The sequence below is a fragment of the Varroa jacobsoni genome, unplaced genomic scaffold, assembly GCF_002532875.2.
Source record: "Varroa jacobsoni isolate VJ856 unplaced genomic scaffold, vjacob_1.0 scaffold_1017, whole genome shotgun sequence".
NCBI lineage: Eukaryota > Metazoa > Arthropoda > Arachnida > Mesostigmata > Varroidae > Varroa > Varroa jacobsoni.
Window position 1 is genome coordinate 1 of NW_019213919.1, and position 53,202 is coordinate 53,202.

Below are 53,202 nucleotides of genomic sequence, written 5' to 3' on the forward strand. Positions count from 1 at the left end.
ATGTATATCATGTATAGGTGTAGAGATTAATTAAATTTCAAATTTTTAGTTAGTCGTATATATTATTATACGAACATGTAGGAATTCGATTCAATTTGTCTTATTTTTTTTTTTGTGTAGAGAATCGATTACGTCCCGTTCGTTCGACAGACGCTATATTCTACTCTCCCAGTTTTTTTTTTTTTTTTTACTATTTTGTCTCGCTTCATAATCCGTCATCTGAAGGCGCTTCTCAATATCGATTTCCTTTAGAAAGTACCTTAGCTCACTCGGCTAATATTTGATACACAAATTGTAATCGTACTATAATTTAGACTAGATCCGAGCATTTTTGCGACAGACGTTAGCTGACTGTGCAGGGGCTGCTATAGTGGTGAAAATTACAGCAATTTTATTATTCCAAACAGTTTCAAGAGGGAGTTTATGATTTGTGTACATTCTATCGCGCCTCATCATTTAGCAGTTGGCTTTTCCATCCATATAAACTGCAGACCTACATAGTTCTGTACTCAGTGCAGCAGTGACAAGATGTCCGCCTGGGTGCGTTGCCGGACTAATAATGACGACAAAGGTTCAAGTTTTTAAGTGTTCAGTGAGTAAACGCGCAGAGTACATAATGCGGCGAGCGAATATCCAAAGATAAAATCGAATGGTAGCGTGCGATCGTCAATGAGTGAGTTCGTTTACAAAGCATAGAAAAATAGGACCCATTCTAGGACAAGTATTTTATGTCTTTCACATACTAAACAGACGAATTTAGGTCGAGGAAATGGTTTGTTGACCCTGATAACCTCTTATATCCTCACGCCTGATACATAACCTATTGTATAACAAGAATGACGACATTTCATCATGCTTGGGCCTCACTGTACAACCGCTGACATGATCGCAAGGGAAAATAATTATGAACGTAAAATATATATATATATATATTGTTAAATACAATTCTCTTTCTCTATTACGACGTAGATCTTTCTGTATCGGAGAATTATCCTTCTTTGATATCACTAAAGGTAAACTTACCATAATATAGTAATATAAATAAATAAATAATAATAGTGGATAGACCATAGCATAACAATGTAAACACGTAACATTGCCCAATAATGTATGTAAGTTACACTATATGTAACGAGTACAAATAGTAGCGATCATACTCACATATACACATAGTGTAAAAATTATAATAGATAAATAATCATTCAGTATCGATACGTTCTTATTAAATTACGTCTTACATAGCGGATTATAAAGCATTACTAATTCCAGTTGTTTTTGCTTCCTACTTCATCTTGGGCCGAATATCGCAATGAATAAGTCGTATCATAATGTTGATGGGATCAAAAATCATTCATTCAAGTTCAGACAGTCGTTTGTTGTGATTCTTGACAGGAACTTGACGATTAGGTGTGTCAGTATACTGTCATATATGTATGTAACGTAGTTTACTTAGTAAGTATACATTTTACTTCTACAGTTTAAACATGCAACCAAATAGTAAAGGCGCAATAGATTGTACGCACGTACGAACGTATCTTACGGATGCATTGCATGAAATCTAGGAGGACAGCAGTGGAGAGCGGCAAGGTGAAGCTAGGCTCGTAAAGTTACCTGAAGACCTTTTTAGAGGGATCCATCATCCAATCCAGAGCCATCAGTAGCATTATTGTGCAAGCATATGAATCTGTCAGTGTTTGAGTATGTTTCGTTCACCATTGTTGTTCCTGATGTATCATATGTGTCCATATAGTGTATAGTTAGTTCGATAATATGGGTGTTTTTTGCACACCTCTAAGTCGCTGTTGTTTTGGCCTTCCCGCTGCTGCTGCTGCTGCTGTTGATGATGATTCTGCTGTACTTATCGCCGTCGGGAGTCGTTTCTCGGGAAACTTCGTGAGGTTAGAAAGCATTGCTGTGGTGAAGCGTTGCTGAGTGATCGATACATTGGTCAATCAATGCGTCTGCTCGATGACCAATTTTCTCTACTTCCTATCACCTTTTTGGAATAGGTCAGAGTGCCAGCTGCTTAAGTAGCATTGCTGCAATCGTACTGTTGTTGCCGTGGCCGCAGTTGTTCTTGTTCGAAGCACTTGTGTTGATAGTGGAATGATTTATGTTACGACTGTCAATATAGCTAGCATCATAGTAATAGTATTTAGTTCCTGTATTAAGCACACAATTCGTGGTAACCGAGAAACGGGTTTAAACAAAAATGTCGTATGTATTTTTTTAGGGAAAGCGTACACAGGACTTTGGTACACGAACTTTTTATCGGCCGCCAAAGATGTCCTCCATTAGTTTAATGCATGAATAGAGAAATCAGTTTAATTAATTTATTCAAATCATAGATTCACTGCTGTCGCAATCCTCTATTGTATTTTGCTTCTTACATATCGCCAAAGACTCCGGCAAACGTCTTACGTAGGTTGCCCATGGTGTCTTCAGGATCGTCAACTCCGGCTTTATCGCTCTGGCTTTCCCTGAAACAAAAAAAAAAGACACGAAGTACGCCGAGCGTGTACGACGACAATGAAAACACTGAGAACTTTCAGAACGTTTCAACAATAAGTTGGTGAAATTGTCCGAACTTTTTTGAGTCCTGTTTCGTATTACACAACAGTACAGATACCCTTTGTCTATACTGTATTTACAATGCTTAATTGACAATTCGAATCGAAATTTCTAACGTTTGTTATCAGCACTTTTTTTATCAAATATTAGATTTTTTTTTAAATAGAAGAAGTAGAATTTTTTTACAACAACATTTTCTCACTAATGGACCTATTGGTTTTTTTTGGGGGGTGTCCGATGATGGCAGCTACAAAATAGTACCTGTAAAATGTTTTCCGTCTACTAATCAAACGTATTAAATTAGAATTCGATAGGGGCATATCGCGAGCCAACGATAACGAAAAAACTTACCTTCGGAATAACGACGCGGCGCCTCTTGAGAGGGCTGATGCAGCTGCGGAAGCCGCGGCAGACGCCTGTTCTGCGGCTCCGGCGGCCGTGTTGAACGGGTTCGTGTCCGATGTAGCCGTTCCGGGTGCCGCTGTTCCGGTCACCGTCTACCGCGAAGAATGGACCAGACATCGGGGTAGCGAATGAAGTTTGACAGAACAAGTTGAGCCAGGTAGTATTTTTGAGAAGTAGGTAAGATAGCGTTAGTGAGTGAAGTATTGGTACCACTTCAGACCAAGCACGATTAAGTTCTAGCCTAAGTATTTTAGTAGGCGATACTTCAAATAAAGGCAATTGCCATCAGCAAGCTGATTACCTCATGAATATGGCACAGTAGCAGTGAGCCAGCTCAATGTGCATTCAAGCCATCTATACACAATCGAAGATGATGATGTCTAGACGAGGGGCTGTGTATTGACACTGGACTGAAAACGACTACGTACAGCATGCGGCTCATAATTAATACTGTAATCATCATTGACAGTAGATTGGCATTAAAAATAAGCATGTGTCGTGCATTATAATCCGCGCATGAAGTCTAATTCATTCCGTTAATCGTTCTTCAATTTACATTTCACATATATGCCAATTACTGTTACTAGCGCTAATGTAAAGCACACTTATTATGTGGTAACCATACCAATACATGCAGCAGGGTGAACAACGATCAGCGTCAAACAGACCACAAAGTTATCGATGGTTCTACTGATGAACGCCCGTTTCTAAAGCGACAAGCGGTCTTGGCAAGATTCAGCGTCCTGGATAGTTCAGGTTTGTGAAACGAAGATGCTTGTGGATCTAACACGTACTTGTAAGTTTCTAAAGGATTGCTTTTCCAGGTTCCGACTGGCTAATCAAGCGACATGCCTATATCGTATTCAGTATATCTCACACTTCAGCTCTACCAAATGACGCAGAATTTCGAACCGTACGTTGATGACACCACCTAACTGCAGCTCAATACCAGCAGCAGCGCAGTCAGGTATCTGACCCAAATTTGCGAAACTTATGGATTGTTGTTCGCAAAATGCGCGACCATGAATTTTTATATACGGAAATCTGGCAGTGTGAAAATTCTCCCACAATACCTCCATAATAAATTAGTACATGAAAATTAAAACTTCGTTTCGAAAAGCAGTGAACGTTTTTCAATACCCAGTGGTCATTAGTTGCAGTCTACGTGGTGTCAGTTAGCCGTACGACGGACGTCGGGCAATTTCCGATAGTAGACGCCACCGGGTACACAAAGCCCAAACCGCACTTGCACAATATCATCAAGTTTCTCCAAAACAACATCCCGTTTAAAAGGGCCGCTGCAAAAACTTCGACGGAACGAAGAAAGTCGAGCCCTGAACGTACTCTCTACAAAAACTACTAACCCCAGGTGCAGCCGGCACGGGGGGTGGTGGCTGTTGCTGAGTGGCACTGGTTGTAGCTGATGACGGCTGGACCGAGGATCCGGCAGCCTGAAGGGCAGCGGCTGAAGGCGGGGGCGGTGTCGGAGGTGGGGGGCCAGTAGTTGTCGACGAACCCCGACGGAGACCCGGTGGCGCTGGACGAGGCGGAAGGGTTCCCGCCTGAATATTTTTAGGGCATAGAGGTGCACACAGATAGAGTAGATTCACCCCGAACGCATCCATATACAAGAGGCATCCGCAATCGAGAAGAAATGTGTGAGCCGATGCAAAGTGCGAGAGCAGTTGTTAAAAAGATTTAGAGAGATTTGACGTGTCATAGACTTGGCATGGGCTGCATTATTAACAGAAACTAATGCATTTATGTATCAGTGATGCACTGATTCGTCAGTACCGACATTTATGCTTGCTTCTGGTTGTTCTAGCGCAGATTGCGTCAATGAGTCATTTCTGGACACTATAATAAAGCTAATTAGTTATATATATATATATATATATATATATAAGTATTGATATTGATGAAGTATTAGATATTGATGCTGAATGCACACTAACACCTTACGCGCTCTATTTTTCTTAAAAAACTGAAATTTCCCTACAACAGTTCTTCCTGTTAAAGTCCTATTGTATTGGCTTTCACCGTTTCAGACCAAAGCAGCTGGTCCAGCAAGAGATTTTTTCGGCCTGTTATTTTTGAATCAGTCGATGCTTACTAGACCGACATTTACGTTAATAAACAAGACGTACAAAACGGAGAGGAATGGTGCTTTGACTACTGAAACATTAAACCTCATAAAACAAGCTTTCACGGACGCATTCACTGTTAAAACTTTATCATAATAAACGCAATCCTTTGGTGAATTTCGCGTAAACTTTGTACATATAACAAATATTCTTAACTTTGTATATGTATATATAAATCACTCGAAAAGGTCGTTCGTAAGAAAAACACTAAGTGTGAATGATATGTTTCTCCAAGCGATCGTTTTTGCTCTACATAAACACTGTCACCTGTTTGTCTTTGTAGCAATACAAAAGATATTGTTCGTTATATTATATAACGTGTCTGATACAGTTAAATATGCTGCACTGCTTTACGACACAAATCCAAATGTCGGCTTACACAACAGCTGTTTTTTTCTTTTTAAATTAATTAAAAAAAAAACAAATTTTCAAATTTGGTCATAAAGTAATGGGTCAAAGGCCCTTTGATTGTCGGATACGAAACTGGATATTCCAGACTGTCGAACTCAGCTTTCGTCGCCTGGTATTTCCGTCCATTATTCCAGTGAATTATATGTATATTAGGGATGTCAAACTAACTGCATTCGTAGACGACAATACTAACAGTAAACGATACAAGTAGACAACGAAAGCCAGGTTTACTACAGACTATGGAACTTATAAAGAAGATAACTGCTAGCAACAGTGGCGCCTCTTGCGGTGCTTTTATTATTACTGTCACTATATTTGCAGATTTAAACACTGCGGGACTGTACAATATACCGGGTGTTTATTGAACTGCATCAATTTATTCTAACCTGTAGCGTACGCATTTAAATGTTAGTTTCATCCTTGTTCGACGATCAGGTACGCAAGTTGAGTGCTATGAGTGTTCGGGTGGTGAATAGAAATCCGCCGTCTGATCAATATCAAGTCTACTAACTTTGTTTATTAAATAGTTGTGCGATGTGGGTAGTTGCCGGGTGATGGGTTTCCATTTACCAGATCCAACGCATTGTAATGGGGTAACCTAAAGTTACGATACTTCTATGTTGAGTATAATGTTTGCAAATAGGAGTTTTTAAGCCTCAAGTGAATTTAAGAAATGCTCGTTTAAGGAATTGGTTATCCTTTTAATAGGCACCAAAGTATCAGGCTACATATGATGACAAGCGGCGAACGACAATAGATCTGAGGCCTGCGATGGGTTCTGCTAATATAAACAATATTTTTAGAAGATCGAATCTTCAGCTAAAGCTAGCGCAACACCGCGAGGCCCCAGCAACGCAATGACGGTAAGCAAATTTGAAATTGTGTGATCGCTTACATTTGCGTTATGGAAGTTTTTTTGTTCTTTCTATCGCAGCGACTTTCTTTAGCGTACAAAAAGCGAAGCGTTTTGATATATTAGCACGTTTGTTTTCGGAATGAGGGTAATAATGTAAACTATGTTTAGATTATATATTCCTGGAATAAATGAGAACATCTCTCACTAAATAAGAACTCTCACACAGTTGTGGAGGAAGGTGTACATCGGCAGTTCCCACACAAAAGTCGAAAATGACTTAGGAAACGTTGCTAGCCAAAGCGATCAAGAATAAAACGCCTGTTCAGTACCAAATATAAAAAAAAAGAACTAACATGACCGGCATCGACAACCCAAGGGTTATTATCATGAGAGAAGTCATTCTGTTGTTGCCATAGACGCGCGAGAACGTGTCAAAAAATCCGATTTCTGACAAATTACTCGAACCGATTAACTGAATTCAAATCAGCTCTGCGAAATAGAAGAAGAAGAAATCGTGGGACCAAAGCAAATTTAAGGGTAGTTGTGAGCGGTTACCTGTGAAGAAGCATTAGCGTCGCCAGAAACTGCCGGAGGTGGAACTGGCCTCCTGCAATGAAAAACAACGTTCAAATGTTCTTTCTAATCTGGGCATATCGTTGCGTCAGTTTAATAGAAATGATATAGTATATATTTAGTGCGAAAATCAATAAAATATTTAGTACTGAATTGAAAAAGGGATACAATACCAACAACCATAATAATAAGGCCTACACGATTTGTTTGGCCATATATATATACATACATACATCAAAGAATAATCATTGACGCAAAATAGCAGACCTGTGTCTCATTATGAGATGTCACCACATTACAATTACTTATAATCGAAGCTTTGGTTTAAGCCTCTTTTCCCGCTCTGACGTCCATGAAAAGGGCAGAACCTTCGTGGACTCGGATACTGCAGGCCCGATTGAAGCAAGGGTTTGGAGATACTCACGGAGGCTGTGGAGGTGCGCTAGCCACGGCTGAGCCGGGGGCAGCTCCCGGAGCACTAGTGGCAGTCGCTGCTCCTGATGCAGGCGCGGATACATTTGCTGCAAATGGAGGTGCAGTTGCGGGAACGGCCGGACGGGCTGACAGCTGAGTTCCGGGCGGTCTGCAGAACTGGTGCATTTTCTGAACTACCAAATCAGCGATCAGACGTCTGTCCTCGTCTTGAGTCTCGCCTAAGAGCTGCAGCGATGAGTCATTGGCCTTTATTTGTCCAGAGACGTAGATTGGTAGGGTAGAAGGGATGGCCCGTATAAACGTCAAAAGGAGATAAGACATCACATAAAAAAAACGTTACAGGATTGCTTCCAACTGCAAATACATTTCAAAGGAGCTTGAAACATGAAACCCCAGTGGGGAGCGCCTTTCAGATACAATTGCTTCAAGCTACCCTGATTGGAAGCAAACTATCCGACTTGCGGTATATTTGGATATCCGAATGTCGATATCTTTCAAACTATCCAAGGACTTTTATCACGTCTCCTATATATTAAACACTTTTTTTTTTCTTTTTTCATATAAACTCTATATATATATATACTTAAATGCAGACTGAAACATTAACTTCGTTTTACTTTGGAAATTTGTATACAGTATGCAATGCATTGTTGATGGGGTACTCTAATTTCTTGTGTGGACTTTATAGAACCACCTAATTTAAACGGTGTATACCTAAACTATCTCAAAAATTATTTTAATAATTTTTTTACGTATGAGCTTAGCTTGACAAAAAGCCGGGTTAATTAAAAAAAATGGAGATTGCGGCACGACAAAGCTGCATCGTCGCTGTTAGGCGGTCAGCGACACCTAATCACTCGCTAACGAAACTATGATGTCTGTGTAGAATAGGGTACTTTTTATGAGAAAAGGTTGAAAGAAAGATTTACTTTAAGCAGATAATTAAAATATAACATAGTAAGAAAACCCGTCTCATCTCAGTTAAGCAGTGAGCCTCTAATGACTTGCAATTATGTTTATTACTTGATTTATGGGTACGAACGCCGTTTGAATGGTGCAGGCCATCGACGTGGATGAGAATCAAGACGATGTTGCGAAAAAATAATGGATAACTTCTATGAAGAACATGAATAATAGCTTTAACAGGCAAAAAATAATAAAAACAATAAACTACTAAGAGATTCTCATTAATTTAGGGTAGCTATTTGCCGCCGGGTGAGGTTGGCCACAAGAAACTATGGTGTCAAGTGTAAATTGACAGGCTAAAAGCAGCCCTTGGTGGCTAAAGCAACTTTTGGCAGGAAGTTCCTTAAGAACTTATACCAACAGGCGTTGTATGCGAAGCAAACACGCACCCAGTAGTTATGTTGGAACGAATATCTACCACTTTCACAACGTGAATTCTCGGGATGCTTAAAACATAAAAAGAGCAAATTTCCCTGTGCCATGCCTGCCTGGTTAATTTTATAACATATTGATCTTGTTTTAGCTATTACATTATTGTTAGTAGAGATAAAAGCGGTTAGAAACGTCTCAACTGTAGTGTCTAGAGGGCAGGTCAGCAAACAGCGAAGATTACATGTCGCAAAAAATAAACATCACGGGGAAAACATTCCGGGTAATCCAACCGTATACATTTCTTTTCTTTTATTATTACAGAACTTCGGGAAGCTAGCAAGAACAGTTGTCACAAAGAACTCATATCCGAAGAAAATTGACATTACCTTAGACGTCCAGCAGAAGCGACGAAAAGCATTTTCAACAATACTTGCATCTTTCAGAAAGAAGGGTCATCCGGACACACAATAAGCTTATTATACTTTATTCACAATTCGCATACTATTAATCTATTTTCATCGTCACCACTCCTTACCATTTATTAAAACTGGAGTAAGGCCTTTGGGCCTAAGTAAATACGATAAGTATATAAGCAATACGATCTCAGAAGTTTCACCACGCTTTACGAGTTTAATATATCCTCTTTGATGTAGACAGATTAGACCGGACACAACGGAGATACGCTTCGGATAAGAAGCGGCCACCAGTAGGACGTTTCGGGAAGTCGAATGGAATGCACGATGCATTCCGTCATTGAGCAGTGTCGAAAGAGTAGTAACGCAAAGACAGAGACGGCGCTTAATTTTCATGAAGGATAGCCAATAATCTTCAGGTTTTGTTCCACGACTATGTCCTGATTGACTCAATCGGGCGAGCAGGCTAAATGAGCGATTTTTCGGTCTGATTGTGCAGCCGCCGTTAGCACATGCAATCAAATGTATGTTATGCCTTTCACAGTAAAGATTTACATGGGTTCCGACGTTTATCCCATAGAAGATGCTTAAGGTTCGCATGTACATTTTTGTGGTAGTAGGTATATAATATAGTTACATGTGGACAATATTCGTGTTTACTTTTAGTTCGCACTAGAGAAAGTCCATAACAAGTGTTTGATCAAAGTCGTCTGACTAGAATCTGGTCATTGTGGTGTACTACATAAGATGACTTCCTTCTCCAGGTTGTAAGTAAGCAACGCGTCTTAGGTTTTTGGGTCACCCACTAAGAGTTGAGGTTGATACCGACTCAAGATTAGAGGTCGTACAAGGAAGTATTTAGCCAGCGGAGTTAATCGCGCATGACAAAGCTCTTGCGTTTGAAATAATTGCAGCTTGAAAATGCTGGCTTAGGCCTTAGAGTACTATCGTGGTGTTTAGCTGAAAGTGAAGTTGGGCACCCGAATGGATTTATACATAAAGTTCTTTGCAACGGTACGAAGTAATGAGTTGAACTTGTCTGTTATATATGTGATCTTTATTACTGGCTTACCTCCGTAATATATTCCCGGCCGTCCTTTCCTTGAATTGCCTCTACCGCACAAATGTCTAGTCCACCGTAAAGTTCCGCCACAGCGTCTACCCATGTTTTATAGCGTTCGTATAAAACCACCTGATAAAGTCGGACGAAATTACAAAACAGGAAAAAAAAAAGAGAAATCATTATGTGAAATATCATTTGGTATCGAATAGATTTTTTCAGATAACTATTGTTAATTCGATAATAACTGATCTAAAAACAATAAAAAAAAAATTGATGATCAATAAAAACACTAAGCTTTCAATCGTTCTATCAGTTCCTGTGACTGAGACTTCGGCAAAAGTTTTCACTGACACATTTGAATACTATATTGACATTTAATGTACATACAAATATGAAAAAGTGACAAGTGTCGTAAGAGCTCGTCGGTATAGGCCATCTAATAAGCTGCATAGAGAGCTCCCAAATTTCCTACAGATAATGCACAATGGGTTATCTAAAAAACTACTGCTATATGATACAAACCTGTTCCAACATAGCAGACCCCATATTCGCTTTCCAGTTACCACTGATACTTTTGCGCCTAAAGTAAGGGAAAATACGAATTAATTTCTATGATTTCTTTATATTAAAATATACAAAATTGTACCTTTAGATATCGCGGAGTTAATTATGGCACGTTACACATCACATGGATGTGGTTTCGGCCTATTTATTTTATGTGACTCCAAACAATTGTCAGGCAAATCGTGGCTAGAACACACCAACTTTTTCGTATCATAAACGTTTAAGCCTTTACGTAGTCATCAGTATTCTCAGAATAGAGAACCATTATATATGGCGAATGTATTTAGTATAGTCTAAATACGGCGGGGAGCTTCGCGGAAGTTAATCAATATTTGCACATGATATAAGAGCATTTTCAAAAATGGTCACTAAAATAAGCCGCAGAAGAGGGGAAAAATCAACGCAACAAAATACTGATAGAAAAAAGAGAACACACAATCGTGTAGCAACGCAAGGCATTGTTGGCGCTACTGAAAGCACGCCTCTACTTCCTAGTATTGTCCTTTGTCACGTACAAACTCCGTCTATGCGACTGCTTTCAGCGTAGCATCGATAGCCCGATAGCAGCAGCTAGCATAGAAGGTGTTATTTAGGAATTCTACATGTATGAGTATGGCTACCGCGGACTGAAAACGGTGGCACAAGAGGCGACAAAAAAGGGAAACCGCAGAGAAGGAGCAATCCGAGTTGAACAGAGTTGTCTCTCAGCTGTGCTGCAAATGCCAATGATGCTTTTGGGGCGAGGTTCCAGAGCAGAGTAAAATGATGACCAGCTATGCCTAACGACATATCTGATATGTGGCATCACCACCACGTTCATCATCATGAGCGTCGCTATTCATCACATCATAACAATCAACGTCGTTATTTACCGTCGCAACCTCGACTCGTCAACGGAGCTCCTTAATGCAAAAATGAGCGGCGGGAGGATTCGATGAGGGCGAAAGGAGGCATACGGACGAAATAGGACTCGCCGAGATGAAGCGGACGACAGACAGTGAAGAAAGAAACGGAACGGACGAAGAGTACCTCGTAAGAAACGTGATCTCGTATTTGCAATGAAAAGAGTTCGCGTTGATATGTGCAGTTAATGATCAGAGTAACTTCTGGCAACGTCCATTCTATTAAGTCTGACATGAAGCATGTACAGCTGAAGTCGAATGAAACTGGGCACGGTTATTCGGAAATGACAAACATCTGTAATTGATTTTATGTTTGAACATTTTACTATTCTTTAAGCATTGTTCTTCGGTCAGCTGTCAAGTCACTTTTCATTCTTGAATCGAAACGATACCATCCAGTACAGCCCAAAAATATATATATTCATTCGATTTACACCCCTTAGAGAGGAAGCTGGTACAGTTTCTTAAACTCGATTTCCGGCTACATCTTAAGCACGATTCGAGTGGTTGAAAGTAGTTTACCCTCGAGTTTTTTTAGTGGAGTGCCATAGCCCAGCGAAATCGTATAATTATAATATACTATTTCGTGATAAACTGGAAGATACTACAGCATTGTTTTATATTTTCAAGATAAATCGCGCGTAATAAGGTTTACGCGTTCAAAATAACAATATCGATCCATTGTGAATCGAGATTTATAAATATGCTGTCTTAAAACAAACCATATGTTAGAGATGAGGTCTCACCGCATTGTATTTCCATTCTGTTATTGCCTGTGTTGATAAACCCTGTTTCCTGTTATTGCATCCTCCTCTTAGGTCCCATGGCTCAGTCTCTTAAGCTAAGCCGCTTGTATCATGGTGGGACAAGCCTAAAAATGTGCTCATGTAGGATCAAAGATGTACATTGTATGACATAATAATTGAAATAAGTACGAACGTGAATTTCGCTAACAGCAAGCCTATTCTGCTACATGCTATTATATAATAAAATGTCAATTTATACATATGTAAAATCAAGTAGACTGTTTGCCTTACCTAGATAGAGCGTGCAAGCTATACCGATGAAAACAGGTATATAAATTAGGTACCAGCAGGCGCCTTTACATATGCCCCCTTAAAAAGATCAATGCACTTAAAAATTCTGCTATCAGGTGATCTTTTACAACGAAAGCTTCAAAACATGTTAGCCGCATGACACATGTGAACACAGTGAATCTGAGTTCTGAGAGATCATACGAAGATCGAACTTGCTGCTAGCTAAATGAAAGGCAATAAACACTATCACAAGGGCAAAACTTACATAAACGCTTTGTAGTTATTGCCGATTTTCTGGATGTGAAGATCGTATTTTGTATCGATGAAAGGCTCGACGGTACAGTATGAATGTGATACTGCTACCACGCTTTGGACGTCCATATAGTCGAATTGATTTTCTACCTAACGTGAACAGATTTTCAAAATAACGCACCAATTAGAAGCTGTCAAACATTACGTTGCATTTAGGACTGAAACGTTTATCATCATCGATGGAAACGTAACTTCACATAGATATGCACGTTAAGTTTCTAGGAATAGCAGCTAATGACTAGCAAAAAATCTGTGCTTCGAAAAATTCTGCACTTACCTTGATTTTGCCGATGCCCCCATGAGCATGAGCAATTTTAACCACGCATGGAAATTTGGGCATGCTCATACACTGCAAAGAACAGTAATAATCGAACATACGAAAAATACAGATTAAAACAGTGAAACTTGTCGCCTTTTCCTCTTGAAACATCCTACAAATGCAAGATGTTTTGTTGGCGAGTCCATTTCTTCGCATAATTGTTTGACGTCTTTTTTTAGCAATTTAGCTTCCGAGGTCCTTCATCCTCGTTACTGTATGAAGTTTAGGACTTTGTGCGACGAAGTGATAAATGCGGCCCTGCGGCCTTTCTGAAATTTAGAACATTTTTATGTTCTTTTGCTTGTACCTTTTCATGGTAAAACTACTATTTTAACATACATATTTCAGAGATCTAATGTAGCAGCTTTATAGTAATGATATTAAACGTCAGGGATAGTAAATTTCGGTCGTTTCAAGTGTCAGAGATCATGCGCTTACATGTTCATATGTGATGTCAAAAATCAGTATATTTAATGAAATCATTGTACGAAAAGAAAATAATTAGCCACAATGTTGCAAATGAACAACAAAGTAGTAAAGGTCAAATGGTTTCCCCCAATTTTCTAATAATTCTTAACCGCTCTATGTACCTACATATTTATTTTACTTATTTGTCGCAGAATATTATCTCCATAAAAAATACAGGGGTTGCTTTACTACCAGTATAAACGCGATTAGAGCAACATAATGATTTAGTTAAATTTGGGTATGGAAAGTACCTGGAAAGCTTTATTAAGATGACGATAGGTCCGATGCTTTTAGGATTGTACACGTATCGTTTTCTAAATAGGATTATTCAGTTACCCTGTATAGCTAGTTCTTAATCGTTTATTCCACCTTTTGTCATTGTTGTGCTTACTGTTTATGCATTAGGCACCCATTTGCAGGAAGCCTAATTGATTTCACTTTCAGCGTGGAACATTCATCCAGTTTGAGCCCATCAAGCCTATATATGGATTCGATATATTTAGCCATCAGCAGTAGATAATAGTCACACTTATTATCTACAAACAAGATCCGAAATCTTCGTTACAATGATTCGTTCTAACTGTGAGCTGCGTTAACTTAAGGGCCGTCGATATTTGTGTTTTCAGCTTCTCGTCTATGCGTATGCAAATTTGGGCGCGCTTCCTTACATTCTTAGCAGTTGCAGACAACAAATGCACTTCCGGTAACCGTCTTGGTTCGCTTAAAGGTGGCCACCTCGGCCTTTTCGCGCGCTTTAAAAACTTGTGCTGTTGTAAACAAAACCAGCTGACTGCTCCAGTTACTGCTTCGAAGTGCAGTTAGACGGTTAGGAATTGAAGTGTGTGTATGAAAATGGCTACCCCGAATCTGTCGTCCTGTAAGGTACTTTTAAGTTATTACTACTCGCAAGGACGCCGGAAAACCGATAGCCAGTGTTGCATTTACACGAAAACAGAAGATATTGTCGTATTTGTTCAGGGTGATGCAGCATTTCTAGTTTGCATAGAAGCTCAAACTGAAAGACTATCTGAGTTTAATTAATCGGAGTACTCCAGCTGGGCAACAAATAAATATAGCCAATGGTCAAGGTTGGCTCAAATTAGCATATGCTAGAATCTCGTAAAAAATTGATGAGTCTTCATTGGTTCAGTTTTGTCGACAGCAGGACATGCTAAAGAAGGAAGTTATATATTCTCTTGGCGAATGAATCGCTTGTTAAATTAACATAGTTACAATAGATTATTCACGCCAGCTAACGAGCAGAATTGGACAGCTTGAACTTATATAGGCAACATATGATTATTTCGGAAATCAATGTTCTCAATGCACATCTGTCCAACATGAGGATGATTCGTTTTTTTTTTTATCTACAACCCGGCTTTATTTACCACCATTTCACAAAGAGAAACCTTGTTAAAGGATTTCATTATTAGGGTATTTTACTTTGATTTACGAAGCTCTGTCCAACTCAGCGAAGCTCACTGATAGTTAGATGTAACGAAAATGTGGCAATATATCGTTCATCACTGAGTAATACTTTTTCGCGTATCGTCCCGATTTCTACAACGAATAGTTTATGTTACATTATATTCGGATTCATTGTGGACTATTGCACTGTAGCTTATTTCCAATTAAATACAACAAATGTACGCTTTTAAATTTCACACAGAATATGATCTCAAACGATGATGAATAAGTAGAATTATCTTGAGTAATTTGGTGACCCTTACAGGTTCGAGTATTGTGGCCTAAGTTGAAGAATCGTACCAGGTCTGGTCTCAACCTTGAATCCGACAATCCTTCACCACGACAACGTTTCCAGAAGCCACCTGTGAGTGACGCCGATTTGGCATTGCTTCTTAATGAACAAACTGCTATTTATGATTCCCAAGTAAATGAATCGACTATCATCAAATTGATTGCGAGCGATGGCAGTCTTAAGGTATCTTCAAATACGCTGACGGCTTTTTCAGAACATTTTGCGCGAATGTCTTGTAGTAATATGAAAGAAACCCTAACACGAACGGTGGAGCTCACAAATTTCTCTCTGTCGACACTGGAATCTATGATTGCCTATATGACAACAGGGGCCCTGCCTTCTGATATCGACGGCCTACGACAACTTTCAGAGCTGTCAGGGTACATCCTTCAAGGACCGATGGAGAGCCATATAGCCAACACCCTTGTCAGATACGTAACCCCAGAAAATGCGGTTTATTTAGCCGATTTTGCGGCAACACAACCTACAGGGATTCTATATTCCAAAATCTTAAGGTATTTGGCCTCTTTGTGTTCGGAAGATTGGTTTTATCCCAATGTGCTTGGCCCTGACGGAGTTTGTTTAGCGGTGCTAAAAGATCTTTTGCTGCTCGACGAGCTTTGCGTCACTTCTGAAACTGAAGTGTTGTCAATAATTGATGCTTGGCTACGCACGCACCCGGGTGCAAATTTCTCAGATTTCGCAGATGTTGTACGAACTTCATGGCTGCCTACAGCATACCGACCACCAAACTCCAGTAAGGACCTTGCTTCTGGTGACACTAGTCCTGAACCCTGCGGTAACCGTTGCTGCCGACCGCGGCAACTTTACTTGCAGCATGTGCATTTTGTCGTGCTGGAAACAATTCGAAATCGGAGCGACGTTCTAGCGCCACAGCCTTTTCTGGAACACCTTGCACTGCCACGCTTTTCATCTCGGCCTATATTTTCAAATTTTATTCATGTGCTCTGTTCAGCTGAAGGTCGACCACAGAGAAGTCTAGCAAGATTTGAAATTCCCAGGCCAGATGATGGCGGAATTATTGGCACGAAAACTCCTTATAAGCTTGAATACTTCGGAGAATTCGGTATCTCATCAATGCCCGTTGTATTTCTGATGGTCCCAAGCGGTGTAGCAAGACTACAGCTCAGTCCCGAGATAACGTGCGAGTTTGTTCCTTTGATTAATTTTATTGAAAGACCCGTTACTAAGTTAGTTGATATTTGTTCCTGTCGTCGGGGTCTTCTTGTGTATCTTCAAAAGTGCGAAGTTGATCTCATCATCCTCGTGTCGAAGGTAAATTTTACACTCGTAATGTTTTTAGGACATCGAAAATAATTTCACTCACAGTTGTTAGCGTCTGAGCAATTATCAATGGCCCGTGTCAACGATTTGTCAGCTTGATACACGCATTGTCAGTTTGATACTAAACACATTTTTAGCTTACGCTCAAATCATTCTTTATTATTAAATAGAGAATTGAAATACGCGCCATTTGCAAGTTCCTTTGATAGCATTAACTTTTTGGGTTAACATTTATCCTTTAATGCGTTTACATTAACAATATGTGCGTTGCAATCTAGGAGACTGGTGATGCACAATTGGCCTTAACTCTGGAACCTATAATACGACCTCGCTTCTACTTAAACGACGAGCTGCTGCATGTCGAGTGCCATTATTCTCTCAACACTATTGTAGTTAGCTTGGATAACTTTTCCATCATAAACCAGTTTGAGGCAGGCCTTATGGTTTGCGATTATGAGGTGCTATGTGAGGACCTCAAGGAGCCTGACGAACAAGCATGTCATGATTCAAGCGAAGCACCAACAGAGGCTACGAAACGTTATTCATGCTCCTGTAAAGCTGCTCAAGCCAGAGCTATCAAGGACGCATCGGGTTTTTATTCAAGATGCCACACATCAAAGTTTTATTTGCGATGCGATGATGATCTGAGATTTCACGGAAAGAAAGCAGTATCATTGTTAATTCCTATAAAGGGCACAAAAAAATTGATTTTAGAAGGGGAGGGCCTTAATGTTGTTGTAGGTTTCATTCCTCATCGATTGTTTACTGTAAGTAGCGTTTGCGAATCCCTACCAAAACATTAAGCATATTACATATGTATCAGGCTGTTACAAGTGAATTCGGCGGACTTTGTTGAAACTGAACAACATTTTAGCTGCTCGCTAGAAGTAAAAAAGATTTTATTCGTAAGCACTCTATTCACTCAAACATTTGTGAATGAAAACCGGTCAAGCCATCTCCAACAGAAATTAATTCAGAAGGAGAAACATTCCTTAGTCTCGAAAATTAATGCTCTATGATTAAGTTCTCGTTCCTCGAAGGCTACAGCGCCGCGGAAATTCATCGAAGATTGATGGATATATTACGTAAAATAGCTCCAGTGCGTGAGTAGTGCAAATTCAAGAAGGAATATTAGAGCGCTGAAGACTAGCGAGGAGGTGATTGGGCGTCGGAACCCGAAGGACAAGAACGCATTGGCACTTCTTGCGAAAGCAGAGTCTCGAACCTATAACCCAAATTACTGTAACTGTAGTAATTACCCGAATTACTATAACCCAAATACTGAAAATAAGTCTTACATGAATTAACTCCAAACCAGTTGGAACCAGTGTATGGTGTACTCCGCGTCGAATTTGCAGAACTTGAAAAAACAAAAAATCCGCCTATCGCATGCGGTTACCATAGGCAAAGCTTGGTTAAATCTCTACAGCTAGCTAGAAAGAGATAAATTTATCCAATGGCACCGCTTTGGAGAAATATCGAGTTCAGTAGCAGTGTCAAGTAGGTTCGGAGGTTAGGTGATGATTGTACTTGCAGTGGACATCAGAGGCGTCCCCTACTATGAGATACTTGTTGAAATGAAAGCAATAAATGTAGCCCGCTATCTTGAGTTCGTTAAGACACTCATGGGCCGTTGGCAGAGCTATCGAAAGCACACAGTTTTGTTATTTTATAACAATAGCAGACCTCACCGCCACACCTCAGTTACGTCCTGGATGGAGCAAACGAGTATCTAACGTTCGGGTTAACTTGCTAATTTTTTTGCTAGACTTCCTATATTATCTATGCTTTGAATTTTACGTCCGGTATCGCCGTTAGTCATTTCATCGGTCAGGCTTTCCATATCCTGAAAAAGGGCAACTAATGGACAAGCGCATCGCACTATTGATTTACTTCGAGAAGCCATAGATGGAGAAAGTACTTTACGAAATGCGAACAGTAAGTATATATCTGCCAGAACACTAAGACTAAGTATCATTCCAACCCAATTAGTAACCCAAAAGTTATTTAATTTTACCGCCGGCTTTGTGTGTAACAGCCATATATATATATTTTTGCACTATAAATATAAGCCTTTTTCTAGTTTGAATGCATCGATACGTGTCTGTATAGTCAGTTAGTTGCTTTCTTGGCCCTACATTAGTTCAAAAACAGTGATTTTTTTTGCAAAAAAACACAAAAATCATAAATGTATAATATTTGCATATAATATGAAAAATGCGGAGTTCGTTTTCGCTGTATATAGTTAGTCAGTAAGAATAAATGTACCGCCTGCACACTCTATGGTGTCAATTGTGTCAAGTAAATGTACTAATCATTATAATTAGAGCGTGCCCAACCGCACCAATTGCTGTGTTTGTAACACTCCAAATGTTTTGATTAATTAAAATTCGGTTTTTAGTAAATCATCACCGTCGTAATGTCCAGCAGCATGTGGGTATCGAATCAATCAAAGCGTACGTTAAGCCATTTTGTCCTCGCCGTTAAGAAAAAGACGTGTAAGCTTGCAGGATAAGACGCAAACGTGAGAATCGGTTTAAATAAATAATAATGCACGCATCGAAGTAGTTTGCTCTTTATATTTAGATATTTCAACTTTATTCTAATGTTGATTTTAATGACAAGCTTGAACAGTTACAATCACGAATACGATCATTTACCATTTATCATCATTTAAAGTTGCCTAAGCCAGTTTTCAAATCTAAATCGTCGTCAGGAAAACGGGTTTGTCTGGGTAAGCTGCACTCAGTGTCCCTTATAATTGTCGACCAACTAGTCCATAACTACTCTTAATTTGACTATTTCATGTTTGTATTTTGTAACTATCGCATTTTTCCATTCGCATTATCTGTTCGTCCATAAATCTATAATTTTAGATCAGGTATGGCAAAAGCCAGCAAAAAAAAAGTGTTTCGAAGTTGTTTCGCTTATTCTGCTGAAATATAACAATATTGTAGATAACAAAAAGATGCAGGAAAATTTCATATAAAAATCAACTAAATATTTATGAAAATTTCCATAGACGTTTCATGTATTTACAACTAATATATATTCGTAAACAATCAAAAAAGCTTCGCATGGTCCTGAACATTTACTCCCGATAGTTAAGTCAGAAAAACGTATTTAGAATAGTCAGCGATAGCTTGAACTTCCACAAACTTAGATAAAGTACGAATAACAATGTGTATTATCTGAATCGAATAATCGTGTACTGTTTACAAAAAGGGATCCACATAGGAATCCAGTTGCTCAATGTAATGCTAAACAAAAAATTCAGGTCATTTTCTATGTTTTTTAGTTGCCGGCAGAAGAAGGGTCCTGTTAAAAGAAAAAAAAATTAGCAAATGGTCTCGAAGTCTTAGTAGCTGTACTTTGCATGAAAGAAGTAAAAGCTTATTTAAACGTAAGTGGTTCATTTTCGGATAATGCGTTCATTGCAAATATGACTCCAATGGCGTTCGTATATGGGCTATTGTCTAGATCTCACAGTAGATAGATTGCACCCATACACTTTGGATTGACGATGAAATCGGTCATGAGACATTCAGTTATTTTCGCGATACAAGATTGCATTTCTCCAAGACTCTTCGGCATGGCCAGAGTTGGTCGCAATATGTTGCTACGCCCCTCTGTTTTGAGTTTTACGTCCGGTATCGCCGTTTGGCATTCTATCAGACGGCTGGCTCCCAACACGAAACAAAGCCTATGTGTCTATACCCAGCTTCGCACCTAGACCACAACATGTCCCTAAGATTAGTAGGCAAATACGTTAACGACTAGTCTATCACGGGGACATGTTACTTTGTCTATGACAGATATGCACGACTTCCGGACTCGAAGGGGTAACTGTGGTTCCCGCAGGCTTTTGTCTTCCTTTGCAGCATACTCGAGAAAACAACTTCTAACGACGGATAACCTGTCTATTGAATGAGGTCGTTGTTTGAAAAACCTTTTCCCTATCCACTCGTCTTAAATACATGGCCGTCATCGCGTGCCTATATAAAAAGCTTACCATACTGCATAATTGACTTGCACAAATTGACAAAACGTAATCTTTTCAATACGATGGAAATATGATGGTGGGTTGGTCAATGCCCATCGTTACACTCGAGCTGTTGGCAATGTTGATGAAGCACACCTTAATTTATAAAAATTTAGTACTAGTTTTATTTACCGCACTACTGACTGGTTAACTTCCAACATCAGAGACAAGTAAAGCTCTTGCTTTCTAAATGCCATTATCTGATACTTTAAAGTAACCTAAATATTTCAAATTCTATGTCCTGTACTACCGATAACAGTTGCACCTCATATCCTGCTAATGCTTTTGCAGCCTCGGCAGCAGCGCTAACCTATACCTGGCTTAAAAACGACGTCAAGCAATTTTAAGCATACCGTACAGTCCATACAAGGGAGCGTATCGAAAAGTTATCAGCAGGTTATCGATGCTTTATTGCTACAGTAAGGGTAGCTCACTAGTTTTAGGAGCTTTGCAGTCGACGTCTTTCATGACTCCAGTGCAGAAGGCAATCCTGACTGACATGCGCACATGTGGTCAGACCATGAAGCGACCATTTATCCGAAAAAGATAAGATGATGATGATGAGCTTGCGTCTATGAGCGAGCTCGCTGAAGTCATGTGCTAATTCACAGATATAGATTAGCATATTCGTATATAAACTGTATTCAAAAAGTTACGCAAGTTCCGCGGACTAATATAATGTAATTAATGATCTGAAGAAAGCTTAACTGAAGAAGAAAATCATGTCTTTGAATAGCAGAACTTGCAACAGTTTAGTATAACCGAATCATACTTGAGGAAATATACGTATTTAAATTTCAAATATGTGTTTCAAAATATACGTATATACAGCTTTCAGATAGTGCAGCGTTTTCTATCGTCGCTTGTGTTTTCAGATTCAAGTATTAGAAATCCAATGATGTGTTCCATTGAGCGCTTTGAATCATAGCTGTAGGTCGAAAATTCTATGACGAAATCACGAGCTTCCAAGGTGATATATTATGTAAGATGGGTTCGATTTATTTTATGATCCGTGAAATATACAAAAGTAGAAATGTTGGTTTATACAGAGGTCGAAGGATTCAACTAAACGGCGGGATCTTGGCTCCATCAAAACATTGCCATTGACCGACTGCCGATCTCCTGAAACAGATGTCTCACATTAAGCTAAACGTTTAATACGAAGCTCGGCTTAAGCTAACATCTGTGAGAAATGCTATTCAGATTTCCAGTTTATTAGGTAAAGCTGGATGAAAGAAAAAGACGTAAAAGGGGCCAACAAGAATTGCTTGCTAATTGAAATTCGCTTTCTGAAATGGACACCTACTGTACAGATGCGTACCGATCCTTGCAAAAGAGATCTTATAAGTATAATCATATTATACCTTTTGTATTCAGGAGCTCAATCAAGACTGGCTTTTTCACCCTTGGGGAAAATCGTGCGTTGTCTGGCTTCCAGTTCAATTGCTCGATAGTATGTAAGTTTCTTCTATATCTCACACTTCAGCAGCCACGAAATTCTTGTAGGCCGGCAGTTTTTGCCTTAAACGCTTAATATCAACATTAACACTGGTGAGCTCGTTGAGACGTTGTGGTGGTTTTAAATCTAGGTCTTTTGCGTTGACTAGAATCAGCGATGAGCGGCGATTACACAGGTTAATGTCGGGTTCGGGAACCTCGACAGTCTGTGCTTTCGGCTGTATATACCGGTACACCCCTGTGACGGGATACTCTGCGGCATTCACGGGGGCCATTGGTGGGGGTCGACAGGCTTCGACAGGCAAAGTTAAAGGCGGGATCTTAGGCGTCGGTGGCGGTTGAGCTGCGAGTTCTGCCGCCTCGCGAATCACTTCGTGAGCATTACGGCCAGAGTCAGGAGTTGCCGGTGCTAGAATATCAAACCTTTTTACTGCTGATAATGAATCTGGGAGTGTAAGAGTCAGCGGTTTGCATTCAGCCTCTTCTAGCCTTTCCGGGGGCTTGGACGGAGTTGCTCCGTAAGTCGAGCCGCCGTAGAGGGCTTGAACTATCGGATCTGTAAGGTCCGACGGCTCAATCTGGTTTCGGACAGAGTTCATTCGAAGGGGACCCGTACGCACGTAGGTCATTTCTTCCTGGGGAAGAGCGACTCCGCGATCAAACCTAAACGGTTGATACTGTTTCTCGATGCTCTCCTTGGGAATCTTCTTTCGGAAACGCTCCTCCAAACATTCACGAATCTTTGTGAAATCAGGCACCAAAAGTTTTTTTAGCGTTTCCGTGGTCATACTATCGACGTATGGCGATGCTTTGACATGAGCTAGAACTGCGTCTGGTGGGGCTCCTGCGACCATACGGGCAAGCTCCTCGTTGCGGAGCGATTGTCGAATATCCATGAGGTCGGCCAAGCTAATCGTTTTGCCCATCTTTTCTGGCTTTTGAGCATTCTCTTCTGCTTTACGCAAACGAGCCTCCTCAGCAAAGATATGCCGCGACTCAACACCTGCCGCGGCTACCTGGATAGTACCGAGCAGCGAGTTGGCTCCGGAGTGTAGATCCATACGGTTTTGCCGTTTACGCGCCCACTCACGGCCGCCCAGTTGAGTGCTCCATGGCAAGCCCTTCCCTGTAAAGGCGCCCTTAAGCATCTTTGTCAGCGATATGGGTAATTTAGGCTCTTTGGGGATGAAAATGTCTCGCTCGAACTCATCGTCGATGCTACCGCGCTTCTCGTCACCTCGTCCGAGACCTATTACTTGTGTACGCGGGTCGATATCAGGCATCCTATTTCGTACTCCTTCTTCGCCATCTGTGTACTGCGAGTAGAGATAACTTTCTTCAGTCGGCCGAATTGGTTGCGGAATGCCCTCAGTGGCAAGCTTGAGCTTGCGTCCGTGCACCGGAAACTGGATATCTTGCCGAGATGGCGTTATATCGATAACTATCGGCTTCGCTGGCTCTTCAAGGTAAAACGGATCAGTTTCTGCGTTAACCGGTTTAGTTTCTGATTTTAGCGTACGGCCGTGGACTGGACTAGAGATGAATTGAAGGACTTTAGCTGATTTCTCAGTTCCAATAGCGACGGGCTCAGCACTTCTACCTCTACTGGTACTTTCAGGACATCGAAGAATAGATGAACTTGATCCTAGTGTTTGTGTGTTAGGATTCTTGACATCTAAAGCGGTACCATCCGTAGTGTCGATCACAGTTGTCTGGTACGGGGAGTCAACGGGTACAGTGCCTTCTATGTAGCTAGAAGAACGGTGCCGCCTAAACGAACCCGTCAGACCCATCAGGGCGTGCGAGCCTCGCCGAATAAGTCGTTTAGTGAATGTTTCTCCTTGTTGTTCTGAACCTGGAGTTAGTGCGTTTGGATCATCGACTGTCAAGAAGTTTTTGTTTGTAGATGACGCACGCTCAGGAGTCGCAGGCCGCATTGTCGGTAGACGTGCCAGTTGCTCTGGATCGATCTTCATAAACTGTGGCTTCATCCTTTTCTTTGTACGAATTGGGATTAGCCTTGATAAAAGATTTTTTTCGCCACCGCCGTCCGACAAGTCACCACAAGACACGGATATCTTTGGTGCATTCAAAAAATCATTTTGTTTAGAATCTTTCTTTTTACGTTGTGCTTTGACGACTTTAGCTGGGGGCTCTGGGACCTGGTATTTATTGACTTTATTTGCCTTACTGTATATCGCGTGTTGTGTAGGCTGTTCGGTAGCTATGGTCTCGCTTACCATCAACGCATCAAAGCGATCTTGTATGTTATTTAACTCAAGGATACCTTGGCCAGCGTTCGGTGAAATGTTAGGACAGCCTTGCTGTTGGTAATCCTTCACTATTTTTTCTGTAAGCGGACCACTACCTGTATATATCATTTTACCAGTTTCCTTGTCTAAAAACATCCCTTGAGGTCCCATGCCTGCGAAATTAGTTGCCTGTCCTATTGCCTCCTCAGTTACTGGAGGTTTGTTTCGGTCGACTGCTCCGGGTCTGAGGGAAAGGGATTCGTGCTTACCTGGTTCATGTCCTGAGGATCCTGGAGGTGGCGCAATTGTATGCACCACTTTGCCAGTTTTAGAGTCTATGTAGGCTCCTTGAGGGCCCATGCCCACTGGATATAAAGAAGGTCTTATTGAGCCTTTATTTTTTACTAACCCTTGAGACTCCTGCGAACCGTACTCAGTTTTAAGCATTTCTCCCTCCATAGCTGCCAGTTCATTTCCCTGAACGAGACCGTCAAACTCTGGCCCTGGCAGAAGTATGTCCGGCATATATACACTATCCGGTTTTGCCTCACCGGTCAGTCCATATTGTTCTTGTCCATACGCAGTGGTGCCAGCCTTTCCGCTTCGGTCTCTTTGGCCAAGTTGCCTTTCATTAGGGCCGGCAAATGGTAACCCCATACCAGGAGCGTACACACCAGTAACTCCCATTTTTTCATTAACCGCTGTATCAGGAAACAAGCTCATTCTCTCATCTTGAGCATCTTTTATTACAGAAAAAGAATTTACTTTTGAAGAGGATGTTGCAGGTTTTGAAACAGATGCATCCAGTTTTCCGAAGCTACGTGCGGCCACATCGATTTTTGTTTCCTGGGCCAGACTGTTTTCTGTAGATTTAGCAATTTCTATTGCTAAAGAATCGGCTATGTCTGGTTGCACTTTACCTTGCTGACTTCTAATAGTGACAGATTGCTCTTTTTGTCCTAGGGCGGTTGAGTCAAAGGCCGGTTGAGCAGGCACATCGGTTTCATAAAACGAATTAGATCTAGTACTGGGAATAGTTTTTCCATTTTTTTGAGGCTCAACGTCTGACGCATTATAGAATATGTCATCCTCTTCATGTACGTCACGTTTTCTGCGGCGAGGGGTCATGGACTTACCAGTATCTTCATTTAGTTGTTTAGCAACATTATCTACAGAGGTTTGCACTGGAGATAGACTTTCAGAAAGCGAAGGTGATGATGTCTTAGGTGCCCACGGCAGATCAGAGACGGCGTCCTGGAATTGTAAGCCCGGATCCGTTGTGCACATTCTAAGTGTGTCCTTATTAGGTTGCTCTGAACCTGTAGACATAAGGGACTCTTCCCAGGATTTTGGTCTTTGTGGTACTGTATCCGTTGCAGAATTCGGGCATACCAGAACATCTTGACGTATTATAGAATCGTGCATCGGGAGTGGCTGCATATTTGTTGATTCTACTAATCTATCGGCTTGAGACGGTAAAGTAGGCCTACCAGAAGGTGCTGTCGATATTTGTTCGAGAGCACTATGATCTAACGATATTCCCATAGATGGCTTCATTTCTACAAGATGGCCTTTCTGCCAACGGTCTGGGGAGACCAAGGTTGCTGTAGCACTCTCCACTGGTGGAAAAATAGGAACTTTTCCATGAGCGCTTTTCATCGGTAGAGGTGGTGGCGTTTCTTGAGCAAGGCGTTCTTTGGACTTGGTCCTACGGGGCGCTTGTGGAATCATTAGATGATCAGATTTCACTCGTTTTGGTGGTAATGGGGGTACATTTAATGATGAAGCGTTCAAGTTACTTGTACTTTTGGTGCGCTTAGGTGGTTTCGGAGCAGTCATTGTCATGAACGAAGGCTGCGAACGACGTCGCTGGCTACCAAACCGGAAGAAAGAATCGAAATCTTCATTAGTTGATGAATTAGGAATGTCCGAGCTACTGTCAAAGATACGATCGCGTGTACGCCTACGTCTGGGAGCTGGTCTCTTGTATCGAGTTTCGTAATCCATGCTCATCTCGGAATCAGTCGTATACTCTATCTTCATACGAGGCTGAGTTAAAAACGATGGCAGAGGTGACCGTCCTCGGTCGGATATACCCAACTCACTAGACACACCTGACATGGCCGATTTCGATCTCCCGGATTCATGTGTGCCGTTATCTTTGTCACTTGAAATTTGTCTACTCGGCATCACCAAGCTGTTCCTCTTTTTAGAGTCAAAATCACGGATCTCTCCGCTGATGTCTTCAAATTTGTCTTGGATTTTTTGTATGAGATCACTAAAGAATCCCTTCGATTGACCGTCACTTGACTCTTGTTTTTTGAAGAGTCCTTCGCTGTGACAACTGAGGTCCATAGATCTTCGGATTCCGCGAATGATTCCTCCAAAAAATTTATCCTGTTCTTCTTCCTTTTCTTCAACAGGCTCGTAAACCTCATCCGATTGGGTCAAAGCCAGGTCTCCAGAATTAATGGCATTTAAGACTCCGTCCAGATAGACGCCCGTTATAATTTGACCTTCTTTATGATTGATTCTTCCGTTCGATCTATCATCAATCTTTTCTATCGACTCTTTTAACTCCTGCGACATGCTTGTGGCTTGTTTCTTGCCTTGCGATACGCTGCGTGCCAGATTTCTCTGTTCAAGTTTTTGTCTGAGGACATCGCGAAGATTGGAAAGCTCTTCAAACTTTGAGATCGATGGCTTTCGATCGATGGGTTCCGCAGGTTGTTCTAGCTCTTCCCGAGGTGTTCTTGTGAGAATCCTATTGATAGCATCAAGTGTCTCATCAAAATGTCTATCGAGGTGCGGATCTTCGTGATATGAGGACGCTTCATCATCGCTGCTCAGCGCTTTCCTTGCCCATTCATTCAGATCGTCATAGGTCGGCTTTACAAGACCAAATTTATCTTGCGACATAATTTTGAGGTCGCCGACACCGCCCACACCGCTTCCAGTAGCGCTGCTTCGTCCTCGCCTTTGTGGGGCCTGCGGCTTCTTTTCGTTCCCGCTTGTATCGACGATTTCATAGCCACTTTCCACAGAACTACTCCTGATCACTTCGATTTTCGGCTTTTCAATTGCAGTAACATGACTTGCAGCGCTTGTCGTTTCAGCTGCGTCGGAATAGTAGATTTTATCTCGTTTAACAGAGCTTGGGCTTTCGGTGCTAGCTTTGTAGGTGTTTTCTACATCTTGAATCGATCGTGGTTTACTTTCGGCTGGCTTTTGAGCTAGAGCAGATTTATGGATCACCTTTGGTGAAATTTTTGGCTCTACTGATTCAACGTAATCTTGTTTTTTTCTTGCTTGTTCGTCACTAGACTGTTTTGTCCAAGATTTTGAGCTATCATCATCCTGAGCATCTAGAGGCACTTTAACCGTACTCTTCTTCCCCGTCGATTCAATATCCTGTGCCAGATTTTCAGTGTTTCCGCCTAGGTCCACGTTGGCATTAGTTTCGTTGAAATCTTTTGTATTTTTTTGATCCTCTTCTATATTCGTATCTTGTAATATTTTCTGCAACAATTCTTGATTGTGTCGTGCCTTTTGTCGATGCCTCTCGTCCATTCCGGAGCTTGAACTTCGTCTACTTGAGCTTTTTGAACTCTGTATTGGTGTCTCCTCGATTTCGGCTACTTTAGTGCCCGGCTTGAAGGTCACTGTGAACATGGAAGATATTTCTTCATCAGAATACACGACTTCTTCATCGGAATAGGATGATCTATTGTCCGATCGTGCAACGGACATATTCAAAGCAGACACTTCACCGCATATATTTGTAGATTCGACTGTACCTGATCCTTTCGCAGTGAATTGTTCGCTACCAGACTGTTCTGCCTTCGCTTGTCCAGTGCCTCTAACGGAATCGCGTCTCAGCTTCACGACGATGCTTTCATAGTCTTTGTCCTCAGACGGCTTTGCCGCGAGTCCTTCCTCCGGCTTGGAGGTGACAACTGTTGCTTCCGTACTGACAGAATCAATCTCTTGTGAGACATCTAAGTGCCGTTTTGCGCCAATGGTTACAGGGCTAGCTGCGTTTTCCGCTGTAGGTTCAACGTCTTTGATGTGAGCACTTACCTGGCCTATTTGGCCATTGGAATCTCCCACAGTTTCCGGATGCTTGGTGTCAATAACCGGATAGAGCTTTTCGTAATAGCCTTGCGGAATTCGCTGAGCGCTCGCGGAACGCGACCTTCTTTGAGGGGCTGTGGGCGGCTCCGAGGAAAGATAGTTCATCTGTTGAAAGGTAAACTTCTGGTCGACAGCAATCTGATCAAGGTGATTAATACAACGACTAATCGATCTTGTTCTTTTGGGAGGTTCAGGAGGTAAATCGCTTAAACGGTTATTTTGAAATAGGGTCGTATCAGCCAACTTGCCCAGCGTATGAGTTCCAGCTTCTTTGCAATCCGAGTGCTCGGAAGTTATGGTCTTGATATTCAGCGAATCGGTCGCAGCAGACTGTGTACTTAGAACACTTTGTCGGCTTCGTGCCCTTCGAGGAAACGGCTTAAGGAAGTACCCGCTCTGACTCCACTCATTAGGGTTCTCCATGGATTGGGTCCTTGTTATTTGACCTTTGTACTTGTTGTACGAATCCAAAAAATTATCTGTGGACCATTGTAGCCCTCGAAAACTTCCTTTACGCGTAGGAGTAGGTTGACTTGAAGACGCGTCAGGCAACTCCATAGTTTCATAGCTAGGAACTTTTCTTAGCGACCGTTCCTCAAGATTACCAGGGGGTACCTCAGTACTTTCGGAGCTTAGCGGAAATTGATGGAAGTTTGCACGCCAGTCTCGAAGTCGTTTCTGACTACCTTCAAGCAATGAAGCTTGCCCATCAACCTCTCTGAGGAAACGATCCTTAGACGTTTCTCGAAATAGTGTTTTATCCAGGCGAGCGTCTGGAGGGCCAGTTTTTCTCCTCCGTTTTTCATTTTTTCTAGGGAAAGTAGCCATTTTCGCTCCTACACTGAGGGGCTCTTCGCCATAGGAGTCACTATCGAGCACTCGGGCACTGAACGCCGACGTCATCGTCGAAGCCGGAGCCTTTATAAACTTTTGCTTTTGCAATGCACGTTCTTCGCATGTTTGAACATCACGTCCTTTGCTCCGGACAGGGGGATCACGGCGACTCCTTCTCTCAATTGATTCATAGGTAGAATGCTGTTCTACAAAAAGTTTTCTAACTGGAAATCGGCCAAAAGCTTCTCCGTAATTGGGATTCCTGTCTTTCCCACCATATCGTTCAGATTCGTACATTTTTTCTCCTGTTTGTAAGTTCAATTCAGCTCTCCACGCTTTTATTGGTGTTTTAGGCCGATCAGCTAGGTCTTCAAGAGTTGTGCCAACTCGTATATGAGAGTCTTCAAAAGGAATAATTCTCTGTTGTTTAGCCTTCTCTTCGAGTTCGGAAACGTCGAGCTCTTCAAAGAAGCCCCTGCTGGCACAAACTCCCTCATCCCGCGATGGTGACTGAGACCTTTCTTTCTCTGCTCCAACGGGCACAAAAAGCATTTCACTATCCGCGGTCGACGCGTCGGATTTCTGCGTCTGTAACCGCACCTTCGGAACCTCGAGTACAATGTCCTCTCCTGTGGGCGTCAGGGCGTGTGTTTTACATTGGCCATCAAGCGATCTTCTTGGTTCAATGTGGTCACTCAACTCATCGTAAAACGATTTCCTGCGGTTCACATGAATGGGCATATCATTTTTTGTAGCTTCCACCAAGTCGATTACTTCACGTGATCTTCGAAGATCAAACAAGTCCGCTTTCGGTGCAAGGGTCCGATTGTTAGTAACAAAACCTGGCACTTTAGAATAGCTTCCTACTGGTCTCTCTGAAGTGTCAAAGTTTTGCCTGATATTAGCCTCTGGCGAGGAGCTAAAGGGCCGTTGTTGCTGAAGCATTTCTGTATAGAAGTCTTCAGGAATCCTTCCTGCAGCACGATCTGCTATATCTTCAGCATCGTTAATTGATACAAATTCGTCCTCTTCTCCACTATCATCAAAACACAGATCGAAGTGACGCTCAAATTCATCAAGAATTCTTTGATCCTCAGAGCTCTGTTTTTTTATTTTTCGAACACGGCCGTACGTTGAAATCTCTTCCATCGTTTCAGCGTCAAGAAACGTTTTTTGGGGTGTATAAGACTCTAAAAGGCTTTCCAGTTTTTCTATAGTCGAGTCGCGTTTTACGTCAGCGTACTTTGCTTGATATCTCAGTGCCTCGGTTTCAGGACTAGGCGTCCGCTCATCCTCTAATTCTGCAGCAGTAAACCCCATTATGCTCGTCTGCTCAAATGACATTCGTCGAGTGGTAGTGGTTCGCAACTGGGTAAAACCGGAGCCAGGACTGGGAGAGAATTCCATTTCAGTTTCTTCTAAGACAAATCTTTCCTGCAATATTGGATCTTCATCGTCACGGAAATCTGGGAAATTAATGTCCTCTCCTTGCATTGCATCGGTATTCGTTACGGTTGTACGAGCATCATCCAGAGTAGCTGCTATTTGTCTTATGATATCGTCCGTCTCGCGAGACACACGTTCAAAGTGATCGCTGTGGTAGTCTTCAACACTGAATTCTAAAGGTTCATTTAGTCCTCGTTCAAGCTCTGAAGGGACCGGTGAACGACTCATGTCGGACTGATTGTCATACGATTCCGGGGTCCTGCCTCGACTGTCCATCAGGTACGCGTCATCAAGGTATTTGCCACCAGAACCGCTAGGCATTGTCGGCTCCGTATATCCATGACTAAAATCAGGCAACTGCATCTCGAACGGCACATCATTAGGATCGATTTCAACCTGTGGTGGATTCACACCCATGTCACTTTCACTAAATCCAAATTCTCTTTTTTTTCGTTCTTGAGCCCTTGTCTTGCTGAGCTCGCGTTGCCGTTTGCGATCAGGCGGTGGTTTACGGGGTTGCGGATTCGAATACGAGTCAAGATAGCCTCCGGACGAGTAACGCCCATCATCACTTTTAGTGGTGACAACGCTGGGATTATTGAAAGAATCACCTTTTTTTGGCCTAAACTTGGACCGGCCATCACTAGGAACGCCTTCTTCCTCATAGTCGGCATAACTACTCATTGCTTCTAGCCTTGCTCTCAACATGGTCATTTCGTCCACGACTTCAGTAGGCTGATGAGTAACTTCATCTTCAGTTTTACACTCCATTGAATCGACCTCCGGGACGACCGCGTCGTCCTGGAAAAGACCCGGTTTTGTAGTCTCAGCATCGCTGTACAATGAGTTAGACCTGCTTTCTGTGTCGCACTCGAGCGAATGGAAACTCTCGGCTCCAGGGCTATCCTCTTTCCCAGACATAATGTAGAGTGCAAGCTGTTCTTCGCGTATTCTTTTGGTAGGCTGTTACACACGAAATTGGTACATCAGTCCATTTTTTTTGTAATCATTGAGGCACGATATCGGTATAAATTCATGCGGATTCACGATAGCTACACTGTGAGGATTCACGAGTCTGCTACTTAACCGTCTTGCTGGCCTTTGCTGTGGCGTTGGGCCATCAGGCCCGGCCGGCCTAAGCAGATAGACCCTTCTCTGGCGCGCTGCAGTTTTCGCGTCGCGATAAGAGTCAACAGTCGCAGTTCTTCACAGGACGGACTGCCCGATGGTGCTGCGCTGGTAGTTGGCACCCGATCTAGACTCGCCCTCGACCAAAATAGAGCGCAAGAGACATGCGGCACAGGCAGCACGCCATTACACATTAGAACGACAACGACGGTGACTGGCTTGACCACTGGGCCATAACTCGGGAACGAAGAGTCGTACAAGCTAGCGAATACGACCTCAACATAATGCATTCGCACAGACCTAAAAGCACAACTTTGGCCAGGACGCTACTACACTCAAAGCAACAGAGGCACGAAAACCGGTCTTTTACCAGAGCCTCCAGCAGCTGGCACTGCTTATTTGCTCGCGCCAACAGGCGCGATAAGCAGACCTAGCAAAGTCTAAGAGGTTACTGTAGCCCAGCTTTACAGCTACGCATTACGGAAGATAATGGAAAGCCGATTGGTGTTCAGCATAGATATCGCTTCACAGCGTTATAATACAACTGTATTTTTAGCAACGTATACTACTTTAATTTGGCTCGTTATACTTAGAGGATATGATCATAGCCATCATTTACCGAAGCTGCTTTTGTTCTTATGAACTTTCGGATACGAAAAGTAGAGGAAGCAAAAACTTGGAAAAATGTATTTCTCAGCTGAGCGTGATGGACGAGTCATCTTTGTGTCAGTGGTGGTCCAGCAACCGTAGAAGAATTAGGTAACTAAACAACCGAGTTAGTGCCATAGAAGTGAACTACGCGAGAATCATTTTCCTTACTATTTATGTAACGTTTACTTACACCGCTATAGATAGTACCTTTGCTACGTGTTTTTTCTAGCCTGTGGGCTGACTGATCATCACTTCCAGGCTTAACCGAAACAATAAAATCCTGTTCTAGGTGTATATAATAACAGTTCCGAAGCGCCCAAGGTAATTGCGTTCGCCTAAAATCTAGATTGATTCCTTTTGTGTTCCATTTTACGAACCAACAGCGTTTTCTGCATAATAATAGTAACTGTAAGTATAGTAAAACCAAATTATATTTTTCGATATCAACATATGGATCCCTTAAGAACACTGACGTTATTGATTCACAGGTCTATTGATTTTTATATTATTTAGGATTCATCTATCGGGCTTTATTTAAATATCCGGATTTGGGCTATACTTCGATTGAATTGTCTAGTCTTTTTATTAACCAGATTATAAGGGTTAGTATTTGGTTATTTGACCGAAGTCAGTGTGGAAATATCAAGTGTTACACATAGGTAGCCACTGTGGTAAGAACAGCGGGCGTTAAATCTTGTTGACCTTAGTACTGATTCCCCGTTCGCCAACGCAAAGTTCCAACTGCAACTTCGCATGCATAGGCTTGCAGTTGCTGTTTCGTGGGTATTGACAAAAATAATCCACATGATTACTAAGTAGAAAAAGAATATTAGATATGAAAATTGTGTCTAAAAAAAAGATCTAACGAAATTAGGATCACCGGCTCTTTGTGTTTCTATGTCATCTAAGTAAAAGTCGATAGCTCGATTAATGTATCGAAACTGAGAACCGTGTTCGGTAAAACATTTCTTACTCACCATGTCCAGGTAAGTAGGAAAGAATGTTTGTTCCATCAAAGGGAACTGCTCCTTTCCCATACGTCGTTGTAAACTCAATAGTTGGGCAAACTGAAATAGCATTACCGTAAATATCGATAAGTTAATTAGATTCAATTGAATTATGACTAGTTATATTGTAAAATCTCTATTCTATCCTAGGACATAAGGTATCCTCTGAGACGAAGTTAACTATAAATAACATGTATTTAAGTTTTTTTGCTTATACAGGACATACTAGATGATTGTTTCTACTAACCACGTGAACTTGAATATATTCGATTTTTATTTTAAATAATTAGCACCGAGGCTTCACCTAAGCTATGTAGTACCGCACGAAAAGTTTTTTTCAGCCAAAAAAAGATCTACGTCACTTTTTAGCATGTTAGAAGGTTAAGAGGTCTAGGTCTACATCATACTTGGACCTAAGCTCGTTTGCACGAAAACAACATTTTTAACTTAAATTCTGCAAGGTTTACCTTGAAAAAAAAAAAATATATATATATATACATATATATTTGCGTTTAGGCCTTTAGGAGCTGACCGTATGATTCTAACTGTTGTCTAAAATGTCAGTCTCTTCTACGAAAAAAGTAACAAAAGTAGGGGCAAAAATATTCAATATTTGCGAGACAAGCAATATGCTATATAATTTTGTCGATATTACAAATTGTACGAGCCCTCTTGTTAATACTACTCCTAAAAAAAACGTTATCTGTACGGCAAGTATTTTCGGTAAAAATATTCGAGTAGCAATTGGACTACCCCATGAAAGTGAATGTACGATACTTGACGACTGTGTTCTGGTTAAGGTAGGTAAGATGGTATGACACAAATGCGCTCGATCGTAGGCCCTCATAACGAGTGTATCATCGTACCAGATGAATTTCCATAAAGCTATATAATATATAAAATAACAGACATAACCCGAATTCGTGTTGGAAGTTTTATTGAATCAGTTAATTGTAGCAATGCTGCATTGTACAAATAACGGAAGAAACGAGACGCGAGTATTTTATATGGCTGCAACTTGGCATACGTATCGGTCGGTTACGACCATTCTTATTAATAATAAATATACTTATTAATTACGGCTGCTGTCTAGCAGATGATGTTCTGTAGGAACTCTCGTAACCGTCACCTTCTAACATTCATTTCTACCTTGGACGGGCGTGGCACGTTGGTCAAGCAAAAAATATACCAGTACTACTCTGCTAGGTTACCTTCGACAGAAATCAAGAATAGTAAGTACACAAATGGTGTTAACTTTGACGTCTCACACCTACTATCCATCTAAGTTACACATAAAGCTCAAGTATGTTGCACTTAGCTGTGATGTCGTTGAAGGGCTCATTAGATATACAAAATATCAGTAAAACTAAAGTGGACCTTTTGGTTGACCTCAAACTAGAATTTTCGGTGTCAGATGTTTCTTTATTAGATTAACTAACCAAAGAAAATATTTGATATCAGTTAAGAAGAAAGAAACTTCCAACACGATCCATAGTTTTGGTATTACTTTGAAGCGGAAAAGGAAAAGCTAAAAATTCGTAGCTTCTTAATGTTATTTTGACCCAACAGAAAAAATAAATCATATGTAGTACTTAAGTATAGAAACATCTATATTATACGAGGTCACGAAGAGCATAAATATGTGTCAGCTCGAAACAACAAGTTTTTAATCGGCAATAATTAATGATTTTTTTACCTGCATTTTCATGAGTTTACCAAACGAACACATATTACGTAAATTATATATTGTATATATATATATATATATATATATATATATATATATATATATATATATACCGAGTAAAGGCGCGTACAACATTCACGGCTGTTATTTTTTGATTTTCAGATAATTCCAAAGTGAACTTTAGCGTGCTGAGTTGTTGCCAGACAAACATATTGGCCTAGCTACATCGAATGGAATATTGAACGGCGTAAATCACAGGTACTATAGTTGAACTTCAGGCAGCTCAACTTTGAGTGAAATAGCGCAATTTACTTCTTAACAATATGAATCTTGGTCAGAGAGATGACACCAGGCCCAGCTCGACAAGATGAAAGCTGCTTCACTACACACTTGCCCGACCTGCACTGCATCTACCAACCGCAAAAGTTGTTATGTACCCACTGTCCTAACGACCTCTAAGCTTTGCCTTTGTTTTAGTTCAATTTTATCGGAAATTATCTGTTTTTATCATATATTTTGTACCATATTATGCTACTTTGCTCAAGTTGGCACCGGTCAATTTGACCGGTATTGATCTGTCTGCGAAACTGAAACATTTTGGCCAATACCTAAGTGGCCTAGTACATATCATCTCGATAAGGTCTCTATAATTCGTTTTCTTTATATAAACATTGAGCTTCCGTTCATGTATCACTCAAACTAAGAATACGATTTCGCCCCCAATATGCGGTCCCACAGACTTTGCGTTCCTTCAAACGACTCTAAAGTGGCTTACTCTTGAATCTTAAGTTAGCAGTTGCGTAACGGCCAAGAACTTTGGAAAGCTAACGATCCTCTCTCAAACGCTTGTATGGCAACACCAACATATAATAATTGGAAAAAAGTCACTTACCACCCAAGGCTTGTCCTGGAAATTATAGAGAGAGTGTATCGAATTGATTGCGGGCACCCCACTATAGCGAAAACCCAGAAGTAACGGTCGGTAATCGTGGTGGGCGTCGCGCACATGTTGTCTCACCAACAGGAAATCGGGCCGAAACGTTTTAGATACCTAAATAGAGCGAATTAGTCTTAATAATAACAGCCAATCGAAATAATTTGATGTCCAGTAATATTTATAATACTGACTGAGTGAATGAATCTTACTGTTGTTCGATGGTAGGGTTTAGGAAGAATATAAGCAAGGTTCGATATTAATAGTAGATGTTTTCTGAGACGGAAGTAGCCTGACTTCCATTTCATATACCTGCTTAAGGTTTCTACAGGGCCGTGGCCTAGCTTCGTATCGGTCGTTGCTGTTACCCGACGCTAAGAACCGCTTTAACTTTTCGTTTGAGCTCGGCATTAAGTAACACTCCGTAATACGCTTATTTTATTACATGTATTTCAGTAAAATCTCTCTACTTTCTATTTACTCTATTAAATGTTTGTTAAAAAAAAAACACAGTTAATAGCTCAAGCAAGAGAATGTTCTTCTTCAAAACTAGACGTTACGGTATGTAAAATAGCAAGTCTTCGATCCTGACCTGATTGTTCGAAAATTTAATCACTAATCAGCTCTTCTATTTTTCTGGTTTTTGTGAACGTAGTTTGCCTCGGCAGAGGAAATCTGATCAGAACGCTTAAGCATCGATAACAGATGTTTTAATAGTTTAGTAATGAGTTATACGTACTAGATTCGAGTCCTTACGAGTTAATATTACTCAGCGAAAATTAGTCGAACACTCCTCTGCATGAATATTATAGTACGTCGGTAAAAATTCAATTACAGATTAAACTTGCAGATATGCAGCGATCGAGTATTCGTGGGACGCTTTTCGTACGATATTTGTCTTAGCCATTTCTTATTGCGTCAACATTGAGTCTTCCCTCGTACCTTATTTCCTTGTCGAAACGAATTCATCGACACGGCTGTTCCAAGTTCGCTGTTCGAGCAAAGGGAAAGTTCCTTGAATTCGGCCTGCTCCACTCGGATGTCCCAGTCCCCATGCACCTTCCGTCCACGGAAATAGCGAGACCTGGAAAAGGCAACACAATTGGTCGAACTTCGAGGATTCCACTCAGTTATAGCTTCCGTACCTCGATCCGCACTGCGGTCGAGAATCGTCCGAATAGCGATATCCTCAAAATGAAATCCACACTAACGAAAATGCGGATCAATTTACGACAGAGTGTTCAGGGAAATTCTGCCGACAACTAAGATAAGTATATTTTCTACATGTGTCTGGAAGGAAATACGCAAGTTAGCATAAGGTTCGAAATAGTCCACTCAACATCTGAAGTAAATGCTGTGAAATTCTCAAGAGGCGTTTGCCCCCGACTGTGTATATAAAAGTAGACCATTTCATAGATCATCATATAGATAATTGTATCCCACATAACAATATAATGATTGTTGTATCTCGACACAACGTACAGAAAGGCACGTCTCATAATTGATAACAGGCACAACTCGATTTTCTCGAAGTGGTTGGAAACCACAGACGCGAAGAGGCCAGCAACGTCATGTTTGGTCAACATCATGATGAGATTCGGTGCCAGGAAGCGTCGCGTTCTTTCTATTCGAGTGCGTTCTTCACTCGATCGCTGCAACTGAGAAAAGCTAATGGGCTTTGGCGTACATTCGAAATGAAGAAAATGGGTTACTCGGGTCGGCATGTATCGCTGTGACCACTCGAGAAAAATGCGTTGTTCAAAGCTCACTCGCTTTCGTCTATTTTAGGTGCGGCTTACAAATAAACGACAACCGAAATTACCCTTACGTATTATTGCCCATTCTGTGCCATCGTTATTTTTTTGGGTAATTAACTCATTCATCTGTACTGTGTTTGCTTAGACAACAGCACTATTCCAGTAGCTGAACGGAGCCAAATTGTCATCAACCTTGTTTGTTTAGTAGGCCCGGCATAGGGGCAAGATTGCAGAACTATAACTCATCATTTTTAATCACAATCTTTTTACGCTGTCGACTTCATAATACTGTTCGAGGCTGTCTGTCTGGCTGGAGAAAAGAGTGCTAAAATACCTACGGGCGTCGGCAGGGATTGGGCTGAGCAAGAAGAAACGATGTATAATAGTAATTGCGGTGCTTTGTGCTCGTCCGTTAAACGAAACAGCAAATTTCGAACGACGATAGGAAATATGAAGGAGTGATTATCTTTTGGAGCTTCTTTCGATTGTATGGAATACAACCACCTGTCATATTACGGGTGGTTCTCATTGTTATCGTTCAACTAATTTAACGTAACAGTCGATTTGAAAGCCTTCGACATCTAACATACTTTTTTTTTTCAAAAACACAACAAGTTATTCGTTTTTGTGTGCCCGATAAATCTCAAGTTCTTTTCTACTACTTCGGCGCGTGATCCTTTGGATTTCTTTACCCTGTCTCATTCTATACGGACTCATCACGTCGACGCCTCCAGGCTAATAGTACTGCTATCGCTACTAGTGTATAATTGTCTTTACCGAGGATCAAACAGGATTTCTGGCCGTGTTTGTACCGTACGCCGGCACCAATTTAAAGACTTTCTACTGATCTCAGGCGTCAACATCAGATCTACTTGGGTCGCTTCATTCTTACGTGCATACATGCGGATACACGGATGCACACATGCACTAGATCGGCACAAATGGCTCTTTCTAGTAAACACCACAAATCACGCTTTGCAGGAACGGTAAGCTTGTGGCATCGACGTCCGATGCCAAGATCACAATTGGTTTTAAAACCTCTTAAAACCCAAGAAGCCTAAGCTATTTCTGATGGTGCCATTGTTGTGGTTGCTGCCGGCCTCGCGATTCTTTCTTTCTCTGTTGATGCTGTAGAACAATCTTGATGGTATATTTTTCCACTGTATCGCAATAAGCCGTAGTAGTATAATATAGGCTAGGTACAAGAAGAACCCGAGCAGTAAAATAAATTTTCACATCGGCAAACGGCAGCAGTAGCACTATCAATAGTGGCAAAATGCAACCAGCGTATCTCGTACTACCGTGGCGACTGCTTGGTCTGATGGCACGGGCTGGTGCGCCACGTCCTTGGGAAAATGCTACAACAAAAAAATCGTCGACGAGCAGCGATGCCACCCGATAACCACAGAGAATGCCCGTGCCGATTTCCTGGCCAACTGCACAACCAAGTAACGGCCAAACGATTGCTACCAGCGTCAATGTGCAGTGATAACTTGGGTTTGTCAGCCCGGGCACTTCGATTCGACTAACCTACGGCTTCCCCCTTTAGCTTTTTCCTTTTGGCTCTCGAGTCCTGTATATTTCGTATGTCACAAAGAGAGAATAACAAGCGTTTTCCTAATGATGCTACGAGGCGCAGTACCGGCAGCGGTATTCATTACAATAATTATCCGCCGAAGCTACAAACAACAACCCTGTTATGTACGTACTATACATACGACAGTGTAATGAAAAGGCTGTATGGGATGATGCTTAGTTCGACAGGTGTCCATCTTCTCCGACCGTACGGCTAGTGAGGGAGGACGCCTTTATGACGCCTGCTAGAAAACAATGCATTGTGCAGACTATCATGTGATTATTTTATGTCTGTGTGCGCATCCAAGCGTTAAAGAAAGGCAGAGCAGAGTGTACTGGTATAAGAAGAGCCTGACATACGGATAAGGATAGTAACTGAGCTTCTATCAGTTTTTAGCAATGATTGATTGCTGATGAAGTCATTACGACTTTAAGGCAAAATCGATGGCCTCTGTGTTTCGAGCTTTAGTAACAGGTGTACCTCTCTCCCTCATATATTGCATGTACAATGCATAGGTTTAAATAACATAAGGGAAATGTTTTCCTACACTGCACAGGTCGAAACAGTGGCCACGTTGTCGCCTTCAAGACTTCACTTGGTTCAATGACTAAGTCTATTTACAGATAGACTACTGTTTAAGAATAATGATATTTAATAAATGCTCCTGATAAAAAGTTCTAAATTAAACTTTAAACATATTGTGGTAAAGACTTTAAAATTCTTGAAACTGCCGAATACAACCATGCGCGGGCTCGATTGATATGGTTGATTTTTCATTCCTAGATTGAGCTAATCACATCGTTATCAGTTTTATGTACCAGTCTTCGTAAATCCTTTTCTGAAGTAGCTTTTCTTCGGTATTTCACAGACTCTGATGTTCTGAAAAGGCTCAAAACGTGATATGCGTCCGTGTCAAGGTTCGAGTCACAGCCTTATAGTCTACCTGCATGTTTAAAGGTACTGAGACCGAGATAGCATCTACCGCGGGTTGGTGCGTTTGGTGTAAACCATCACGCCATGACACTCAGCTATTCGATGTACTCTTCACCTGTATAGGAATCCATATATCCGACTATATATAAACTATAGCCTATAGGATGACATTTATGCCTTTATATATAAAATATATAGAACTTATACTTTTTCAATATGTAGTAGTACATATATTATCTGAAATGGGAATCGAGATCTACGACAGTAAGACATAAGAAATAGAAGCGATGCTAGACTAGGACAGTACCGAAAATTTACCGCAGTCTTTGTTATTATATGGTATCATTTAATTTTTCTTATATACTTGTTATTTATTCAACCGCATTTTCTTCTAGGAGGAACCTATTTTTCTACATTAGAAGTCTGTTTTCTTGCACTGTAGACTGGCGCCCCTCCCCATTGTAATAGCCTATATTAAATCGCAAACAATATCGAAGGTCATATCGCTAATGCCAGATCTCGTATCGTGGGTACCTGTATAGTCGGCAGTCTCTCATGGCCTGTTCGCCAAAAGGTTTTTGCAACATTAGCGCTACTTAATTTTGCTTTCCATGCAGAATGCTACTTACACCCTTTTTCTACTCTATTTTCGTTGATTAGAAGGACAAAACGCGGCCAAGGACCAGTTACTTTAAAGTTCTTGCCATAGAACAAACACGTAATTGCTTTTAATTTTGCGTATGTACTCTATATACATACATACACATGTATATATATATATATATATATATATAGCGGAGCGTTAAAATTGCGGAAGACTTTGGCGGGCTGTTTGTTAAGATGGGCACGAACTTATCTAGATAAGTTCGATAGATATTTAGATAAGCAGGTACTAGATAAAAGACAGTTCTTTCTACAAAAAAATAACAAACTTGTTTAGGGAACAACAGTTTATAGCTTCCAGATTTTTGGCTAGGATCAGCCAGCCTTTTTGTCCTGGGCAGGCCCCTACCGAGATTAAAAGTTACTTTTTTGCTCGAAATGAACTGTTTGTACTGACTATAATATTAGCAGTTATTGGCTTCCGAAAAATCCGACGAGGACTCCCAGGAGAAAAACAGAAAATCCTCAGTAGATTTTAGAAATAAAAAACTTGAAAATTCGTCGAAATATCTTGAAAAGCCCCTTTTAATGCACCTAGGTTTTCGATACAGAAACTGATGGCCGTTTTGGAGATGGGCACATCAATTGTCGATTAAGTCGTCCAGATGAACTCCGACAGTTAGTCTTTTTTAGTATTTCTCAGATTATTTGACCCTTGCATTTCTGGAGCTTTTAGCCCCTTATCAACCTTAAATTTCATTCGCCAGAATTTTTTATATGAAGCATGACGAGCGGTTAATTGTCTACTAAAGAACAATTATAGTGGTTGTGGTCCCGAAGCGAACCTGTAATCTTGATAAATTATGACTGATCAGCGATGACATTCATGACACATGTAAAAAATATCGTGAAGTAGCTCTTCTTTTTGTTTAGGCATCATCTTACAAGAAATATTGATATAGACATGCTAGTCTGTCTATTCTACACACACACACACATATATATATATAGGGATAGAGAGAGAGAGAGAGGGAGAGGGAGAGGTGAGAAAGGGGGAGAGAGGGAGGGAGGGAGGGGTAACAATTAAGCTAGACAATTTGTAATCGATCTGCATTGAAAAATTTCGCTTACCAGTCAGTGGGCTGATCATCAATGACAAGCAAAGTGAGGTGTCTGTCCTTATTATATCCTGCTCCTTTGAGGGTTCCAGTCAAGGATACTCCCCGAGATAGAAATGACGTCACGCTTCGCGCTGGGGAGGCGGGAGCGGATATGGCAGATGAGCTCCGCAGCGAATTAAGCAGATCTGCGAATAGAAAAGTAGAATATAGGCTTCAATTCGGGCAGCATTTTATATGGATATGGTAATTGTACGTTGTCACAATGTTGCTACCAAGATCCGAACTCTACGTGGCTAATCTGGTTATTCATGTACGATAAGCTAGACTGTTTTATTTCTAATTGAAACTGTAATAAATAATAAGGCCTGTTAAATTCTAAATTTGCGGAGCAATCGGCCAATACAAATGTTTATAGTACGTATATATTACGTGCTACTATATAATAATATAAAAAGTATTCATGTAGAGAAGGTGGAATGGACTTCAGTACCAATTACCAATCAAATACTGATCTAATTTTTCCTTGGAGTAAAAAGTATTTGATTCTTCTAGAGCAAGTATGAGCGGCTTGCAGTAACTGCAACTTACAGTGAATGTTACGTTAAGTTCCGTTAAGATCATTGTTACAAACGTTACAGCGACTATTTGTCTACCAGCTACCGATGGGAGCTTTGCACCGCTAAATTTTTGCAACCATTCCAAATAAAAAATAACGTGTTATTTTATCTATTTTTATATTGGAAACCTATAAATATCTTACAAATACTTTAATCGAACAAGCGGCAAGGGTTGTCCTGCAGTCAAGACTAAAATAAAATGAGACGATGTTCTTAGTCCTTGGTTGTCTCCAAGGTTTAAAGAGAGCTCTTATTTTGGCTTGTTGACAGGTGTCAGGAGAATTTGGAGAAATTCAGGACCCACATCGACATGGGATTCGATAGTAGTTCTCACATGGGCCATACCACGGAACAGCGACTAGTTTTGTCGGGCTCTGAAGTGGCATACAGGATAGCACGTGTTTTCGTTGTACTTGAGCGATGTTGTTATAATCTATATTGTCACTATTAATTTTTATTCATTATAGACCAAGAATCTACTACGTTTCGTGCATTTACGCTTCATAGTGGTGCTTTATATATGCACAATGATCGCCTTTTGTACCTATCACTTTCGGTATATATATACATATATGCAGGAAACGTTTGTAGATCGTGATGCATGTAGAGCGTGCTACTGAGCACGACAGAGGGCGGTTTGATGCGTCCCTGGCGGTAAAGCACATAGGGGCATCAACAGGATTAAATGGGCTGGAGCTAAAATCTGCTTCCTACCAAAGTTACATTAACGAACTGCAAAAAGCCGTATTAACTTTCCTGTATTTCAAAATTTAATGCTATATTTTCAATATTCAGTTTTGATTTGAAGGCTTGAAGCTATACTTGGTCTTTGTCGCTTTAGTCAAACAGATGGCACACATGTATATACATAGTACGCTCCTGTTATGGTAAGTAAAACCTTTCGTACAACAGAGGTAAATTGAGTATCCTGACATTCTACGTTCCCCTTCTGTGTAACAGAAAAGTCTGTTGTGCTCACATTAGTACTACTCTATGATACTGAAATGTCATTTCTGCGAATTAGTACATGTCCATAGAAAATAACCATCAAAAACAAATCGTCGTACAGGCACTGCGTATCTTCTCAAACTCATAACTTATATCAGCTATCCTAAAAAGATTAGAAGACTTTCTTTACTCAAGTTTCCGAAAGTTTTTCTGCGGAAAACGCCTCATCTATTCGTCGACTAAGGATGGTATAACATATATCGGCAGGGTTTAAAAAAGTCTGTTTTAATCTAACAATTATGGCCGGTAAATCGGGTCGCGTCATAAAAATCAGGCCGAGGCTTAACTCGTTACAACGTACAAGAATGTTTCACATGGGATCTACGCATCGATAACAAACGACAGGCATATGTAAGCTCCACCGTATACTGGAGTTCTTTCTGGCGTGATGAGTCCTTTGACACTACGGCATTTTCAAAGTACGGGAGCGTGCTACTGTTTACCATAAGCGGGCAAGATATCATCTCGCTTCGGCCTGTGCCTACCTATCGTCCCGAAAAAACACTTCTGATGTCCCTCGAGAAGCTCTTCAGGTGAGGCTGACTTGTGCAGCTTATAACCCAGCCGTCTCGTAGTTGTGTTCTAAACTCACGCTACTTGGTCCGAGCTGATCCCACATCCGTCTTTGCCGTTGTAACTAGGGGGTCGCCTGACCGATGGAGAAAACACTTGCAGTATAACGGATACATAGATTGAAGAGTGGCTGTTGGATGTGACCTTGAAAGACTTTCTCGCGTTTACTATTTCTCGCTATGCTATTGGCATACGCATGGAACAGGTGCTTTGATTCTCGAGGTGGTTTTTATAGATCCGAAGCCCACACTATTCAAATCTACTAGCTATCAAAATCTGCGTATTTCTTATTGTAAACCATTAAATTTTTTGTCGGCGCTGAAGACCTTCCGGCCGATACCCCGGCACGGCCGATAATGCTCTTAGCACGATAGGGATGAACTTTAAATAAAACCACGATTGAATGTCTATTGCATGTGTTATCGGTAGAAGTATTTTACCATTTTATCGCTGAAGGCCTTTGCTGACTTGGCTGAACGGCAATGTAATTTTAAAGAAGCAAGCTTCCATCGTGACAGCAGCGTCACATGTCTACTCGTAGCTTTCTAATTACATAAAGCTGGATCCAAGTAGACTTACAGTTGGAAGGAACTTACGTCTACAGTCAATATGAAAGGAATCGTTCCGACTTAGAGTAAACTGCGCCAACTTCTGTTCCGTACTTTATAGTTGCTTGTACATGAGGGTTACTGACATGAGCATTGAAGCTTGTAGGTACATTCATTCGGAGTTAGAAGCTGGAGGTTCCTTGATTTAAGCATGTTTGGCTCCTGATAGCAGATATTAGATAAATGTGATTTCGAATAAAGTTATGGGACCAGATGCTAGCCTGAAGATGAGGGAATATGAGGGAAGTACGAGAATAAGCTACTTTAATAGGCTCTACTATCAGCCTTAACCTAGTATAAGTGTCATGAGTTCACAGACTATGGCAAAGTAGGAATTATGACTCCTAATAGAGATTAACTAGAATATTCGGATAGGTTTTACAGGCTTATTTGGATACGAAATCGTCATTACTTGTCGAAGCAAGTAAATAAATAGGTCATCCTAATCCTATAAATCTTCAAGCGAATCAGAAGAGTGGAAAAATTGTAGTCCGAGCTAGCAGTTGTCGATATTTCTAGTCAGTTTTCGGATGTTTCAAATTTGACTTCAACCTGGGCCATAAACAACTTTCTTTTTTTCCATTAACGCACGTTGCCTTCGGCAGCCTTTCTGAATCATCATTCTATCATGCCTGTTTGATTAGCTGCTACTACCGTGCATTGATCATTTTGTACGTCTCGCAACAAAACGAACTATATGATTATGTCATAGGTATATCAACATCATGTATTTTTTCCTGTAGACAGTTCCTCATCATATATATGGCAACGCATGCTCGTTTTCGTGCTGCGTCATAGCTGATCGACGTTATTCATAGCCGTGGTTCGTAGAACGATGTTCCGGCGAAAAATAGGCCACTATCGCCTGTCTCCTAAACTACCATGAAGATTAGATGAGAACAAGAATACGTCGAGTTATACATGAAGGAACCACAATGGCGTCAACAAAAAAAAAGGTTAATTCCAAACCAGAGCGAAAATAGAAGAGAATAGGTTCGAAAAAAAGTAAAGAGTTAAAATAGATCTAAAAGGTGGAAACGGACAAATGTCGAAGAACTCTTCCTTGAAGCTACCCCACGCTCCGTCCACCACTAGCGGCTCTTCTATAGTAATCAAGTTACCCGAAGTGACGATGCCCCCTTGATGTTCAGGAGCGTCCTTTGATTCGAATTTTTCTAAAAACCGTTTCGCCTGGACAGGCTTGTCTCTTTCTCGTTAAGGCTCGGAGGGTCGAACTTGCCACGGTTTCTCGATGACTTCCAGAAGGGAATTGGGAACTGCACGTAGAAGTATTTTAGATACCACGCCACAAGGAGGGAATGTATCGTGGTTGGTGGCAGACAGAAGCCTCAACTTGGAATAGGCTGTCGAGACGTACATCAAGATGAGCGCAGGGGCCAATTGCACGTAGGACTACAAGAACCTGTCCCGCTGTATTGTGACTTTTAGCTGGATTCGGAGACATTTCATCGATCGTGCTGACCGTCTCCTCTTCAGTGCTCTGATCGTTTTTCTGGGCTGCGTTATGGGAAGAAAAACGACTCCTATCGCAAAATGAGTTACCGACGTCAACAAAAGATGTTAACATTTTTTTCTGCCGTCGGCACCGTAACTTTTGACTGTTGATGCTCTCTTGTTTTAAGGCCTCGACTCTGTTTCCTCCTCTGCAGACGCTGGTAGTCCATCTGCAGCCATTGCACTCGTTCAAGGCATTAAAATATTGCAATCAAATGCCCAACACTGTTCATTTTAGTAGACGCTAAAGATTTGCCATACCGCTGACAATTCGCTGGCGGTATACGTAGGAGACTTACTGGACCGCTACCGCCTAAGCCGCTTGAACCATTATTTACTACATCATGTCAAGGAAGGCATCAGAAAAGCCAGATACTGCTTGTTGCATAAAATATGATCAACGTTAGTAAATTCGACGTTTCAATGTGTTTATGAGGTTTCATCAGAGTAGCAGTATTCTTGGCTTTTTGCTTATACAGTTTCAGCGATGCTTCGGGGCTGAGTAATACCAGCTGATCTAGAAAAGCTAAGGTAAAACGTGTGTATGCAGTGGTTCGATTCTCCTCTAATCTACAGCATCACGGAACCGCGCTTTCCGCCCCCCAAAAAAATACTCACATACGTCTTCTGTGCGTGCAATGGATCACAACAGCAACCAGTGTTTATTTCAAAAAATTCGTACGGAGTAGTGTCAGTTGGGTTCTCATCATGGTAGTGTCGACTTATATTTACTTGCAGCGTAATCAAGTTCGTGAGCAGAAACTAGGAAGATCAGGCTGAGTATTCATATAGATAATTAATAGGAGATCGCTCAAATTCGTGGAACTACAAGGTGTGATCCGTTCTAAACTTCCCTGCAAAGATAATGGCGTACTGTTCCTTTCAGAAACGAATTTAGCAACTAACATTACAATTTCTCAGCATGAAGCGTTAGCAGGAGAGAATAGTTAGCCGATAAATGAAGTATATCAGTTTGTTTATCTTCTTTCTTCAGCAATTCCGCTTTCTCTGCCTCTCACACGCGCGCAGCATGGTCCATTTGCGTGAGTGGTTATTTTATGATGCCGCCGTTACGCGGCGAGAGGTAATCCCGAGTCCACATAGAGAGACCATCTGGCCTGTAGGTAACTAGCACGAGCGAGTGACTACTAGGCTACCGCAGTTTTGTCTGTCAGCCGGTCGGCGTCATAACAATAAACAGTGCTAGCCGAGCTAAGGTCCTCTCAAATGGAACCGAATGATTTAGTTAAGGTTATTTCTAACTGTTCGAACGTACGTGTGCCTGTATATCACTGTGGCACCATAGCTAAACCTTGTACGATACAATGGACATTGTCCGTATAGAAAGTAAGTGAAGAATGGCTTTGCGTGCAGAAGAGAGCGGAAAGCATGCTTCGAGCTAGCCATGGGCGGGGTTATTCGATGGAAACAACTATAGATTGTCTTCTCTGTCGACATGACAAGGATGATACTACTGAGAGAAATAAGCCAGAGTTAATTTTTCGAAGCTGCGTCGAAGGCACGCGACAACTTTGATCGGTAAAAATCAAGTGTCATTATCTTACTAATGGTATGCACTCCTATGGCCGGCACGACAAAAAGTAAGCTCGAGGGGATCGAAAGCTGAGCAAAGGAAATTGCTACTGTAGGCTAATAACTAACACCGAACCCATTCGAAGTAATCCGTTATCTTGTCGTTAAAAATCTTATTAACATTCATCAGCGCATAGAAAGTACTAATTTATTAAGCGCATCCCCATCGAAAGCTCACCTCGAAATCGTATTACTTTAAAGATCGTTAAACAATAAAAAACTTACAAGTTATACAAGTTTTAAACAAGTACGTGATGTATTACGCTGCACTAACAGTTCGCATGGCTAACGGGCATGTTTCTTTGTCTTGGATTACTTGTGGCGTTAATGAACAAGTTATAAATACAAAAAACGTACGTCAACAGAACGCTCTCCTTAGCCCAAAAATTGCTACACTGGGAAGTTTTTCTAGCGTCGGGTATAAAGCTGTTACTTTGTTTTTGAGTAGGAAAAAAAGGCCAAAAGAAGGGCGGTAGAAGTCAATGTTTTGCACTCCGTTCCTTCGGTACAGCAAGACATGTACGCACTGTGTCGCTTCGAACAAATATATACATTTATATTTTATTTCAGACGCGTCTTGATTATGGGTGCATATGTGCCTATAGATTCGTAATGGGAAAATGCAGGTTTCGACCTCCGAGAGCATTATGAGCCTGTTGACGATGACCGTAGAGAAAGGGAGCTTGCAATCTAAAGCTAATATCTCCAAGATATCAATCTCCTACGATCTTACGGTAGGCAGGATGGCAAAATTGCGTCATTCAGCAGTGGTCATTTGCGAGAGGTGCCACAATGCGTGCAAAATCTGCAAGCTCCTTGTAGGAGGATACTTTTATAATTGCACTAAATAAGGGAAACCAACCAGGGAGCGAATAGAGGCCCTATAAGCGCAAAGGAAACTCAATCATTCCTGGAGGCACAGAAATGTCTTCCGAACGATAAGCTGTTTATTCTGTCGCGGAACTTGACCGCGTGTCGAACGATTAGGGGAACGACGAGCTGGCTTTTGCTCGAGTCTACAAAATTCACCATAGGAAAATCTGAACAACGTTCGGGCTAACGATCTCCCTAGTAGCAGATAATGCCAAATGCTCGAACAGAAACAACGAGTTGTTTTTGGAAATGGGTCTTGTTATAACAAGGGAAGGGTGTTTTAACGTTTCCGGGAGTCACACAACTTCGATCCTGATTATTGTCTGTGGCGCTGTAGCGTCGTCGCCTGCAGTGTGATTCAGAATAGAATGTAGAAATAATAATTGGGATATACTATATCACACAGTTAACCTCACCGGAACGATGGAGTAAAGTAACTTGTTTATTATTTGCTTGTATATGAGGCAGACAATTCATTGCTCCAGGCATTAAACACAGGCGACTCCAGTGTTACAAGCGATCACGAATGTATGATACTGCAAATTTCGTGTATACTATATAAGCCATATTTTTTTTTACTTGATTTTTCAATTAATGTTGAAACTAAGGTTTTTCATATCGATCGATTTTTTTTAGATATGGTTTTTAAAACTAATTGTCTTAGTTTCCTATTAATCATCAACTATAATGGGATGAGTGGGTTTTCAGGGGATAATAGAAACTTGTTTCAAACAAAGAGTTATACTGCTGAGCATCTAAGGAGCCAAACATGAACCGCAGCCGACATTGGAGCTTATCGTTTAAATATATGTGTGCTAAAATCCGCTCAGCTTCTTGCAGGACGCGAGCTAAGTAAATTAATTGCTACAATATATATTTTTATTGCTAACAAATAAAATAGGTTAGTAATCTGATAATAAATCTGAAATAGTCATCCCAGTTTGGGTGCTTTTTCGTAATATCGAAATCGAGTTACCCTTTTAGATATAATCGTCTTTCAGGGAACATTTACCAATTCTGGGCACTTGTAAATGTGTGTTCATTGTGTCATAGCGGGCTTATTCAAAGTAACCCCAGCTTTCCGTAACACAATTTCTCACCTCTCATATATGAAGGCGCTCTAGGCCTTTGATAGTCTGTAGTTTACGAGGATTGTTTGCTATCGGCAAATTTGCCAGCGTACGTCCGTTGCCAATTAAGCGAATAAATTTCATGTTCATCTTTACAAATCGGACGTCCATCATAACTGTAATCGATAACAGATCCGTGACTACTAAAGCGGACAGTAACGTCACACACACATAATAAAAAATGCCAGCTATTTATAATGTTTATGTAGTTGCAATGCTGAATCCCGCTGGGACTCCATTTTACTGAGTGAGTTGCCGAGCGTTCTTTAAGCATTAGAACTGCTTCGTTAGACGTGCTGAAGATAATTAGCGTTGTTAGCGTCATCTGAGCAAGCTGCGAAGCAGATCAGGGCGAGTGGGATAAAGTCGGTGAAGGGTTCCCTTGCTCAGGAGGTCATAGCACATCACTCAACTATCCAATAAGTGATTAATTAAGGAAACGTCGGCTTTGAAAGGTCAGCCGGATACCGGTTGGCTATGGTGTTGGATATATCTATGTGTCGCCCCTCCGCACAGGAATACCATCCAAGCAGGTCCCGATAGAACAAACATGAATGAGTCGAGCCTTCGTGTTACTGTTATAGTATCGGGAACGTCAAGTGAAGCTTCGTGAACGACCCACAGGCTAAGATCATTGAAGAAGTGGCGAAGACACCGCTGTGTGGCTATTCAAAACCTATACTGATACGGGAATCGCTTGTGGGCAGCGCTTGTTGCATATTCACTATTCTTTTCTATCTTATCTTTGAAAGGCCATCCATCGACTCAGTGAAGGACCGTTCGCGACGGCAGAGTGGTGACAGCAGCTTCTTGCTACTGATGCCTAATACAGACACAGAAATGTGACGAAGCTTAACTGACGCCGCAGCCCTGTCGCCAGTTCCAATGATGGCAGTATTTCGTTACGGCTTTCTACTGAAAAGTGATCATGAACAGTGCAAGAGTGAAAAGCAAACAATATCAAATATAAAAAAATAATTATAATAAACAGAACAGCCAAACGCTGAAGTCATTGTTTCTTGCTGATTGTTGTTTTATGTTATTCTAAACGAGTTATGATGACGGTATATATCGAACGAATCTCTCCCTCTCTCTACGTACTACTTATACATGAAACTTCACATCGGCAGCGGTCCTCAACAATTGACAGAAACATTCTATTCACTGCTCCGAATACGAATTGATTACATAGGCCCTCGAACTGCTGTAGGCATAAAGCTTATCGGGTTTTTATTCGAGAAATTCTACTGTTGTTTGCCTATTTTGCATATCGCCTTGTCCATCCCTAGTTTATTTTCACGCTAAAAATGAATCGACACAATCGTCCAAGGACGTACCTGTTTCCAGCCAGTCCTCAGACCGCCTTCGTTGTGAATCTCTACTGCAAAGACTGTACGAAGCCGTGAAGGAGGTCAATCAAACACCCACGCACCAAAAATGAAATCAGCTTTTGCTCGTCGTCAACCTCCTTTCACCGAACGAAAAGCATCTCCGAAATTAGTTTACTCTTTCTTTTTACACAATGCAGTTCTATTAAGGCCTCCGTATTGGGGCCATCGTATACTGACTGAGTTCTTTTGTTGTTGAGGACTGAAGGCGAACCAGAGGCAAAGAAAGTAGATTAGTCGAGGCAAGAGAGCGGTAATATTCCCTGTACATTTTGATATATAATACATTAGCAGATCGGTCATCAGGAAATGTTAGGAGATGACTCTGACAACGTTACGAGGAAATGAAAGCATTGACACAACAGCAAACCCTTTCTGAATGCAGACAAAATACTGATTTAGACTTGAAGCAGGGGGATGTACGTTAGACTTATTCATTGTCCTTCGATGATACTGTTTTTATTGTACTAACAGCGAGGATCCTGTAACCGCTCTACTGAAAAGCTATGTTGGAGCCTGATACTAAACTTGTTTCTACTAGTCCATGTTTAATATTGCAGCTTTTCTCATCATTGCTAGGCCCCCCGATCTTTTTAAGAAATTCTTAAAAGTATATTTTCGTTATTGGCCCCTAAATTATGACGAGTATAATATAGGTAATATCAAAAGGTTAAATACCTATTAATACCCAAACAATATCCTGCATCCCTGCTATCGTTGCTACTCGACTCGTTTCGTTGACTGACGTGCAAAAATACAAGCGGATTACGTTGCATTAACATCTCTCGCTTTTTCGTTCAGTTCCTTTCATCCTGTCATCTTTGCCACTAGCTGGGCCATCACCATAAAGTATACTCCTAAACACGTCTTTCAGCTCAGGCAAGACGGATCGTCTTGAGATATTAACGAACGCATATAATAGGACAGAATAGCATTCAAGATAACACCCAGAAAAAAAGTTTTTTTTTAAAATCAAACCCAGTTTATGTTGTTAAAGTCACTTCATATACCGTATCGCTGCCTCTACTAGCTTGAAGTTATCCCACACGTACCGTGTTTAGAGATTTTCGAATAATTTAAGCTATAGTTGCTAGTAACGGACATAGTTCTTGTAACTCCGAATAAACTCGTTCGTATCGCACATGATATAGATTCAAGCATTTTATTGCCTTGTAGATTTAATCAAATAATTATAGAGCCCATAGAAAAAGATCGGCAGAGCTTGCAGACATAATCTCGTTGATAGCCCCGCATAAGCTATTGTAATATGCACAATTGTGTTTACTAATACAAGCATAGAGGTATAAGAAATAAGTACACGTAATGCGGACATCCTTCGCCACCTAATCCTCTCAATAATCATTGAACGCTTCTGTCATTAGGCTACGGCCTAATGCCCTAAGGCCTGATAGCATCTCTCCCTTCTTCTCCCTCTCTCTCTCTCTCTCTCTCTCTCTCT

General features: G+C 41.1%; 3 protein-coding genes across 13 annotated transcripts; 1 reads left to right on the forward strand and 2 right to left on the reverse strand.

Annotated features, from left to right (window-relative positions):
• Nucleotides 1-1,802: 1,802 nt before the first annotated feature.
• LOC111265821 (synapsin) lies at nucleotides 1,803-42,578 on the reverse strand. Of its 5 annotated transcripts, none has more exons than XM_086970654.1 (13): nucleotides 42,449-42,578; nucleotides 37,391-37,532; nucleotides 36,407-36,565; nucleotides 33,798-33,887; nucleotides 13,302-13,373; nucleotides 12,978-13,114; nucleotides 10,732-10,789; nucleotides 10,219-10,338; nucleotides 7,385-7,641; nucleotides 6,943-6,994; nucleotides 4,341-4,538; nucleotides 2,923-3,068; nucleotides 1,803-2,480 (listed from the first exon to the last, which is right to left on the reverse strand). In XM_086970654.1, the coding sequence occupies exons 2-13, from the start codon at nucleotides 37,415-37,417 to the stop codon at nucleotides 2,387-2,389; spliced, it is 1,410 nt and encodes a 469-aa protein (XP_086826780.1). In that variant the 5' UTR covers nucleotides 37,418-37,532; nucleotides 42,449-42,578; the 3' UTR covers nucleotides 1,803-2,386. The 5 variants fall into 5 exon arrangements, with proteins under 5 accessions (XP_086826780.1, XP_022698496.1, XP_022698497.1 ...); XM_022842761.2 differs by lacking the exon at nucleotides 42,449-42,578 and adding an exon at nucleotides 38,983-39,388; XM_022842762.2 differs by lacking the exon at nucleotides 42,449-42,578 and adding an exon at nucleotides 37,931-38,142.
• Nucleotides 14,512-45,046, forward strand: LOC111265827 (uncharacterized). 7 transcript variants are annotated; one of them, XR_015313204.1, is made up of 6 exons: nucleotides 14,512-14,693; nucleotides 15,544-15,642; nucleotides 34,924-35,059; nucleotides 35,677-35,772; nucleotides 40,650-40,738; nucleotides 43,326-45,046. XR_015313204.1 is itself a non-coding variant. In XM_086970651.1 (5 exons), exons 1-4 carry the CDS (start codon nucleotides 14,658-14,660, stop codon nucleotides 35,733-35,735), a joined length of 330 nt encoding a protein of 109 aa, XP_086826777.1. In that variant the 5' UTR covers nucleotides 14,512-14,657; the 3' UTR covers nucleotides 35,736-35,772; nucleotides 43,326-45,046. The 7 variants fall into 7 exon arrangements, 4 of the variants coding, with proteins under 4 accessions (XP_086826777.1, XP_086826779.1, XP_022698495.1 ...); XR_015313205.1 differs by lacking the exon at nucleotides 43,326-45,046 and adding an exon at nucleotides 42,528-42,629; XR_015313206.1 differs by lacking the exon at nucleotides 34,924-35,059.
• Nucleotides 21,019-32,889, reverse strand: LOC111265818 (uncharacterized). The gene is made up of 2 exons (XM_022842750.2): nucleotides 22,282-32,889; nucleotides 21,019-22,039 (listed from the first exon to the last, which is right to left on the reverse strand). The coding sequence occupies exon 1, from the start codon at nucleotides 31,960-31,962 to the stop codon at nucleotides 22,393-22,395; it is 9,570 nt and encodes a 3,189-aa protein (XP_022698485.1). The 5' UTR covers nucleotides 31,963-32,889; the 3' UTR covers nucleotides 21,019-22,039; nucleotides 22,282-22,392.
• Nucleotides 45,047-53,202: the final 8,156 nt, after the last annotated feature.

Coding starts and splice junctions, on each gene's coding strand:
- LOC111265827 (XM_022842760.2), top strand. CDS start 14,658: ATGAAAATGGCTACCCCGAATCTGTCGTCCTGTAAG. Junction 14,694..15,543: donor CGAATCTGTCGTCCTGTAAG/GTACTTTTAAGT, acceptor TGACCCTTACAG/GTTCGAGTATTGTGGCCTAA. Junction 16,867..17,153: donor TCATCATCCTCGTGTCGAAG/GTAAATTTTACA, acceptor GTTGCAATCTAG/GAGACTGGTGATGCACAATT.
- LOC111265818 (XM_022842750.2), bottom strand. CDS start 31,962: ATGTCTGGGAAAGAGGATAGCCCTGGAGCCGAGAGTTTCCATTCGCTC.
- LOC111265821 (XM_022842761.2), bottom strand. CDS start 39,107: ATGTATGCACGTAAGAATGAAGCGACCCAAGTAGATCTGATGTTGACG. Junction 13,374..33,797: donor TTCCTACTTACCTGGACATG/GTGAGTAAGAAA, acceptor TGTTCTTTGCAG/TGTATGAGCATGCCCAAATT. Junction 2,481..2,922: donor GCCGCGTCGTTATTCCGAAG/GTAAGTTTTTTC, acceptor TTTTTGTTTCAG/GGAAAGCCAGAGCGATAAAG.